The following is a 59,605-nucleotide window of genomic DNA, read 5'->3' on the forward strand; positions in this document are numbered from 1 at the left end:
ACAGTGCTCTGCCCACAGTGAGCGCTCAACAAATACGACTGCCTGCCCGAATGAATGAGCTTCTCTCTGGGAGAAGCCTTGAGTCCCGAGATGCGTGGGGCGAAAACAAATAGCACAGTGATTGTGAGAAGAACTGGCTGTGCGACTGGAGTAACTCAGAAACTCTTCTCTTCCAGCAGTTCACACCTCGCTCCCTCCGTCTCCTTCTGATCCCTCACGGTGGGGGGGGGGGGTCCCTGATTCCCGCGTGGGTGGTGTCTTGGACCCCAAAGGAGGGAGGGGGAGAAGCGGAGGTTGGGGTCATGCAGCCCCCTCCCCCGCAGCTCCCTTTCCACCGCCCCCTTCCCCATGTGGGTCCTAAGTCCTCGACGCCCATGGGCCTCTGTGACTGTTCCTGGCAGCATCGACCCCGCAGCCGCGGGGAAAATCCTCCGTGGACCACGGGGGCTGCCGTGGTCGCTGTTGAAAAGGCCCTGGTTCTGCTTTGCCAACTGGGGGAGAAGTGACCGGCTTCAAGGACCAGCCTGCCCGGCCTCGCTCTTCCCGCCCGCAGAATGGGCTGAGCGGCGCCCGCGCCCCCCGGGGCTCGGGGAGGAGAGGGGTCGCGGGTGGGGGGAGGAGGGCGTCCCACAGTCACCCGCCCCAAGCGGAAGCGAAATCAGCAAATGCGTCAGCAGTCAAAGAAACCAAAAACCAAGGTGAAGACAGGGGCCTTTAAGGCTTCTTCTCGCCTTCTTCTCTGGGTCCCCGCGGGCCCTCCGGACCTGGGACGAATGCCCCGAGAAGGACGGGGGTGGGGGGCAAGTGACCTCGGGCCCCCGCCCCTCCCTCACAGCCTCCTGCAAGCCTACCTGCCCAGGAAGCCCTCCGTGATTCCCCCCTCGCCCGACATCCCACCGACAAACCCAACTCTAGCGCGTTTACCTCTGGCCGCCACGCTTAATAACAAAACTAATGACAGATAAAATAATGACGATGATGACGATGATGATATGGTATTTGTTTAGCACCTACTACGTGCCAAGCACTACTCTAAACACTGAGGGGCATACAGATGGGACACAGTTCCTATCTCACATGGGACTCCCACTCCAAGAGGGAGTATAATCAATCAATCAATAGTATTTCATTCATTCAAAACTCTGTGCAGAGCACTGTACTAAGCGCTTGGAATGTACAATACGGCAACAGATAGAGACAATCCCTGCGCCATAATGGGCTCACTATGCAGAGCACTGTACTGAGAGTTTGGGGAAATACAATAGCATTGGTAGATGTCATCCCTGCCTATGAGGAGCTTGCCTGCTGTGAGAAGCAGCATGGCGTAGCGGATAGAGCACAGGTTGGGGAGTTAGAAGATCATGGATTCTAATCCCAGCTGTGGCACTCGTCTGTGGTGTGACCTTGGGCACGTCATTTAACTTCTCTGTTTTTCAATTACCTCATCTGTAAAATGGGGATTGAGACTGTGAGCTCAATGTGGGACAGGGACTGTGTCCAACCTGCTTTGCCTGTATCCACCCTGGTGCTTAGTACAGTGCCTGGCACAGAGTAAGTGCTTAACAAATGCCATCATGATTATCATTGTTGTTATTACTATTACAGTCTAGAGGGAAAGACATACACTAAAATAAATTATAGCTAAGGGAAATAGAGTAAAGAGGTCTGTACTTAAGTGCTGGGGTGCTGGAGTGAGTATCGAAGTGCTTACAGCATACACAGTGCATATTTAATTGTCACTTAGTGATTTATGCAGAAATTCCACCCTGATCCACTTCTCCTACTTCCTAGAGCAGCCTGGCCCTTCCTCTGACCTGACTATTCATAAATAATAACGTGCCTGCCATTCATTCATTCAATTGCATTTATTGAGCGCTTGCTGTGTGCAGAGTAATAATAATAATAATAATGATGGCATTTGTTAAGGACTTACTATGTGCAAAGCACTGTTGTAAGCGCTGAGGAGGATACAAGGTGATCAGGTTGTTCCACGTGGGGCTCACAGTTTTAATCCCCATTTTTACAGATGAGGTTACTGAGGCACAGAGAAGTTAAGTGACTTGCCCAAAGTCACACAGCTGACAAGCGGCAGAGCCTGGATTTGAACCCATGACCTCTGACTCCCAAGCCTGTGCTCTTTCCACTGAGCCACGCTGCTTACCGTACCAATAGCTTGGGAGAGAATAAACACCGTTACTATCCAACTACCCCATTTCAGTGGGAATTCCTGCCAGGCGGGGAATGTGTGTTTTGCTCCTGTTGTGCTCTTCCAGGCACTCAGGACAGTGCTTTGCACTCAGTGCTCATGACCAATGGGTGGATGGGTTGCTGGCTGGAAGGGAGTGGGAAGAGAGTGATCTGCCCCTTCTGCCCCTGCTCCTCCAGCTGCCAGGTCCTCAGAGGGTACAATCCGCAGCGTACCTTGGCCTACTCCACCAGAGAGCAGTTGATCAAGTCTCAGGGGCTGGGCGCTCCTGCATAGGGCGCCTGCTGGGAATCCTGGGAGACCTGAGAATGGGAAGGATGGGGCAAAGTCTCCTTTCGTTCCACGGGAGCGGGGAGAGAGTGATCTGCCCCTTCTGCCCCTGCTCCTCCAGCTGCCAGGTCCTCAGAGGGTACAATCCGCAGTGTACCTTGGCCTACACCAGGGAGCAGTTGATCAAGTCTCAGGGGCTGGGCGCTCCTGCATAGGGTGCTTACTGGGAATCCTGGAAAACCTGGGAATGGGAAGGATGGGGCAAAGTCTCCTTTCGTTCCACGGGAGCAGGGAGAGAGTGATCTGCCCCTTCTGCCCCTGCTCCTCCAGCTGCCAGGTCCTCAGAGGGTACAATCCACAGTGTACCTTGGCCTACTCCACCAGGGAGCAGTTGATCAAGTCTCAGGGGCTGGGTGCTCCTGCATAGGGCACCTGCTGGGAATCCTGGGAGACCTGAGAATGGGAAGGATGGGGCAAAGTCTCCTTTCGTTCCATGGAAGCGGGGAGAGAGTGATCTGCCCCTTCTGCCCCTGCTCCTCCAGCTGCCAGGTCCTCAGAGAGTACAATCAGCAGTGTACTTTGGCCTACTCCACCAGGGAGCAGTTGATCAGGACTCAGGGGCTGGGCGCTCCTGCTTAGGGCGCCTGCTGGGAATCCTGGGAGACCTGGGAATGGGAAGGATGGGGGCAAAGTCTCCTTTCATTGATTCATTCTTTCATTCAATCATATTTACTAAGCTCTTACTGGGTGTAAAGCACTGTACTAAGCTCTTGGGAGAGTGCAATATAATAATAAACCAACACATTCCCCTGTCCACAATGAGCTTACAGTCTAGAGGGGGAGGCAGACATTATTTAAAATACATAAATAAATTACAGATATGTACATAAGTGCCGTGGGGCTGGGAGGGGGGATGAAGAAAGGGAGCAAGTCAAGGTGATGCAGAAGCGAGTGGGAAAAGAGGAAAAGAGGGCTTAGTCTGGAAAGGCCTTTTGGAGGGAGATGTGCCTTCCATAAAGCTTTGACTGGGGAGAGAGTAATTGTCTGTTACCTCCCCTTCTCTGGGCAGAAAGCAGAGTCGCCTGTGAGCCCGTAATTGGGCAGGGATTGTCTCTATCTGTTGCCGAATTGTACACTCCAAGTGCTTAGTTCAGTACTCTGCATATAGTAAGCGCTCAATAAATACGATTGAATGAATGAATGAATGAATGAATGAATGAATGAATGAATGAATGAAAGGGCATGAGGCTGGGAGTCAGGAGACCTGGGTTCTAAATCCAGCTCTGTCATTTGTTTGTTGTGTGACCTTGGGTAAGTCACATAACTTCTCCGGGAAGCAGCATGGGTCAGTGGAAAGAGCACGGACTTGGGAGTCCGAGGTCATGGGTTTGAATTCTGGCTCCGCCCCTTGGCAGCTGTGTGACTGTGGGCAAGTCACTTCACTTCTCTGTAATTCAGTTACCTCATCTGTAAAATGGCGATTAAGACTGTGAGCCTCACGTGGGACAACCTGATTACCCTGTATCTACCCCAGCACTTAGAACAGTGCTCTGCACATAGTAAGAGCTTAACCAATACCAACATTATTATTATCATTATTATTATTATCTGTAAAATGGGGATTAAACTGTGAGGCCACACATGGAACATGGACTGTGTCCAACTTGATCAGGTTGTATCTACCCTAGTGCTTAGTATAGTCCCTGGCATATAGTAAGCTTTTAAGAACTACACCATTAAAAAAAAAATCAGGGTTCTTCAGGGTAGTTGGCAGGGAACTGCACTCATCCAATAAAGCCATAATATTTACTGAGTGCCCAAAGCACTGTACTGAGTGCAAATACTATACTGAACACTTATGCAAGTGGAGGACTTTTCTGAGCACTGGCATTGTGCAGAGTGCTGTACTGGATGCCTGCTGAGGACCAAGGGCTGCCCTGGGCTCCTGCTAGATTCGCAAACACCTGGTCCACCAGCAACAAGACCCAGGTTGCCATCCCTGAAGAAGGTAGCCCCAGCCAGCTGGCCTCACCTAAGATGGCTCAGAGATTTTTTATGGTATTTGTTAAGCACTAACTCTGTGCCGAGCACCGTCCTGAGTGCTGGGGTAGATAAAAGCTAATCAGGTTGGACACTGTCCCTGCCCCACATGGGGACTCACAGTCTTAATCCCCATTTTACAGATGAGGGAACTGAGGTACAGAAAAGTGAAGTAACTTGCTCAAGGTCACCCTGCAGACAAATGGTGGAGCCAGAATTAGAACCCAGGTCCTTCCGACTCCCAGGCCCGTGCTCTAGCCATTAAGCCGTGGCCTCTTGATAACCAGGACTGTCCAGGGACTCAGTCATCCTCAGGGTGACAGTGAGGCCAACAGCTGCACAGCGAGAGCAGACGTGGCTTATCTTTAGCTCACCGGCCCACCCAACCGCAGGATACACACATTTACACACATACATACACACACACACACTTCAAAGTTACTGGGCAGGAAGTTATAGGCTTAACTCTTTGGGTTCTGCCCAGTGCACCACTCTTGGTAAGGGCTCCTTGGGCATTTCCTGATACGGGTGGGGGTTGAACCAGGGCAGCGAGAATAGGGGTGTGCTCGGCGGCGAGGCACACGAGGCATCTCGGAGCCGTGGGCCTCCTAGGGAAGGGAGGTTGAAGACCTCGCCAGCGGGCACCTGGAGAGCTGTGCCAGGGCACCAGCCGGGGGAGACCAGTTGAGCATTTGGGGCGTGGTGACTCAGACCCGCACCTGCATCCCACCCGGCACCCCCACTGCGCCATCCCGCTCCACCTCAGGACACCCCAGGACACCCCGACAGCAGGGTGAGTGATTAGGGCTGGTTCTCCAGCACGAGGAATCCATCGCCGACTGTAAGCTCATTGTGGGCAGGGAAGGCATCCTCTTATTGTTCTATTGTACTCTCCCAAGGGCTCAGAACAGTGGTCTAAACACGGTAAGCTCTCGATAACTAAGACTGACTGATTGACTGACTGACAGGATAGGACTGAACACATGGGAAGACCAACGACGTTGAGGTCCCTGAGTAGCTGCCACTCACTGCTCTCGGTGTGGGGGAAGAGGCTGGTGGAGCTATTTACAGCCTCTGGGAAGCCCGGTCTCGCAGCCTGCGGTGGAGCAGGGCCCACTGAATGACCTCAGAGCAGCCCACAGGTCTGACCTCCAACGGGTGCTTAGGAAAGCTCGACTACTGTTACATCTTCTCATTAGCCCCCAGATCCCTCGTGCTTTCTTACAATCAGTCATACCTATTGAGCGCTTACTGTGTGCACAGCATCGTACTTAGTGCTTGGGAGAGAGTACAGTACCACAGAGTTGGTAGACCTATCCCTTGCCCACAACGAGCTTACCGTCTAGAGGGGGTATATCAGAGATGCTTTATAAGAGATAAGACCAGAGGTAACACTATCCTCAATCAGCCCTTCATCCTGTCCAATCCAGAACTCCATCTTTGACAGAAGTATCAGAACCTCAGGGGGAGTCGTGCTAATTACCTCCCACCCACCAACATGGTGAGGGGATGGCCCCTCCAACCCCTGACTCTCCCCTCTCCATCACTGATTCTCCCCCAGTGACCCAGCATGGACTATCCAACATTCCTGACTGCCCTCTCCATCTCTGACTCTCCCCCAGTGGCCCAGCATGGACCATCCAACTCTTCTGACTCTCCCCTCCTTTTTTAAGGTATTTGTTAAGCGCTAGCTGCTAGACACTGTACTAAGAACTGGGGTAGATACAATCTAGTCATGTTGGACTAGTTGGACTCACGATCTTAATCACCATTTTACAGAAGAGGTAACTGAGGTAAGTGGCAGGGCCAAGGGTAGAACACAGGTCTTTCTGACTCTCAGGCCCTTGTTCTATCTGCAAGACCATGCTGCTTTTCCCTCTCTAACCCTGACTCTCCCCCAGTAACCCAATGTGGACCATCCGTCATATTTGATTCTCCCCTCTCCATCCCTGACTCTCCCCCAGGGATCCAGCACAGACCATCTGACAAGTGACTCTCCCCTTTCCAACCCTGACCCTTCCCACAGTGACGCAGCATGGGTCATCCAACACCCCGACTCTTCCTTCTCCCTTCCTGACTCTCTCCCCAGTGTCCCAGCACAGACCCTAGGGTGGGGCCAGACCACAGATCTTGGAGCTGGAGTTGGGGATCTGATCAGACACAGGGCCGTGTCTGCAAAGAGGCAGCATGGAGGGAGCCAGGACAGCCCTGGACCTATCCCGCACTCCAGAAAGAAAGTCCAGGTCACTGGGGAGAGAATCAGGGGCTGCCCAGCCTCAGGTGACCCAGGCCAGGACTGGAGTGGGATCTATTGCTAATTCCACCCTGTGCTGCTCCAGGGAGGTCCAGGTCCCAACTGTGCAGGAATCATGGCCTGGGACAGATTTGGGGGGGGGGGGGGGGCTGCCCTGGCTGCCAAAGCTGCAGATGGAGCATGTTGTGCCATCTCCTCCTAGCAGCTCTCAGGCCACCAGTTGCACCCCCTAAAGTGAACATCTGAACACAACTCCTTGTTCCTCAAAACAATTCAATGGATGTCCATTCTTCTCTGCATCTAGCAGAAACTCCTGCTATGAACTGTGAGACACTCTCTCCAGCCGACTTATCCTCGCTTCTCCCACTTCACACCAGCTTGCACGCACTCTTCGATCCTCTTAAACTGTCCCCATCTCTCTCACTGCTGATGTCTTGTTCATGCCCTCCTTCCTTTTTTTATGGTATTTGCTAAGCACTTACTATGGGCCAAGCACTATACTAAGCGCTTGAGATAGATACAAGCTAATCAGGATGGGCACAGTCCACATCCCATGTGGGGCTCACAGATGAGGTAACTGAGGAAGAGAGTAGTTAAGTAACTTGCTCAAAGTCACACAGAATTCATTCATTCATTCAATAGTATTTATTGAGCACTTACTATGTGCTGAGCACTGTACTAAGCTCTTGGAATGTACAATTCGAACATGTACAGCAGAAAAGTGGCAGAGTCAAAATTGGAACCCAGGTCCTTCTTACTCCCAGGCCTGTGCTCTATCTACTAGGCCACTTCCTGCCTACAACTCCCTCTCCACATCCTGCAGACCACCACTCTTCTGATCTTCAAAGCCCTAAAAAAAAATCACATCTCCTCCAGGAGGCCTTCCCTGATTACCTCTCATCTCCCCACCCTAGGTCCCCACTATTGCCACTTCAGCACTTCTGCCTCTCCTAGTCACTTGGATCCTTCCTCCCCACACTGCACCTGTGTCCATGTCCTTACACTTTATTGTTTCTCCTTACTTGTAGTTCATTTTAGCATCTGCCTCCTCTACTAGGCTGTAAACTCCTCTAGGGGACTACCAAGGTTTCAGTACAGGGCTCTGAACACAGTACAAAGAGCACGGGCTTGGGAGTCAGAGGTCATGGGTTCTAATCCCAGCTCTGCTGCTTGTCATCTGTGTGACTTTGGGCAAGTCACTTAACTTCTCTGTGCCTCAGTTACCTCATCTATAAATTGGGGATAAAGATGGTGAACCCCAAGTGGGACAACCTTATTACCTTGTGCCCCCCCCCCCCCCCAGGACTTAGAACAGTGCTTGACACATAGTAAGCACTTAACAAAATATCATCATTATTTTCTGTGCCTCAGTTACCTCATCTATAAAATGGGGATTAAGACTGTGAGTCCCAAGTGGGGCAACCTCATCACATTGTATCTCCCTCCGCACTTCGAACAATGCTTTGCACATAGTAAGCTCTTAACAAATACCATCATTATTATTATTAGTAGTAGATACTAAGCTCCTTGAAGACAGGGATCGTGTCTACAAACCAACTCTGGTCTATTCCCCCAAATGCTCAGTGCAGTGCCCTGCACAGAGTAGGTGCTCAGTAATTACTTTTGACCTACCGATCGATCGATTGACCTCCTTGCATTGCCTGAGGGACACTAAGTGAGCAAGGCCACTTCTCCAGGGTACAATGTCCGAAGAGACAGCGGCAAACGGTGTGTGTGGGGGGGGGTGGACCCGACGGCTGTGAAGAGTCCCTGTTCTGGAGTCCTGGGTTCTAGTCCCAACTCTATCACTGGCTTGCTGTGGGACCTTGGGCAAGTCACTGAACTTATTTATTCATATTAATATCTGTCTTCTCCACTAGAATGTAAGCTTGTTATGGGCTGGGAACATTCCTGTTAATTTTGTTGTATTCTCCCAAGGGCTTAATAGAGTGCTCTCCACATAGTAAGCGCTCAGTCACTGCCATGGATTGATTGCTTAACTTCTCAAAGCCCCAGTTCCCTCATGTGCAAAATGGGGATAAAATCCCAGGTCTCCTTCCCTGTTAGTCTGCGAGCCTCAGGTGGGACAGGGGTTGAGTCCCATCACTCTATCTTGTGTATAACCCAGCGATTAACACAGTTATTATTATTATTAGGGTATTTGTTAAGCGCTTACTGTGTACCAAGCCCTGTAACAGGATGTAGAACAGTCAGTCAATCGCATTTACTGAGCCCTTACTGTGGTCTGAGCACTGTACTAAGCGCTTACAAGAGTAGAGAAGCAGCGTGGCTCAGTGGAAAGAGCATGGGCTTGGGAGTCATAGGTCGTGGGTTCTAATTCTGGCTCTGCCGCTTGTCAGCTGTGTGACCTTGGGCAAGTCACTTAAATTCTCTGTGCCTCAGTTACCTCATCTGTAAAATGGAGATGAAGACTGTGAGCCCTACGTGGGACAACCTTTTTACCTTGTATCTACCCAGCGCTTAAAACAGTGCTTGGCACATAGTAAGCGCTTAACAAATACCAACACTGTTATTATTATTACAATATAATAATGTAACAGACACATTCCCTGCCCACGACGAGCTTACTGTCTCGAAAAGTGCTATATAGATGAGATCATCATCAGGGGTTTGAGAGGGCGCAGTTTGTGGGAAACAACACCTTTCTGAGTAGAGCCGCGGGTGGGTGAGGGCAGGCTAGCTCCGGGCCCGCTCCACCCTCCTCCTCACCTCGACGTCACAAGGACTGGCGGGGCTAAAGTCGGGGTGGCGAGAACATCACTGCTTGAAGCCAGTCCGTGAGATCGCTCGCCTGGGAAGCTGCAGGGCAGGACAGTCACCTCCTGTTTACGCAAGCCCCGTGAGCCCGCGCACAGCCAGGCCGGCACTTCCCCTCCTGCCCTCGACCCCGGCTGATCCGTGCTGAATCGTCCGGACCCCCTCGGGACGTCTCCCACGGGACCCCGAGCCCCCACCCACCCACACCCCGGACACTGCAGCGAGAGGACCCGGGCGCCCGCCCCCGGGGAAGGAAACAGTAGGTAGCGCCGTCGATGGGGGGCGGGAAGAGAGGCTGCTGCGGCAGGTGGGCTGCCACCTCGCCTTTTAGGGTCGGGGGGTCAAATTCCACAACCTGCCTAGGGGCCCATGCAGAGTGGTGCCCTTTCCCGGCTGGGTCCGAGGTTGGGGGGAGTAGAGGTGAGCGAGGGCGTGGAGACAGTCCTGCGAGAGCAGATGAGCTTGCCCCCTGACAGGTCTGGCCCTTCTCACCCACTTTAAGGCCACGGGCCTCGGGTCAAAGGTCAACTCTGGGGTTACGGTGCAGGGCTGTCATGCCATCTTGCCCCGGGCAGCGGGGATCCCGGCCGGCCCACGTGGACCAGGTCTGGAGCTCGCGTGGACAGCCGGGGGAGGGGGCGGGACGGCACTGCTGGGGACCAGTGGCAGCGGTCAGCTTGAGTGGCCGAACTGGGGATGTGGAGCAGCCGCCCCCCACCCCCAGGCCTCGGGGTAGGGTTTGGGTGGTGGGGAGCGGGTGGTGGCCCCAGAGGCTGCCGCAGCGTGGACCCTTGTGCCCGAGCCAGGTGGGGAGGAGTCGAGCTGGCGGAGAGGTTGACCAGGGACGGCTGGACGTGGACTCCCCGTTAGGTCACCCCGGGGCGGGGAGGGTCAGTGGGAGCCCTTTGGGACATTTCATTAATTAATTAATTCATTCAGTCGTATTTATTGAGCGCTTAGTGTGTGCAGAGCACTGTACTAAACGTTTGGAAAGTACAAGAGAGCAATAGAGACAATCTCTGCCCTCAGTGGGCTTGCGGTCTAGAGGGGGGAGACAGACATCAAAACAATTAACCAGGTATCGTTATAAATGAATAGAATTATAGTTATATACATGAAGCGCTCAGTACAGTGCTCTGCACAGAGTAAGCGCTCAATAAATACGATTGTATATATAGTAAGTGCTTCTGGGCGGGGAGATCTCTGGCGAGGAGCACCTCCTAGCGGCGTGCCCCTCCCCAACGTCCAAACAATAGAGCCACTATCAACCCCTGGCCAGGGGTGGTCCCTGATTAACGGTAGACTGGAAACCCCCGAGGAGCCGGGCTCGTTCCGTTATCGCCGCCGCCCTGGACAGATGTTGGGAAAGACCACTCACCCACCCTGCGGGAAGGTCCTGACTCTGGCTGCCTACCCCACTAACTTCATTCATTCAGTCAGTCCTATTTATTATTAATAATAATAATGACATTTTTTAAGCGCTTATTATTTTCAAAGCACTGTTCTAAGTGCTTAGAACAGTGCTGGGGGAATACAAGGTGATCAGGTTGTCCCACGTGGGGCTCACAGACTTAATCCCCATTTTACAGATGAGGTAACTGAAGCACAGAGAAGTTAAGTGACTTGCCCAAAGTCACACGGCTAACAAGTGGCAGAGCTGGGATTAGAACCCATGACCTCTGACTCCCAAGCCCAAGCTCTTTCCACTGAGCCATGATTTACTGAGCGCCTACTGTGTGCAGAGCACTGTACTAAGCGCTTGGAAAGTACAATTCGGCAACAGACAGAGACAATCCCTTCGCAATAATGGGCTCACAGTTTAGAAGGGGGAGAGGGACAACCAAACAAAACAAGTAGACAGGCATCAATAGCATCAAAACAGGCATCAGTAACATCAAAACAAGCATCAATAGCATCAAAACCCCGCGCTTTGGCCCAACGGCCATCCCTTACGACTTCCCCGGGGAGGCGGGACCATCACTTTGAGGACCACGGTGTCCAAGGCCAGGGGACATTTTGGTATTTCCTTTCTACATAAGAAACCCAAATGAGGTGGCAAAGGAGATAGTGGAGGGGGGGCATCCTTCACAAAAGTATACAGTCTCAGGCCCCTGGGAAGGGGAGGACCACACCCTCAAAAGCCCCCGAGAAGGTCAGCTTCCCTACCGTCAGTGGGGAATTTTGGAAGCAGTTTGTTCTCGGGAGAGTGGGGGCATCCCACTGCTCCCCAAGACAGTGGGAAATGGTTCGATAGCATGATAACATTTAAAACTTTGGTTCCTCACTCCTTAGGACCCAGAATTCAGGGTGGATTATGTCCTGCCTGCTCGATTAAAGTTAAAAATGAAACCACAGAACTGCTGGAGCAAAACAAAACTCTAGAAAGTCTTTAAAGAGGTAGAAGAATGCTTTCTCCTTTACCCACTCAAACCTGAAGGTGTTCATACAGAAGGGGCTGCTGGGTCTCCACCGCCTCTGGAATTTGATTCCCCTGGGCGAGGGAAGGGAGGAGTGCAGCCCCTCGCCCACTCCCCACGGGCCAGGGCCAGAGGGTTTGGGGCTGGGGATGTTCAAAGAGGATGGGCTTCGGACGGCAGGGGCACGGAGCTTCATCTCAGGGCCCATATCGAGTGGGGGGCATCAAGGTGTGGCCACAGTGTGCTGTAATAACGTCATACGAAGCGGGAGGCCGTGAGGATTTTCCTCTTCAGACGTGGAGCCCCAACACCTGCTGCTGGAGTGGGAGGTGAGGCCTGCTCTGGTTTGACTGGGCCTCTGCAGGAGAAAGAAAACATTAAGATCTGCAACTGAGGGACATAGATTCCCTGCCCCCTTCCCGGTTCCTGCAATCTTGGGGCTCCCAGAGAAAGGAGATAACTCAAATAAGTGCTTAGTACAGTGCTTTGCACACAGTAAGCGCTCAATAAATACAATTCATAATAATACCCAACTCCACTTGGACATACACCCAAGGAAGTCATTGATGCTGATGTATTGATATGATTTGTCATTTTTTAAATTATTATTATATTTGTTTAGAACTTACTGTGTGTCAAGCACCGTACTAAGCGCTGGAGTAGATACAGGATAATCAGGCTGGACACGGTCCCTGCCCCACAAGGGGTTCACAGTCTAAGTAATATGAGCCTCATGTAGGGAAGGAGCTTGGCTTAGTGGAAAGAGCCTGGGCTTAGGAGTCAGAGGTCATGGGTTTGAATCCCGACTCTGCCACTTGTCAGGTGTGTGACTGTGGGCAAGTCATTTCACTTCTCTGTGCCTCAGTTACCTCATGTGTAAAATGGGGATTAACTGTGAGCCTCACTTGGGACAACCTGATTACCCTGTATCTACCCCAGTGTTTAGAACAGTGCTTGGCACATAGTAAGTGCTTAACAAATGCCAACATTATTATTATCTGCTTGCCCCAGCACTTAGTTCAGGGCTTATCTCATAGTAAGAGTACCACATTATTATTATTGTTATTATCAACATCACCGCTATCTTCCTTGCTGGTCCCCAACCTCCATTCATCCATTCATTCATTCAGATTTATTAAGCACTTACTGTGTGTAGAATACAGTACTAAGCACTTGGGAAAGAACGATACAACAATAAACAATGACAATCCCTGCCCACAACAAGCTCACAGTCTGGGGGGCGTTGGGGGGAAGGAGATAGACATCAATACAAATAAATAAAATTACAGATATATACAAAAGTGATGTGGGGCTAGGAGGTGTGGGGAGGAGACCAAAGGGAGCAAGTGAGGGCAACACAGAGGGGAGTGGGAGATGAGGAATGTGGGGCTTAGTCTGGGAAGGCCTCTGGGAGGAGATGTGCCTTCAATAAGGCTTTAAAGGCAGGGGGAGTCATTGTCTGTTGAATTTGAGGAGGGAAGGTGTTCCAGGCCAGAGGCAGGACGTGGGCCGGGGGACGGCTGGGTTGTAGAAGGAGAGAAGCGAGGTGAGGTAGGAGGGGGCAAGGTCTCCCCTCTCCAGCCCATATATTACTCTTCTGCCAGGACCATTCTAAAAGAAGCAAAGTGGCCTTGTGGAAATAACACTTATTTGCTCTGTGACTTTTGGCAAATCACTTAAATTTCTTTGCGCCTCAGCCTTACCTGTAAAATGGGGATTAAGACTATAAACCCCATGTGGAACATGGACTGTTCCAGATTACCTTATTATCTCGTATCTATGCCACTGATTACTACAGTGCTGGCACATAGTAAGTGCTTAAATACCACAAAAAAACAAACCTCAATCAACCAAAAATATTGGGCAACTGTGTCCGGAACACTGTTCTAAATGCTTGGGAGAGGACAGTAGAGTTAGTAGGCACGATCCTTACCCTCAAGGAATTTACAATCCAGTAGGAAATATTGACACTAAAATGAATTACAAATAGGATGAAGCAAGCAAAATGAGGGTGGAGAAATTAATTTTGCTGGTGGTTCCTGTGAGGAAACCACTAAGCAGAGAACAACTGATAAACTACAAGTCATGAAGCCACCCTCACTTTTTAGTTAATGATGATATTTCTTCAGGACTAACTCTGGGCAGCACACTGGGCTACATGTTGTGGAAAATAATGATCGATTGGTTTTAGCCCATGCCCACATGGGGCCCCCAGTCTAAAAGGGAAGGAAAGCAGGGATCTTATCCCCATTTTTCAGGTGAAGACATAGGCTCAGAAAGGTGAAATGACTTGCCCACAGTCACACAGGATGCCAGTGGCAGAAGTGGACTTAGAACTCAGGTCTCTTGATCCCTCATCCCACACTCTCTCCACTAGGCCACACTACTGTCAAGGTAGTCTTGTCTTGTCTTATGCTGTCGAGTCGTTTCCGACCCATAGCGACACCACCCACACATCTCTCCCAGAAAGCCCCATCTCCACCTGCAATCATTCTGGTAGTGGATCCATAGAGTTCTTTTGGTAAAATACGGAAGTGGTTTACCATCGCCTCCTTCTGCGCAGTAAACTTGAGTCTCTGCTCTCGACTCTCTCCCACGCTGCTGCTGCCCAGCCCAGGTGAGTTTTGACTTGTAGGAGATGGCCTTCCACTCGCTAGCCATTGCCCAAGCTAGGAATGGAAAGGATAAGCCTCTGCTTGACTCTCCCTCCCGTCGTCGAGACCGGTAGAGGACTGGAAACTCTCCAGGTGCGACCCTGAGAGAGGGTTGTCAAGGTAGGACTGGTTGGGTAAGCTCACTGTTTTACAAGCGGGTCAAAGGACCATTCTGCCTCTGAGAATTGATGTACCATCTGGCTCATTATCATCAATCATCAATTATACTTTTTGAGTGCTTACTGTGTGCAGAGCACTGTACTATGCTCTTGAGCATGTACTAAGACTCAGGGGATAGCTTTCTTCGGGGGGCCAAGCAATCACACACGCAGGAGGTGACAATTACAGTGCTTTGAACACAGTAGCACACAGTCAGTGCTCAGTTCAGTGCTGTTTGCCCAACTCTCAGTACAGTGTATATCTCACTTTAGGTGCTGTGGTCCGCACACAGCAGGTACTCAGTACAGTTCTCTTCATACATTAGGCATTCTACAAATATTTAAAGAATGAATGAATTTAGAATTACAACGCTCCAGACTTCATATCAGCCAACTCGGCCACTGCCCTCCAATGAAAGTAGGCAACAACCAATCGGCATCTGAGCTGGTCAGCCACATCCCTCAGTGTGGCTGTGGCTGCTAGTCAGCCAGTAGTCAGCATTCATTCATTAATTCAATCGTACTTACTGAGCGCTTACTGTGTGTAGAACACTGTACTAAGCACTTGGAAAGTACAATTCGGCAAGAGATAGAGACAATCCCTACCCGACAACGGGCTCACAGTCTAGAAAGAGAAGCAGTGTGGCCTACTGAATAGAGCATGTGCCTGAGATTGAGAAGTACCTGGGTTCTAATCCCACCTCTGTCATTTGCTGTGTGACCTTGGACAAGTCACATAACTTTTCAGTGCTTCAGTTACTTCCTCTGTAAAATAAGGATTAAGACTGTGAGCCCTATTTAGGACAGGGACTGTGTCCAACTTGATTAGCTTGTATATATCCCAGTGCTTAGTACGGTGACGGCACTTAGTGAGCGCTTAATAAATGCCATGATAAATAAAAATAAAAGTCGGCCTCCTAGTGGGTCCCTGCTAGCCCCAGACGGCTGCCACTCTTCTTCCTGCTCTCTCTTCATTCATTCATTCATTGGTATTATGAAGTGCTTACTGTGTGCAGAGCACTGTACTAAGCGCTTGGAAAGTACAATACAGCAAATAGAGACCAACCCTGTCCACAACGGGCTCACAGTCTGGGGGGTGGGGGGAGGGGGGCGGTGGGGAGACAGACATCAATACAAATAAACAGGCATCAATAAAAATAGAATTATACATATATACATATATACCTAAGTGCTCTCCTCCTTGAGGGCAAGGTCACTGGCAGGGTCCAATGGCTGGAGGAAGGGGGCCGGGGGGAATTGGGGGGAGGGGGAGGGCTAGGTCACAGGCTCTAACGTCCAACCCCCTCTTTCTTCAGCCTTGCGAATGCCGGACCGGCTGGGAAGGGGAGGGGTGTGAGGGGGATGGAGAGGCTGTCACATATATTTTCGGTTAGGTGAACCCAGGCTCCTTTCCCTCCCCGCTCCCAGAAGGAGGAAAGTCCCCGCAGGCAGCACGAAGCAACTGTCTCTGTTTATTGCTGAACTGTACTTTCCAAGCGCTTAGTACAGTGCTCTGCACACAGTAAGCGCTCGCTAAATACAAATGACTGACTGACTGAATGAATGAAACCACAGTCACCAAGCTGCTTACCAGCCTGGAGCGTCTCCCCGCCACCCCCCCGGCTTTGGCCCCTGGGTCAGAGCAAGAGATCGCTCACTGTCCCACGCACGGAGGGCAGGGAGACCCCCACCTAAATGTATGGGGTCCGAGGCAGAGGAGCGGGAGGACCCGAGGGGTTTCCTTCAGAATCGGGGGCGGGGAACTTCCAGAGCTCATCACCCACCTGGGTTCCCGGCACAGGGGTGCACCAGGCCGGGGTGACCAAACCCCCAACAGGCCCAGTGCCTCTGAGGGCCTAGCCATGCGGGGAAAGCCCCATCCACCTTCCCACCACCCCCCACCCCCAACCCTACTCGGCGGAAGGCCCACGGCGCGAAGACCCAAGCTCAGGAAGCAGCTGGGTGGTTTTTTCTGTGAGATGGGACAGGAAGCTGAAAACCACCCTAAACCGTTTGCTACCGGCTGAAGCTCTCCAAACCCGTGAGACAGAGCCCAGGGCAAACACCGTTGTGTGCCCACGTGGTCCAACCGACTGTACAGCCAGGCATCCATGTGCACACACGTGCTCCTGCTGACTGTACGGCCAGACATTCGTGTGCACACACGTGCTCCGGCTAACTGTATGGTCAGACAACCATTCATTCATTCATTCAATAGTATTTATTGAGCACTTACTATGTGCAGAGCACTGTACTAAGCACTTGGAATGAACAAGTCGGCAACAGATAGAGACAGTCCCTGCTGTTTGACGGGCTTACAGTCTAATCGGGGGAGACAGGCAGACGAGAACAATGGCAATAAATAGAGTCAAGCATACACCCGCTCTGGCCGACTATTTAATCGCACATCTATGCACACACAAGCAGTGCAGCCTACTAGAAAAGAGCACAGGCTTGGGAGTCAGAGGTCATGGATTCTAATCCCAGCTCTGCCACTTATCAGCTCTGTGACTTTGGGCAAGTCACTTAACTACAGATGAGGCACAGTGACTTCATCCATAAAATGGGCATTAAGATTGTGAGCTCCACATCGGACAACCCGATTACCTTGTAACTACCCTAGTGCTTGGCACATAGTCAGCGCTTAACAAATGCCAACATTATTATTATTATTATTATTATTATTACTCTGACATCCATTAACACACATATGCTCCAGGTTAAAGGTCTCATAAAGGTCTCATAAAGGTCCACTCTGAGAAGCAGCGTGGCTCAGTGGAAAGAGCACGGGCTTTGGAGTCAGGGCTCATGAGTTCAAATCCCAGCTCTGCCACTTGTCAGCTGTGTGACTGTGGGCAAGTCACTTAACTTCTCTGTGCCTCAGTTACCTCATCTGTAAAATGGGGATTAAGACTGTGAGCCCCACGTGGGACAACCTGATTCCCCTGTGTCTACCGCAGCGCTTAGAACAGTGCTCTGCACATAGAAAGCGCTTAACAAATACCAACGTTATTATACGTCTAGGTGCACATATGTGCTCCAGCCAACCGTACAGTCAGACATCCATCTCTTTTTCTCTCCCCTCTGCAGCTCTCACTAAATGAGCCAGCCAACCTGTGCCGTCCCGGGGGTCAACGAGAGCTGGGTCAATGAAACTGGAAGATGCTCCTCCAACGTCACATTTCAGGCCTCGCTATACGCAGCCACCTACACCGTGGTCTTCATCCCGGGGCTGCTGGCTAACAGCACGGCCCTGTGGGTCCTGTGCCGCTTCGTCCGCCAGAAGAACAAGGCGGTCATCTTCATGGTCAACCTGTCGATGGCCGACCTGGCCCATGTGCTGTCGCTACCCCTGCGCATCTACTACTATGTCAACCACCACTGGCCCTTCCCATACTTGCTGTGCCTCCTGTGTTTCTACTTGAAATACCTGAACATGTATGCCAGCATCTGCTTCCTGGCCTGCATCAGCCTACAGCGCTGCTTCTTCCTGGTGCACCCCATGGGTGCCCGCAGCTGGAGGCGCCGCTACGACGTGGCCATCAGCACCGCCATCTGGGCCGTCGTGGGGACCATCTGCCTGCTCTTCCCCCTCCAACGGTGCTTCAAGCCTGGCTGTTGCTTCGCCGACCTGGGCTACAAAGAAATTAAGAACCAGCGGTCCGAGGCGGTGGCTGGGGCCGTGGCCATGGTCACCGTGGCTGAGCTGGCGGGCTTTCTGGCCCCCACCTTCATCATCGGCTGGAGCACGTGGCAGATCCGCACTTCCCTGCAGCAGCTGCCTGGCTACCCGAGCGCCCAAGAGAAGCACCGGGCCCTGAGGCTCGTATACACCTGTGCGGCCGTGTTCGCCATCTGCTTCACGCCCTACCATCTCAACTTCTTCTTCTACTCCATGACCAAAGTGAAGGCCATCACCAACCCAGACATCCGGATCAGCTCTACCTACTTCCACCCGTTCACCCTGTGCCTGGCCAGCCTCTCCTGCTGCCTCAATCCCATCCTCTACTACTTCACCACGTCTGAGTTCCGTGAGCACCTATCGCGTCAAAGTAGCTCCAACACCCACTCCCGCCTCATGAGCGCCTCATCTAACAGGGAGTGACCAGGGGTGGCCCAGTCTGGCCCATCGGCTCAGTCTGGCCCGTAACCGGGCGGTCTGGCTTGTGTTGGCCACGGCTGGGGGTCCGCCCCGGTTGGCTTAGTCTAGCCCCCGTGTCATGACAGTCTGGCTCGGGTCCCAGCAGAGTGGAGTGTTTGGGTTGGTTTGGAGGGGTAAAAGTTAGTTCTCAGTCCATCTTGCCCTCCCCTCCCTCCTCCAATCAATCAACAGTATTTAATCCCTGGCTCTGGAAGGCCAGGGCTGTGGGCAGTGTGTCTCTGTCCATTCCCAAGACTCCAGCGGAGGCCACCTTCAGCATGGCTGTGGTCAGTGAGACAGCATCCACGAGCAAGAGTATGTAGACTGTAAATTCCTTGTGTGCAGGCTGCTTATTGTTGCATTGTACTCGCCCAAGCTCTTAGTACAGTGCTCTGCACACAGTAAGTGCTCAATAAATATGACCGAATGAATGGATGAGAGTCACCGAGGGGGAACCCCTTAATTGATGCCCCATTGTTCTTCTGCAAATGTAGCAGGCAGCATTCTCTGCTGCCACTTCCTCAGGTGACCACTGCTCAGATATTATGAGAGTTGGCACAGGACCCAGAGAGGATGCCCATGTTTCCTTGCACTTCAGCCAAAGGGGGCAAGATCTGTCCCACTGCCAGCAGAACGTGTGCCAAATGTGTCGGCCACAGCGGTGAAGGTTTGCACTGGATCATCCACATTCTTATGCCCAGCGGCCGGCACAGTGAGACAGCTGGCAAGGAGGACGGGCATGGCCTGTGGTGGCAGAACAGAATCTATCAGAGACTTTAGCAGCAGCAGATGCCCTTGCCCCTTTTGTAAGCTACTGTGAGTCCTGAAAGTCTTGTATTAGGCAAGTGTTTAGTTGGGACTTAATAAAGCTTGTTATTATTGCAGCATCCAGCATGGCTGGGTGGAGGAGTTTTTGACTTTCTTTGATGAGAAAGGGTACAGCATTCTGCCCACAACAGGTATAACACTTTGCAGGCAGTAGACATAGAGCACTCTGCATCTAGCTGGTGCTCAGCCTGAAAATTCCAGTCTGTTGTGATTTCTGGCTCCCGCTAGGGCATTTCTGCCCTCTGCCTTGGTTGGAGGTCCACCTGATACATGAGCAAAATGCTGGGGTCAGGCTCAGGGTCCAGCCAGCCCATACTGCCTCTGGTAGGGACACCTGGACCCAGAGAACTATGCGCTGATGGCCTTCCTGAACACCCACCCTCATAATTAAGGATGGACTATCCAACTTCCCCGATGCTAACCTTTCCATCGTGATCTCCCCCAGTGACCAGCATGGACCATCCAACACCCGGGACTCTCTCCTCTCCATCCCTGACTTTCCTCAATGACCCAGCGTAGATCATCCAACACCCCTGAGTCTTCCCAGTGACCCATCACAGACCATCTGACACCCCTGACTCTTCCCGGTGACCCATCACGGACCACCCAACACCCCTGACTCCCCCACAAAACTGCAAAGGCAGACTGGCACCCGTAAAGAGAAAACAACCTTAGAACAACCCAAGAGAAAAGCTGCCCACTCTGAAGTGGCATGGAAACAGAACGATAATCACCCCGAACCCAAACCCTGGTAACTGTGAACACAACAAGTTCTCACCCACCACATCCTGAAGCCGTGGCTGCCCCGTCCTACACAGGAAATAAAAGGGCTTTCTGAAAATAACCGACCAAACACGACCCCTCCCCCTTCACCCTCCAGCCAGGAACGCCATGCACCTGAGCCCCAGGGATTGCTGGGTCCAGAGAAGTTTAGTAGCTCTGACCGGGGACTCCTCAGGGGAAGCCGTGAGTCCCAGGGAGCCATCCATGGCTCCAACCATGACACTGGCTGAGACTCCCCAGCCACCCCCTCCCGCCGCGCCCCCTCCGAACCCGAGGAAGAATGAGCTTCGGAAAGGACATCAGCATTGCGGGCGCCTGTGTACCATGAGCTCTAGACTTAGAGAAGCAGTGTGGCCTAGTGGATAGAGAGTCCGGGCCAGGGAGTCAGAAGGACCTGCATTCTAATCCCGGCTCTGCCACTTGCCTGTTGTGTGACCTCGGGAAAGTCACTTCATTTCTCTGGCCCCTTCTGGAAAATGGGGATTAAGACTGTGAATCCTATGTGGGACAGGGATTGTGTCCAATCCAATTACCTTGTATCTACCCCAGCGCTTAGTAGAGTAGCTAGCACATAGTAAGCGTTTAACAAATACCACAATTATTAGTATTATTATTACTAGACTCCAAGCTCATTGTGGGCAGGGACCATATTTGCCAACTCTGCTGCATTGTACTCTCCCAAGCAAGAGCTAGTCCAGCACATAATAAACACTCAATAAATGCCATTAATTGAATGATGGGTGAACCATCTGGGTGGGCCACCAGAGCCCTCATGGGGCAAATGCTGACCCCCTTTTAACATCCAGGCTGACCCTCGCGATCAACCCCAGGACTTTTAGAGAACTGGACATGGGTCACAGCTGGGCTGCTCAGTTTCCCCACACGTACCCCATTCCCACCTCAAGCTTCTCTGGCTCACTGCCAAACTCACAAAGTTGCCCAGCGTTTGAACATGCTCAGTCTGTGCCCAGTTTAAGCCTGGGACTCATAATCCCAAAGACCCCCAGAACGCTGGGGAATTCCCAGCCTGTATTTCCCCCTGATTTGCCTTCTCCCTCGCTCCCCCCCAGCACTCGCTCTGGCCTCAAGGTGGGGTGGGGGTGGCTGCCTCCCACAACCACCCAACACATGACCAGAGTTGGAAGCCTCACCAGCCTCCTGTGCCTTCAGAATTAATAATAATAATAATAATGTTGGTATTTGTTAAGCGCTTACTATGTGCCGAGCACTGTTCTAAGCGCTGGGGTAGACACAGGGGAATCAGGATGTCCCACGTGGGGCTCACAGTCTTAATCCCCATTTTACAGATGAGGTAACTGAGGCACAGAGAAGTTAAGTGACTTGCCCACAGTCACACAGCTGACAAGTGGCAGAGCTGGGATTCGAACTCATGACCTCTGACTCCAAAGCCCGTGCTCTTTCCACTGAGCCACGCTGCTTCTCTGACCCCCCTCTGCAGGGACCACAGGCAGGAAGGCTGCCTGGTCCACCCAAATGCTGGGAGTAGTGTGGGCGGAGGGATTTACAGCCCCTATGAGATCAACTTTACTCTGCCTTGATCTTATCCTTCTCCAGCCCGCTGCTCAAGGCCTCTAGTGGAGGAAGGGTCAGATGACGGAACAGGAGATTCAGCCCCGATGACATCTGCCTGCCCTTCCTGGGAAGCCAGAAACCATGGGGCTCTCTGGGCTAGGGCCGGCGCCCAAATGTTGGCAGCTGGGGGCAGCCCTTTATCCCCAGGCACGGATTCCATCCGCAGCCTGGCGGGAGGGGCTGCTTCCGACCTGGACCTACCTGCCAGGGGCCTCCAGCACAAAGCCAGATATTGACCCCAGCGGCAACAGGACGGAAACTGGACGGAAACCCGACACAAATAGACCTGGAATGGGATGGGACACTCCTCGGAAAACCCTGGTGACCTCTGGAGGAAGCAGGGGAATTCCCATGCACACAATCCTATGAGCACACACCACACACACACACACACACACACACACACACACGCGTACACATACCGTGACACACATATACACTCACGGTCACAAAAACAGTGCACTCATTCATATATTGGTGTGTGCACACACAGCCCGTCACTGGGCAGGGATTGTCTCTATCTGTTGCCAGATTGTACATTCCAAGCATTTAGTACAGTGCTCTGCACATGGTAAGTGCTCAATAAATACTATTGAATGAATGAATATGTGTGTGAGAGAGAGACTTCTTTGGTAGGAAGATGTCAACAGATACCACAGTCAGACCTACGCACAACATGCAAGATTAGGGAAGCAGCATGGCCTAGTGGAAAAAGCATGGGCCTGGGAGTCAGAAGGACCTGGGTTCTAAAAAAAAAGGCTCTGTCACTTGTCTGCTGTGTGATCTTAGGCAAGTCACTTGGCTTTTCTGTGCCTCAGTTACCTCATCTGCAAAATAGTAATCCCTATTTTGTGTGTGACTGTGACCTCCATGTGGGACAGAGACTGGGTCCAACCTGATTATCTAACCCAGCACTTAGTACAGTGCTTGATACATAGTAAGTGCTTAACAAATACCTTTATTATTATAATTCACATAGAGATACATTTCTACACACTCATACCTACATACTCACAACGGCAGACACACACACACACACTATGGCACACCAGCAGACAATGAAGGTCATCTCAAGGAACAGAATGGCTGGGAATATTCTTCTCTGCCCCACCCATCTGTCCTTGCGCCCACCAGCCACCATTGACTTGGCTTCTCTCGGGGTCCCGGAGGTCAGAGCCTCAGCCTGGACTGGTCATCCTGGGTCTTCGCCCTCCTTTCCCCATGTCCAACTGAAAATTCAGGCCCGGCAAGGCAGCCCTGGGAGACGCGGCGGGGAACACTGGCTGCCCACCAGGGACTCCTGGAGAAGCAGGGGACCCTTTGAGGGGATGGGGATGGACAATGACTGCCCTCGGGAGGGCTCCGAGAAGGCCGATTGGGAGGCTGATGACCCTGGGACAGCCCGGGGGAGCCCCTCCTGGCTCTGCCACTCGACTCCCCTATTTGGGGATGTTCTGGGTGGGGAGACCCGGTCTCCCCGGAGTTAACTGTGGCCGGGGAGGCCTAGCTCTGGCTGGCGGGTGGGGTCAGCTGGCCACCCGGGCCGGAGGTGGCCACAACCCGGAAATGATGACTCCCATGGGCGGCCCGCTGTCTGGCTGAGGCGCCCAGCCGGTTTCCTTTCCTGTTTTCCGGGCCGCCGCTTCCTCCCGGAGCCCCCCTCTCCCCCCCGGCAGATGGTCGTGCGGCGACCGCGGGCCCAGGATCCCGGAGCGGCCAGCACGCCTGGAGAACTGCTCCCGAGGGCGGAGGACCCCCCCGCCCACCTGCTACCCACCCCGGCGGGGGCCTTGGGGAAGAATGAACCCAACCACAGGTAATGCTGGCCTCAAGCCACTTGTCTGCTCTGTGACCTTGGGCAAATCACTTTACTTCTCTGGGCTTCCGTTCCTTCATCTGTAAAATGGGGATGGAGAGTGTGAGCCCCACGTGGGAAAGGGACTGTGTTCAACCCAATTTCCTTCTATCCACTCAAGCGCTTAGTATAGTGCCTGGCACATAGTAAGTGCTTAACAAATACCATAGTTATTATTTTTATTAGGATCCACTTCTCTCCAGCCTGTTATCCCCTTGTATAAGAAGCAGCATGGCTTATTGGAAAGTCCGTGGGCTTGGGAGTCAGAGGTCATGGGTTCTAAAGCCGCTTCTGCCACTTGTTTGTCAGCTGTGTGACTTTGGGCAAGTCACTTAACTACTCTATGCCTCAGTTCCCTTATCTGACTGTGAGCCCCACGTGGGACAACCTCATTACCTTGTATCTACGCCAGCTCTTAGAACAGTGCTTGACACAAAGTAAGCACGTCACAAAAACTTTGGGGAAGCAGCATGGCTCAGTGGAAAGAGCACGGGCTTGGGAGTCGGAAATCATGGGTTCTAATCCCGTCTCTGCTGCTTGTCAGCTGGGTGACTTTGGGCAAGTCACTTCACTTCTCTGGGCCTCAGTTCCCTCATCTGTAAAATGGGGATTAAGACTGTGAGCCCCACATGGGACAACCTGATCACCTTGTCTTCCCCCAGCGCTTAGAACAGTGCTTTGCACATAGTAAGTGCTTAACAAATGCCATTATTATTATTATTATTATTATTATTATTACCACCAGGGTCGGGTTGGCTCCCCTCTCGCGCTGGGCCGCTGGTGAGGCTGGGTCCCCGGGACCCATGCATTTCCCCCCCAGTCCCTGGACCAGGGTTCCAGGGCCCTGCCAGCCCCGCTCTCGAGGCGGTGACTGTTTCGGCTGCCTCGGACGGGACGCCCGAGACCCCCCACCGACACCCAGGGCCGTTCCAGACTGCAAGGCCGAAAGTAGACAACCAACCCCCTTCACCCTTAACAGAGAATCAGCCTGTCCTGAGTCGCTAAGCTGGGGATGGGGCCCGCCCCCATGATAATAATGATAATAATGATAATAATGATAATAATAATAAAGAAGCAGCGAGGCTCAGCGGAACAAGCACAGGCTTAGGAGTCAGAGACCATGGGTTCTAATCCCTACCCCGTCACTTGTCAGCTGTGTGACTTTGGGCAAGTCTCTCTGCCTCAGTTACCTCATTTGGAAAATGGGGATTAGGACTGTGAGCCCCACGCGGAACAACCTTACTACCTTGTATCTACCCCAGCGCTTAGAACAGTGCTCCAATTCATTCATTCATTCAGTAGTATTTATTGAGCTCTTACTATGTGCAGAGCACTGTACTAAGCGCTTGGAATGTACAATTCGGCAACAGATAGAGACAATCCCTGCCCAGTGATGGGCTCACAGCCTAAACGGGGGAGACAGCAAAGCAAAACAGAACAAAACAAAAACAAGACAACATCATCAAGATAGAATCGAGGAGATGTACACCTCATTACCAAAATAAATAGGGTAATAAATAGTAAAAGCTTAACAAATGCCATCATCATCATTATTAATCGTTATCATTAATAATAATGATGACATTTGTTAAGCGCTCACTATGTGCGGAGGACTGTTCTAAGCCCCGATGAGACAAGTCCTCGCCATCCCTCGACCATTCCCTGGCCCGGGGGTGGGGGACAAGGCGAGCCTTCGGGGTTTCGTGTGACCGTGAATCACAACCACGTCCTGGCCGAGGCAAGGGACGTTTCTAGGAGAAACACAACAGGCTTCTCCCAGCTCAGTGACCACAGGTGCACCGCCTTCCGGAGACCTTCCCTGATTACTCCTCCCACCAGCCGGCTGTGGCGCACCTACTTGCAGATTTCTGTCACCTGGGACTCCGCTTTTTCACCTTTCCATTGCACGTCCACGATTTCTGTCTGCTCATTTCCCCCATTAGAATGCAACCAATCGATGAATCTCTCTCTCTGCCCCCGCTTCACCTTCCCTCTGCTAAACCCCCTTACCCCCCTTTCCCTCTGCTCCTCCCCCTCTCCCTTCCCCTCCCCTCAGCACTGTGCTCATTTGTATATATTTTTATTAGCCTATTTATTTTGTTAATGAGGTGTACATCCCCTTGATTCTATTTATCGTGATTAAGTTGTTTTGTTTTTGTCTGCCTCCCCCGATTAGACTGTAAGCCCGTCAGTGGGCAGGGATTGTCTCTATCTGTTGCCAAATTGTACATTCCAAGTGCTTAGTACAGTGCTCTGCACGTAGTAAGCGCTCAATAAATACTATTGAATGAATGGTACTTTATCGGGCGCTTCCTGTGTGTCAGGCATGGTACTAAGTTTGGAACAGTACAGTAGAGTTTGTAAACACGATCCCTGCCCCCTCAGCAGTGTGGAGAGTCAGTGAGGGGAGGGGAGTCATCCATTAACATGTTACAGGGAGAGGAAGCAAAATTTTGTAAGAATACATGCCCAAGTGCTGTTGGGGCAGGGGTGGGAGAATATCAAAAGTGTTTAGGGGATATGGACCCAAGTGCGTATGTGACAAAACCTGAAACGGAAAAACTCGAGGGCAGCAGAGACTTGGGACAGTGCTCTGCTGCAGCAGGTGTTCAGTACAAAGGTCAGAGGAGCTCTCTGCACACAACATGCACTGTAGAGTGCTCAGCGCAGCTCTCTGCCAGTCAATCAGATTTATTGAGCGCTTACTGTGTGCAGAGCATTTTACTAAGCACTTGGGAGAGTACAAAATAATGATAAACAGTCACATTCCCTGCCCACAACAAGCTTATAGTCTAGAAGGGGAGACAGACAATAATATAAATAAATTACAGTTATGTACATAAGTGCTGAGGGGCTGGGATGGAGGATGGATAAAGGGAGCAAGTCGGGGTGATGCAAAAGGGCATGGGGGAAGAGGAAAGGAGGGCTTAGTCAGGGAAGGCCTCTTGGAGATGTACCATAAGTAAGGTTTTTAAGCAGGGGGGAGAGTAATTGTTAGTCAGATATGAAGAGGGAGGGAATTTCAGGCCAGAGGCAGGACATGGGGGAGGGGTCGTCGGAGAGGTAGACGAGATCGAGGTACAATAAAAGGTTAGCATTAGAGGAGCCAAGTGTGTGGGCTGGGTTGTAGACGGAGAGTAGCGAGGTGAGGTAGGAGGGGGCATGATGTTTTGCACAGGCAGGCAGGCACCCAGTACAGCTCTCAGTGCAATCTCTGCCCAAAATAGATGCCCATTACAGCACTCAGTGCAGCCTGTGCCTGCAGCAGGAGCCCAGCAGAGTGGTCAGTGCAGCTCTCAGCCCACAACAGGTGCCCAGTACAGCGCTTAATGCCATCTCTGCCTGCAGCAGGCACCCAATACAGTGCTCAGTGCAGTCTGTGCCTGCAGCAGGAGCTCAACAGAGTGCTCAGCACAGCTCTCTGTCCACACCAGGCATTCGATATAGCCCTCTGCCTACACTAGGTGCTCAGCGCCGCACTCTGCACACAGCAGACGGGTGCTCTCCCAGCTGCCGGCTGCATGCAAGGCCGTACTGAAGTACTGAATGCCTGCTGCGCGGTGCTATACTAGACTACTTGCGAGAGTTCCATAGATGTGACAGGTGTGGTCCCTGCCCTACAGGAGTTTGCAGTCTAACAGCAGAGAGCAGGAGACAGGGTGCATACCAATAATGGGAATAGGAGGCAGAAGTGAATCACCACTGGAACTGACCACTCTCATAGGGAACTGGAACCAGGAAACAAGGAGTTGGCCCATAAATCCAGACAGTCAGTCAGTCACTCATATTTACTGAGCGCTTATTGTGTGCAGAGCACTGTACTAAGCTCTTGGGAGAGTGCAGTACAACACTCACATTCCTCACCCACAAGGAGCTTACAGTCTAGAGGGGGAGACGAACATTAATAGAAATAAAGAAGAGATGTGGACATAAGTGCCGTGGATGGATCCGAGGGGAACTGGCATGGGTGATGGTGGGCCCCGAGGTCAGTGACACCAGTCCAGCAAGTGGATCTGAGTTCTCTGGATGTGTCTGAAGACGGGCCAGGGGTTGAGGTGGTCTGGGGCCAAGTGCCTTTGAACTGATGTGGAAATGGAGTCTAAGAGAGGTAAAGTGACGTATCCAAAGCCACACAGCAGGCCACTGGCTAGGCTGAGACTAGAGCCTGGGTTTTTTGAGGCCCAGCTTGTACTCTTGCCAAGCAACCACCTTCCACTCCCATCCCTGCCTGAGAATAACAATAATAATTATGGTATTTGTAAGCACTTACTATGTGCCAGGCACTGGACTAAGCTCTGGGGTGAAGACAAGCAAATCAGGTTGGACAGCGTCCCTGTCCCACATAGGGCTCACCATCTTAATCTCCATTTTACAGAGGAGAGAACTGAGGCCCAGAGAAGGGAAGTGACTTGCTCAAGGCCACACAACAGATTAGTGGCGGAGCTGGGATTAGAACCCATGACCTTCTGATTCCTAGGCCCGTGCTTTATCCACTAGGCCACGCTGCTTCTATAAGCGGGGAGAAGCGAGGAGGAGGCTGGCAGCCCAGGACCCCTGACTCACAGGGGGCAGAGAAGGGGGCAACTGAAGAGAAGGCCACAGTGGCTGCCCACCCAGCTACAGAAGCACTTCCGTGCTTCAAACCGAGGCCTCGGGGCTGAGCCGGGGGAATGGGGACCACGGGCATCCTCTGCGGCACCGCTCCCCCCATCTCACACCCCTGTGAGGTTCTTACACCAGACATGGCCTTACAGAGACCCCAGCCTGTGGCTCCCGGCAGTAGGGGAACATCCCCCCAGCTCTCTCCACCAACCACCACCCCAATGGTGGGCGGGGGTTGGGGGGAAGGGGGGAAGGAGGGTGGGCTGGAGCCGCAGGCCTCAGTGGGAGCGGCAAACAGCAGGTGGTCTGGGCTCTTGCTCAGAACCTACGCTGAATGCGGTGAGAGGTGGGAACAGAGTGGTGAGCAGCAGGTGGGAGCGGAGGAGGGAGTAGCTGCTGTTGAAGAGCAGGTGGGAATAGAGGTGGGAGCAGCAAGTGGGAGCAGAGGTGGGAGTAGAAGTGGGAGCAATAGATAGGGGCCGAGGTGGGAGCAGCAAGTGGGAGCTGAAATAGGAGCGGAAGTGGGAGCAGAGATGGGAGCTGAAATGAGAGCAGAGAAGGGACCAGAGGCAGGAGCAGAGGTGAGAGCAGAAGTGAGAACAGAACTGAGAGCAGAGACGGGAGCAGGGAATGGGAGCAGAACTAGGAGCAGAAATGGGAGCAGGCGGGGGAGAAGAAGTAGGAGCAGAAGTGGAAGCAGAGATGGGAGCAGAGGTGGGAGTAGAAGTGGGAGCAGGGGTGGGAGCGGGGGTGGGAGCCAGAGGTGGGAACAGAAGTGGGAGCAGAGATGGGAGCAGCAGGTGGGAATTGAGATGGGAGAAGGGGTGGGAGCAGCAGGTGGGAGCAGAGGTGAGAGCAGGAGTGGGAGCAGGGGTGGGAGCAGGGGTGGGAACAGAAGTGGGAGCAGAGATGGAAGCAGCAGGTGGGAATTGAGATGGGAGCAGGGGTGGGAGCTGCAGGTGGGAGAAGAGGTGAGAGCAGAAGTGGGAGCAGAAGTAAGAGCAAAGTGGGAGCTGACGAAGGAGCAGAGATGGGAGCAGAGGCGGGAGCAGCAGGTGGGAACAGAAGACAGAGCAGAAGTAGGAGCAGGGGTTAGGGCAGTAGGTGGGAGCAGAAGTGGGAGCTGCAAGAGGGAACTGACGTGAGAGCAGAGATGGGAGCAGAGGTGGGAACAGCAGGTGGAAGCAGAGGAGGGTGGGGTCTGTGGCCTAGGCCATGAGTGGTGACAGAGAGGGCCCTGGGGTACCTGACAGCTTCACCCCTAAGGGGTTGAGGTGGGAAGAGTTCATTCATTCATTCAATAGTACTTATTGAGTGTTTACTAATAGAAGTTTACTTCTATTAGAAGTTACTAGTACTACTACTACTAGAACTACTAGAACTAGTAGTAGTTCTACTACTATTAGAAGTTACTTCTATTAGAAGTTTACTAATAGAAGAATAGTGTTTACTAGAGAAGCAGCGTGGCGCAGTGGAAAGAGCACGGGCTTTGGAGTCAGGGCTCGTGAGTTCGAATCCCAGCTCTGCCACTTGTCAGCTGTGTGACTGTGGGCAAGTCACTTAACTTCTCTGTGCCTCAGTTCCCTCATCTGTAAAATGGGGATTAAGACTGTGAGCCCCACGTGGGACAACCTGATTCCCCTGTGTCTACCCCAGCGCTTAGAACAGTGCTCGGCACATAGTAAGCGCTTAACAAATACCAACATTATTATTATTATTATTTACTATGTGCCGAGCACTGTACTAAGCGCTTGGAATGTACAATTCGGCAACAGATAGAGACAATCCCTACCCAATGATGGGCTCACATCTAAACAGGGAAGACAGCAAAGCAAAGCAAAACAGAACAGAACAAAAAGAAGACAACATCATCGAGATAAATAGAATCAAGGAGATATACACCTTATTAACAAAATAAATAGGGTAATAAATAATATATACAAATGAGCATAGTGCTGAGGGAAGGGGAAGGGGGAAGAACAGAGGAGGGGGGAAGGAAGGGGAAGGGGAGCAGAGGAAAAGGGGGGGAAGAGTTGTAAGGGGGGTGGGGGGCATCCCAGGGGAGGGCCCGAGGTGGGGTGTGCTGGACAGCTCTCGGACCAGAAGGGACCGGCCACCATCTCTTAGCCCATGGATGCCCTAATAACAAATGGCAAAGCTTATTATTCTAGTAAAAGCTCAACAAATGTGCATCAGAATGATTACTATAACAGGCATCTGCACTAAGCGGGGGGGCTCAGTCCAACGTTCTGCATACAACAGGAACCTGGTCCAAACAGTCTGCACATAGCGGGCACCCGGTCCAGCACTCTGCACACAGTGGACTCCCGGTCCAGTGCTCTGCACACGGCAGGCACCCAGCCCAGTGCTCTGTACACAGTCGGCGTCCGATCCAGCACTGTGCACATAACAGGCACTGAATGCTGATGATGACAATCCCCCCTGCCCTCAAGGGTCATACAACCTAATGTGAGAGAGAAACACGCATCAGTTGGCTAACACCTCACAGGAAATGCGTGAGAGTTCTTACAAACACTGAAAACTAACGATTCCACAAACAGATAATTAGCCACTACACGGATAGGCCCCTGTGTAATTGTAATAATTGTGGTATTTATTAAGTGCTTACAGTGGACCAAGCATTCTATCTTGTACCTATTCCTGCACTGAACAATCAGGTTGGATACAGTATCTGTCCCACTTAGGGTTCACAGCCTAAGTAGGAGGGAGAACAGGTATTCAATCTTCATTTACAGATGAGGTAACTGAGACCCAGAGAAGTGAAGTGACTTGCCCAAGGTCACACAGCAGACAAGTCGCAGAACTGGGATTAGAACCCATGACCTTCGGACTCCCAGGTCCGGGCTCTATCCACTATGCCATGCTGCAGTTTCAAAGTGAAGTGATTTACCCAAGGTCATACAAGAGACAAGTGGCAGGGCTAGGATTAAAAATAATAACAATAATAATAATAATGGGATTTGTTAAGCACATACTATATGCCAGATACAGTAATAATAATAATAATGATGGCATTTGTTAAGCGCTTACAATGTGCAAAACACTGTTCTAAGCACTAGAGAGGATACATGGTAATCAGGTTGTTCCACATGGGGCTTACAGTCTTTATTCCCATTTTACAGATGAGACAACTGAGGCACAGAGAAGTTAAGTGACTTGCCCAAAGTCAAACAGCTGACAAGTGGTGGAGTCAGGATTTGAACCCATGACCTCTGACTCCCAAGCCCGGGCTCTTTCCACTGAACCATGCTGCTTCAAGTGCTGGGTTGGATACAAGCAAATCAAGTTGCGCATAGTTCCTGTCCCATGTGGGGCTCACAGTCTCAATCTCCATTTTACAGATGAGGTAACTGAGGCACAGAGAAGTGAAGTAACTTGCCCAAGGTCACACAGCAGATAAGTGGGAGAGCCGGGTGTAGAAACCAATACCCAGAATGCGGTGGTTAGAATGCAGGTCCTCTGACCCCAGGCTCGTGCTTTTCCCGCTAGGCCCTGCTGTTAGAACAGGGGTGTCCGGGGCAGCGGCCTGTGACGGCCCCCTCGGATGGCTCTCTGCTGTCCGGCTAACGACCTCCGCTGGGCCGGCCTGACCCACCAGGGTCAGTGAAGGTTCACGCTTCCCATACTGGAAATGCCCGGAATCGCTTCCGGGACCCTTCACCTCTCTCACACCTCCTTCTCACGCACATCCTCCTGCCCCCTCCCTCTGCTCCCTCTCATCCTAATACCCCTCACCCCCCCACTCACACACCTTGCTGCCCCTCATCTTCACTCCATCTTTCCCGCCTCATCCTCACCACCCCCCCAGCTCTAATCCCCCCACACACCTTCTCCTGCCCCTTACCTTCACAACCCCCCCACCATCTCCCCTCCCTCTCACACACACCTGCCTATACTCTTTTATAATAATAATAATAACTCTGGTACTTATTAAACATTTACTGTGCGCCAGGCACTGTACTAAGCGCTGGGGTGGATACAAGCAAATCGGGTTGGACACAGACCCTGTCCCACATGGGGCTCACAATCTCCACCTGCCGTAACTGACGTACAGAGAATTGAAAGGATTTGCCCAAGGTCCCAGAGCAGACAAGTGGAGGAGCTGGGATTAGAACCCATAACCCTCTGACTCCCAGGCCCGTGCTCTATCCACTATGACATGCTGCTTCTCTTGCCCCCCAACACCCTGCCCTCACCCTTGCCAGATCTCAGCGTGGGTGTTGGGGGGCTGCACCCCAATCTATGCTGTCTACCTCATCCCCACAGTGCCCCCACAGTAGATTCCACTGTATTTGCTCTGTCACCCCGTGGGACAAGATAATGACCCGCCCTGCCCTCCCCTCCCAGCCAATGGCCACGTAGTCGATTTCCGAGGGTCTTGGGGCTCCCGCCGACCTCCATGGGGTCTTTCTGGACTAACCCCCCACTACCGGCAACATCACCCCATTAGCCGGCTGTCCTTTCCAGTCACAGGCCAACCATCTTTGCATTGACTTACCCTCATATTCCTATCCACTGGTTGAAACATAGTAAGCACCTAATTCATATAATTATAATCAATCAATCAGTTATATCTATTGGGTGCTTACTGCATGTAGAGCACTGCACTAGAAGCTTGGGAGAGTGCAATATATCCAAGTTGGAAGACAAGTTCCCTGCCCACAGTGAGTTTACAGTCCAGAGGGAGAGACAAACATTAATAGAAATGAATAAATTACGATATGTACATATGTGCTGTGGAACTGAGGGCAGGGTGAATAAAGGGTGTGAATCCATGTGCAAGGGTGAAGCAGAGGGAATGGGAGAAGAGGGATTAGGCAGGGAGGGCCTCTTGGAGGAGACGAGCCTTCACTGAGGCTTTGAAGGTGGGAAGAGTGATCGTCTGTCGGGTATGAAGAGGGAAGGTGTTCCAGGCCAGAGACAGGATGTGGGCAAGGGATCAGCGGCGAGATAGACGAGATCGAAGTACAGTGAGTAAGTTGGCACTAGAGGAGCGAGGTGTGAGAGCTGGGGTGTAATAGGAAATCAGAGAAGTAAGGTGGGGGTGGCAAGGTGATTGAGTGTTAACAATAATAATGATAATAATAACAATAATGCTAAGTTCCTTCTGAGGTTGTCCTAGCGGCTACCCCCTGGTGCCCCCACCGTGTTTTATCCCCCGTTCTTCCTCCTGCTCCCACTTTCTGCAGCTCCTCTGCACCTGCCGTCTCCCCCACCGCACCAGAAACTCCCCGAGGCCAGGGACCCTGTGTCAGGATCATGACTATCAACTCTGCTGCATTGCACTCTCCCCAGCGCTTAGTACACCGTTCTGCCCTCAGTAAGAGCTCCGTAAATAATAGTGATTGATTGATTGGTGTACTCCCCCAAGCAATTAGCCTAGCGTTCCGCCTTCGGTGGATACTCAAAGACACAAAAACGAAACAAAACAAAATTAATCGACTGACTTAAGGGGTCAGGTGGGAGGTGGGTCTGGAAATGACCCCTCTCGGCCTTGACTTATGGCCAGGATGCTGGATCCCCGTTAAGACGATTAGGAGGGGGCACTCCGTACTTCGGGCATGGAATTTTCACGGTGAGAAAACTCATCATTTGAGGAGCCACAGGTAAGAACTTCGGCCTCGATGCGCCTCCTTGTGGACCATGACTTTTGTAGCGGAATCCCCAAATCATTCATTCATCTAGTCGTATTTATTGAGCGCTTACTGTGTGCGGAGCACTATACTAAGCGCTTGGAAAGTACAATTCGGCAACACTCGGCATTCAGACCGTCCGGTGCCCTCATCTTATTCCAATTTCTAAACCTGCCGGGGTTGGGTGGCGGGGACGGGGAAGAGTTACTGAACTAAATTATCCAACTGAAGGAATGGGTTCATTCTGGGTCACCGGGGGAGAGGCGGGGTTGGAGAAGAGAGAGTCAGGGGTGTTGGATGGTCTGTGATGTATCACTGGGCAAGAGTCAGAGTTGGAGGGGGAAACGGCTAGGATAATAATAATGTTAATAATAAGACCATTATTGGGCAGGGATTGTCTCTATCTGTTGCTGAATTGTACATTCAAAGCGCTTAGTACAGTGCTCTGCACATAGTAAGTGCTCAATAAATACTATTGAATGAATAAATGAATTTGTTAAGCACTTACTTAACAAAGCACTTACTTAAGAGAAGCAGCGTGGATCAGTGGAAAGAGCACGGGCTTTGGAGTCAGAGGTCATGAGTTCAAATCCCAGCTCTGCCACTTAGCTGTGTGACTGTGGGCAAGTCACTTAACTTCTCTGTGCCTCAGTTACCTCATCTGTAAAATGGGGATTAAGACTGTGAGCCCCACGTGGGACAGCCTGATTCCCCTGTGTCTAGCCCAGCGCTTAGAACAGTGCTCTGCACATAGTAAGCACTTAACAAATACCAACTAACAAATACCAACTAAACTTACTGTGTGCCAGGCACTGTACTAAGCACTGGGATGGAAACCAGCTAATGGGGTTGGATACAGCCCCTGCCCCACATGGGGCTCACAGTCTCGATTGCTATTTTATAGATGAGGTAACTGAGGAACAGAGAACTGAAGTGACTTGCCCAAGGTCACACAGCAGACCAGTGGCAGAGGTGGCATTAGAACCCATGATCTTCTGACTCCCAGCTCCATGCTCTATACACAACTCCCTGCTTCTCCTTGCTGGGATGTTGGGTGGAGAGTCAGGGATGGAGAAGGGAGAGTCAGGGGTGTTGGGTGGGCCATCCTAGGTTCTTGAAGGGAAGTTAGAGGTCTGGGGGCAACTGGGCTGGGTCCCTGGAGGAGAGTCAAAGGTATTGGATGGTCCATTATGGGTCAGTGGGGAGAGTCAAGGACAAAGAGGGGAGAGTCAGGAGTGTGGGAATGTCCATGCTGGATCCCTGAGAGTCAGGAATGGAGAGGGGAGAGTCAGGGTTGTTTTTGTTTTTTTTTTTGGTATTTGTTAAGCGCTTACTATGTGCCGAGCACTGTTCTAAGCGCTGGGGTAGACACAAGGGAATCAGGTTGTCCCATGAGAGGCTCACAGTCTTAATCCCCATTTTACAGATGAGGTAACTGAGGCACCGAGAAGTTAAGTGACTTGCCCAAAGTCACACAGCTGACAAATGGCCGAGCTGGGATTTGAACCCATGACCTCTGACTCCAAAGCCCGTGCTCTTTCCACTGAGCCACGCTGCTTGTTGGATGGTCTGTTTTGGGTACTGGGGGAGAGTCAGGGATGGAGAGGGGAGGTGAAGGGGAGGAGAAAGGCAGGGAGAACCTTATCATTTTAAGGAAGCTCGACCTTCCTCGTTAGGAGGCAGAGACACACCCACCTCTGCTCTGCTGTGAGGGAAGATATTCTTGAAAAAAAAAACCCTAACTTTAAAGAAAATGTGTGCTGAAGAACTCACTCAGGTCTGATACTTCGTGCACAAACTGTTTTGTGGTTTCATTCCCCCGCCCCCGGGCCCAGAGGGAGTGAGCAGTCCACACAAGGCTCCTGTTGTTCTCCTCGAGGCCCATGCTACCCCCATCAAGGCCCAAAAGGGCCCGTGCTGTCCCTCTTAAGGCCTCCTCTGTCCCCCTCGACACTCCCCTTCATTCATTCATTCAGTAGTATTTATTGAGCACTTACTGTGTGCAGAGCCCTGTACTAAGCGTTTGGGAGAGTAAAGTGTAATAATTAACATGCACATTCCCCACCCATGACAAGCTTATGTGGTCCCTAACGAGGTCTCCGCTGTCCCCATCAAAGCCTGCTCTGTCCCCATGGAGGCTGTCGAGAAAACATGCCTGTCCTAGGCCCAGCCCAGTAGGGTGAGCCCAAGCCACCTCCTGTCGTTCCCCCCAACAGGCGATGGCCCTCCCGGACCCGCGACCCCTGCCATGGGCGGGAATGTCCCGAACAGCTCCGAGGACAACTGCTCCGACATGCAGATGGCCTTCCTGCCCTCGCTGTACGCAGCCACCTACACCGTGGTCTTCGTCCCGGGGCTGCTGGCCAACGGCACGGCCCTGTGGGTCCTGTGCCGCTTCGTCCGCCAGAAGAACAAAGCGGTCATCTTCATGGTCAACCTGTCGGTGGCCGACCTGGCCCACGTGCTGTCGCTGCCCCTGCGCATCTACTACTACGTCAACCTCCACTGGCCTTTCCCGCCCTCGCTGTGCCTCTTTTGCTTCTACCTGAAATACCTGAACATGTACGCCAGCATCTGCTTCCTGGCCTGCATCAGCCTGCAGCGCTGCTTCTTCCTGGTGCGCCCGCTGGCTGCCCGTGGCTGGAGGCGCCGCTACGATGTGGCCATCAGCGCCGCCGTCTGGGTGGCCGTGGGGGCTGCCTGCCTCCCCCTGCCCCTGCTGCGGGCCGCCCAGCCCGCCAAACCGGGCTTCCGCACCGCCGGGGCCTGCTTCTCTGACCTGGGGCTCCGGCCTCTGGGTCCGGCCGTGGCGGCCGGCCTCCTGACTGCAGCCGAGCTGGGCGGCTTCGTGCTGCCCGTGGCCGTCATCGCCGGTGGCACGTGGTGCGCACGGCGCTGCCTTCGGAGGACCCCCGCACCCGCCCCGCACCGCCCCGGTGACCCGCACCGGGCTCTGCGGATGCTCGCCCTGTGCGCCGCCGTGTTTGCTGTCTGCTTCACGCCGTACCACCTCAGTCTGCCCTTCTTCCTGCTGGCCAAGCGAGGCTTCTTCTCTAACTGCGCTGTGGTCCACACCGCGCTCACCCTTCACGCCACCTCGCTGGGCCTCGCCAGCCTCAACTGCTGGCTCGACCCCCTCGTCTACTACTTTTCCACCTCCCAGTTCCGCAGCCTGCTCCGATGGCGACCCCCGACCCCCGGCCACTCATGGACGGCTGCCCCCCAAACCGCCACCGCCCCAGAGCCCCGACGGGCTCCGCCTACCCAAGCCAACTCCCACTCTGCCTTAGTCCAAATTTCCAATTAAAGTCACCTCCAATGCACCTTTCTCTGGGGACTGACTGGATTGTCGTCAATCATATTTACTACTACTAATAATATGAATTATGGTATTTGTTAAGTGCTTACTATGTGCCAGGCACTTTACTAAGCGCTGGGGTGGGGACAAGGAACTTGGGTTGGACAATGTCCCTGTCCCATGTAGGCTCACGGTCTCATTCCCCATTTTACAGATGAGGTAACTGAGGCACAGAGAAGTGAAGTGACTTGTCCAAGATCGCACGGTGGACAAGTGGTGGAGCTGGGATTAGAACCCATGACCTCCTGACTCTCAGGCCCATGCTCTATCCACTATGCCATGCTGTTTCTCCAAGCACTTATTGCTTGCAGGACACTGTACTGGCCGCTTAGGAGAGTTGGAAGACACGTTCCCTGCCCACAACTCAAAAGGGCCTGGAAGTAGGGCTTGTCACCAGAGGATATCCACAGGTGTGCCCTGGGTGAGGTGTGTGTGTGTGTGTGTGTGTGTGTGTGTGCTTGCGTCTGTTTGTGACTGAGGGCATGGGGGACCAGGGTTTGTGGTTTTGCAGGCGTGAGGGATTGTGGCTGTGCATGAATATGTCTGCGGGTGTGGGCGCACTATAGTTTATATTTCTGCAACATTATGTGTGTTTGTGCGATTTATCTGTGAGCATGGATATGTCGAAGTGTTTGTGTGTGTCTGCAGGAAAATGGGGTGTGTGGGTGTTTGAGAACATGGTGTGTGCAGGCATGTGTGAGTGTGGGTGTGTGCTTGCAGGCATGGTGTATGAGAGCTGGTTTGTCTCTGTGTGGGGGCATGGGATGTTTTCGGGCATGGTGCTGTGCGAGTTTTTCTTTGTGGGGGTTGTGTGAGTGCATCTGTGGGCATGGTGTGTGTGAGTTGGTTGCCTGTAAGCATGGGGGCTGTGGGTCTGTTTGTGAGCCTGGCTCTATTAGAGTGAGTGTGTGTGTGTGTGTGTGTCCGTGCGCATACATGTCCACGGGCCTGGTGCCTTCCTTCTCTTGGCAGTGGAGCGTGGGGAGTCTGGTGGTGGCAGGAAGCCTGATTTGCTTGTATCCGCCTCAGGGCTTAGAGCAATGCCTGGAACATAGCAAGCACTTAACAAATACCATAATTATTATTGTTATTATTATCTCTCTGCCTGTCTGGTGGCCTGCTGTCTGCTTGCCTGTCCACCTGTCTCTCTACCTGTTTGTTGGCCTATGCATCTGTCTGCCTGTTGGTTGACCTGCCCATCTGTCTGCCTGCCTCCCTGTCTGTTGTCCCATCAGTCTGCCTTCCTGTATGACTTCCTGCCTGGGGGCCAACTACCTTTTTGCCTGTCTACCTGTCTGCCTGCCTGCCTGTTACTGTTAGCCTGTCCATCTTTCTGCCTGCCTGGCGTTCTGTGGCCTGCTTTCCTGTCCAGCTGTCTGCTTGCCTATTCATTGGCCTGTCCATCTGCTGACCTGCCTGGAGTCCCGCTGTCTGCTGCCTGTCCACCTGCCTGCCTGCCTGTTGGCTTGTCCATCTGTCTGGAAGCATGCTACCTGCTTACCTGTCCACCCATCTGCCTACCTGCCAGTTGGCCTGTCAGTCTGTCCACCTGGAGGCCTGCTATCTTCTTGCCTGTCCATCTGTCTGGTGGCCTGCTGCCTGCTTGCCTGTCTACCTGTCTGCTTGCCTGTTCGTTGGCCAGTCTGTTGGCTTGTCTATCTGCCTGCTTGGCAGCCTGTCCATCAGTTTGTTGGTCTGCCCACCTGTCTGCGGGCTCCCAGTCCACTTGTCCGGCTCCTTTGCAGTCCTTGGGCTTGGGTTGTTTGAAGAGCCTCGGAGCCTGTTTAGCTCTCACACTGCCCCATGACCCCATTCTCCCGGGACAGCCAGCGCTCCGTCTGCTTTCGACCACGACCAACTTCTGTTGTCCAACCGAGCCATGCTCCCCTTCCCACCTCCTAGACTGGGCCAATCAGCTGGCCGGCCAGGCAGTGGGTCAGGCAGCCGTGGGTGGGTCACTCCTAGAGGTTTCCAGGAGCTGTGGTCAAAATGACGTGGTCACAGATGGACCACCTTTCCAATACCAAGTCATAACCCTGCCCGTCCAATCGTGTCATGTGTGCGGGACAGCCGCCATGCTGCAGAGCACAGGGTAATAATAATAATAATAATTTTGGTATTTGTTAAGTGCTTACTATGTGCCGAGCACTGTTCTAAGCGCTGGGGTAGACAGAGGGGAATCAGGATGTCCCACGTGGGGCTCACAGTCAATCCCCATTTTCCAGATGAGGTAACTGAGGCACAGAGAAGTGAAGTGACTTGCCCACAGTCACACAGCTGACAAGTGGCAGAGCTGGGATTCGAACTCATGACCTCTGACTCCAAAGCCCGTGCTCTTTCCACTGAGCCACGCTGCTTCTCTACCTGCTCCTGGGTGACCAGGAAGCTGACCGAGCAGGGAGCTGGCTCTGCCCAGAGGCCCAATATATGACAGGCGAGCTCTCGGTGCTGGGCTGAGGCCGCAGACAAGCTCACTACCAGCACGGGGATGCGGCCTCAGACCAGCTGGTCCTGGACTGAGGCTCTGGATATGCCCTCTGATCGTGCCGGACTAGGATGGCAGATGTGCCTGCTGTCTGTACCACACTGAGGCTGCGGACAAGCCTGCTGCTGGTGCTGGACCGAGGCCTCAGGCACGCCTGCTATCGGTGCAGGACTGAGGCTCCAGACATGCCCACTGCTGGAGCTGGATTAAGGCTGCAGACATGCCTCTGCCGGTGCCGGACCGAGGTTGCAGACCTGCTCACCACCAGTGCCAGATGGAGGCTGCAGACGTGCCCAAGGCCAGTGCCGGTGCCAGACTGAGCTTCAGACCACTGCTGGTGCTGGGCTGAAGCTACACATATGCCTGTTGCTGGAGCTGGATTGAGGCTGCAGATGCCCATCCCAGGTGCTAAACCAAGTCTGCAGACCAGCTGGTGCCAAGCAGAAGCTGCAAGGCACACCCACTACTTTTAGTGGGCCAAGGCCACATGGACATGTTCAATGCCAGACTCAGGCCACACACACTCCTGACCCAGGTGCCAGACTGAGACCGCAGATACACACCCATCCCTGGTGCCCAACCAAGGCTGAGGATGTGCTCACCGCCAGCTTCTGGAGTGTCTTCTGGGGCTGGAAGGCATCGGGTGGGTCCTGGCCAGTGCCTGGCAAGCAGTAATCAGGGAAGGCTTCACAAAGGAGATGGGCTTTCAGGAGAGTTTTGGAGGGGGGTGGGGAGAGAAGGTTCGAGCCCAGAAGGTGGGGTGAGGACCCCAAGGCAGGACAGGAACTTGGTGGGTGAAGAAAGTGTCTTAGCTGGCTGAGGGCAGGAGCTAACTGGTTGCTCCAGCCACACCTGCACCCTCAAGTAAACTTCACCATCCAGGTCCTTGCAGGATTATGTTTGTTTCTGTGTACCCGGATCATTTTTCTACAAAAAGACCATGTTTACCCACTCCTCAAAAACCTCCAATGGTTACCCATCCACCTCCACAACAAACTCCTTACCATCAATCTACGTTACTAAAATCCACCCTTTCCTCTCCATCCAAACTGCTACCGGGTTAATATAATCACTCATCCTATCCTGCCTGGATTACTGTATCAGCCTCCTTGCTGACCTCCCAGTCTCTTGTCTTTTCCCACTCCAGTCATTCAATCATTCATTTATTCATTCATTCAATCATATTTACTGAGCACCTATTGTGTGCAGAGCACTGTACTAAGCGCTTGAAATGTGCAATTCAGCAACAGAGACAATCCCTCCATACAATGAGCTCACAGTCTAGAAAGGGAGAGGCAGACATCCAAACAAGTAAATAGGAATCAATAGCATCAATATAAAGAAATAAAATTATGATATATATATATATACACATCAAAAGTAAACAAGCATTAATATAAATACACTATATATATAAATAGAATATTTATTTATATACAAATAGAACATTTATTTATATATAAATAGAATATAGATATACACACACAAGTGCTACGGGGCAGGGAGCGGAGGTAGAGCAAAGGGAGCGAGTTGGGGCGATGGGGGGGCAGAGGGAGAGCTGAGGAAAAGGGGGACTAAATCCATACTTCCCTTTGCTGCCCAGATCATTTTTCTGCAAAAACTTTCAGGACATGTCACTCCACTCCTCAAAACACTTCAGTGGTTGCCCAACCACCTCTGCATCAAAGAAAAACTCCCCACCATTGGTATTAAAGCAGTCCACCACTTTGCCCCCTCTTGAAGTACTTGCTACTCTCCTTCTACAACCCAGTCCACATACTTGCTCTTCTAGTGGCCAACCTTCTCACTTTGCCTCCATCTCACCTATCTTGCCACCCACCCTTAGGCCACGTCCTGCCTCTGTCCTGGAACTCGTTCCCTCTTCAAATCCTTCAGACAATGACTCTTCCCCTCCTTCAAAGCCTTATTAAAGGCACATCTCCTCCAAGAGGTCTTCCCGGACTAAGCTCCCTCTTTCCTCTTCTCCCACTCCCTAATGCATCACCCTGACTTGCTCCCTTTGTTCTTCCCCATCTCAGCCCCACAGCACTCATGTACATATCTGTAATTTATTTATTTGTATTGATGTCTGACTCCCACCTCTAAACTGTAAGCTTGTTGTGGGCAGGGAATGTGTCTGTTATATTGTTGTATTGTACTTACCCAAGTGCTTAGTAAGTGCTCTGCACAGAGTAAGTGTTCAATAAATATGACTGACTGAAAGAATGAATGACTTGAAAGCCATCAATCACCTTGTCCCCTCCTACTTCACCTAGCTACTTTCCTAACGCAACCCAGCCCACACCCTTTGCTCCTCTAATGCTAACCTTCTCCCTATACTTCCATCTCAAAAATCTCCCTGCTGACCTTTCATCCATGTCCTGCCTCTGGCCTGGAACACCCTCTCGCTTCATATCCGCATGGCTCAGTGGAAAGAGTCCGGTATTAGGAGTTAGAGGTCATGGGTTCTAATCCCAGCTCCGCCACTTGCCAGCTGTGTGACTTTGGGCAAGTCACTTAACTTCGCTGTGCCTCAGTTACCTCATCTGTAAAATGGGGATTAAAAACTGTGAGCCCCACGTGGGACAACCTGATCACCTTGTATCCCCTCGACCGCTTAGAACAGTGCTTTGCACATAGTAAGCACTTAACAAATACCACCATTATTATTATTATATCCAACAGACAATTACCCTCCCTCCCATCAAAACCTTATTGAAGGCACATCTCCTCCAAGAGTCTTTCCTTGACTAAGCCCTCTTTTCCCTTTCTTCAACTCCCTTCTGCATCGCCCTGACTTGCTCCCTTTAACCATTCCCTCTCCCAGTCCTAAAGCACTTATGCAAATATCTGTAATTTATATTAATGTCTCCCCCTCTAAACTAAAAGGTCACTGTGGGCAGGGAATGTGTTTGTTATATTGTTACAGTGTACTTTCCCAAGCGCTTAGTACGATGCTCTGCACACAGTAAGTGATCAATAAATACAACTGACAATGACTGTGTGAAATTGACAGACAGGACACACACACACACACACACACACACACACACACACTGTCCCCTGCCTCCTTTTCCATTTTGTTCTTAGACTGCGAGTCCTTAGAGGATCAGAACTCTTCTAATTTTCACCCAGGTTTTTTCCTCAACATTTAGGAGCATGCTTTGTAGACAGCAGGTGCTGAATAAACACACTCAGAAAGGCACAGTCACACTCAGACACACAAATTCAGACACATGCACAGGAACTCAGGTAAACAGACACTCTCCCTCCTCTATATCCACATGTATGCATATAAACCTCTCTTCTCCTCCTTGGCCCAGTGTGATCTGTTAAGAGTTTGGGATAGCGCAGAGAGTGGCCCCTGTTGACCCAGGTGAGCCCCTGCCATCCCGCCATTAATAATGGATGGAGCAGGAACTTGGTGGCTAGAAATCCCCTCCCGGGCTCCCTTCCCAGAACGTCCTGTCTCCCGCCGCTGCGGGAAGGGCAAAGTCACATATTCCATCCAGCCATCGATCGGGTGGGTTATTCACCGGCCCAAACCGGCCCCTCTGTGTCCTTCCCACGACCCTGCAGTCCAAGGCCTGGCTCCTGCCCAGGACGCTGCTCTAGGAGAGCTGGGATATCAGGACTCCAAGGGAAGGTGTGGCTGGGGGGATGGTGGTTATTTGCCCGGCTCCGGGCCTCCGTTGTGGTTTTGTGGCCCCACCACCAAGGCCACCTCCTCGAATAAGAGAAGCAGTGTGGACTAGTGGAAAGAGCACAGCCCGAGAGCCGGAGGACCCGGGTTCTAACCCCAGCTCTGCCACTTGTCTGCTGTGTGACCTTGGAAATGGGGATTAAGACTGTGAGCCCCACGTGGGACAACCTGATTCCCTTGTGTCTTCCCCAGCGCTTAGAACAGTGCTCGGCACATAGTAAGTGCTTAACAAATACCAACTTAACTTCTCTGTGCCCTTGTTTCCTCATTGTAAAATGGGGATTAACTATCTATTTTCCTTCCTCAGTAGCCGTGAGGCCCATGTGGAAGAGGGACTGTGTCTAATCTGATTATCTTGTCTCTATCCCAGTGTTCATAACAGTGCTTGGCACATAGTAAGTGCTTTACAAATGCCACCATTATTATTATTAATTATTATTATTATAATTCAGCTGACCCCTATGTCAGTGTGCTACCTTTTGGGGGCCTACAGCAAAGGGCAGCATCTGAGGGAGCCCAACTGAGGGAGCTCAAGCTCCTGGGGCTTGGGGGTGGAGACTCTATTATTATTAATCATATTTACTGAGTGCTTACTGTGTGCAGAGCATTGTACTAAGCATTTGGGAAACTACAGTGTAACAATATAACAAATACAATATAAAAAACAGGATATTGCCTACCTCTGTTATCTTTTATGTCATCTGTTGCAGAATTGTACTTTTCAAGTGCTTAGTACACAGTAAGCGCTCAATAAATATGACTGAACAAATGAACGAATGATGTGTGTGAGAGGTCGTCGGCCAGCTAGACGAGATGGAGGTAAGAGTGAGAAGGTTAGCACCAGAGGAGTGAAGGGTGCGAGATGGGTTGTAGTAGTAGAGCAGCAAGGTGAGGTAGGAGGGGGCAAGGCGGTTAAGTGCTTTAAAGCTAGTGGTGAGGAGTTTTTGCTTGATGCAGGGGTGGATGGGCAACCACTGGAGTTTCTTGAGGAGTGGGGAAACATGGTCTGAACGTTTTTGAAGGAAAATGATTCAGGCAGCAGAATGGAGTATGGACTGGAGTGGAAAGAGACAGGAGGCAGGGAGGTCAGCAAGGAGGCTGGTACAATAATCAAGGCAAGATAAAATAAGTGCTTGCATTAATTACTCTAGTTTGTAAATTCACTATAGACAGGGAATATATCTAACAACTCTGTTCTCTTCCAAGCACTTAGTACAGTGCCCTGTAGAGTCCATGCTCAATGAATATCACTGATGGATTGGGGTGCTTAGAGGGCCACATCATTATTATTCTCCTCTGACTGGATCAAAGAGGCCAGCATGGTGTGGTGGCATAGTGGAACCAGGCTCAGACCAAATTAAATGTCTACAGAATTGGAGCACTCTTGACATCACTAGTAGGTCTAACCCAATACCCAGTGTGGCCTAGTGGCTAGAGCCCGAGCCTGGGAGTCAGAAGGACCTGGGTTCTAATCTTGGCCCTGCTACTTGTCTGTTGGGTGATCTGGGATGTGTGATCAGTTAAATGACTTCTCTGGACCTCAGTCGCCTTCTCTGTAAAATGGGGATTAAGACTGTGAGCCCCACGTGGGACAACCTGATTACACTGTATCTACCCCAGCACTTAGAACAGTGCTTGGCACATAGTAAGTGCTTAACAAATACCATCATCATCATCAACAGTGCCTGGCACATACCAAGCACTTAACAAATACCTTTTTTTTTTTAAAAAAAAGGACAAGATCACGAACAATAAAGTCTGGAGCTTCATCAGTCTCGCAGCATCGAAGCTCTGCTCAATTTCACACAGCTGCTCTGGGGGAGGCACAGGAGAAGAGTGAACCAGCGCAGGAGACCCAAACAGCTGCTTTTTAAAAATGGTATTTGTTAAGTGCTTATTAGGTGTCAAACACTGTTCTAAGCACTGGGGCAGATACAAGTTAAACAGAGAAGCAACGTGGCATAGCTGATAGACCACAGGCCAGGGAGTCAGAAGGATCTGAGTTCTAATCCTGACTCCACCACTTGCCTGCCTGTAACTTTGGGCAAGTTACTTTACTTCTCTGGGCCTCAGGTCCCTCATCTGTAAAATGGGGATTAAGACTGTGGGCCCCATGTGGGATAGGGACTGTGTTCAAGCTGATTAGCTTGTATTACCCTACTTCCTGGCAGATAATAAGCGCTTAACAACTACCATTAAAACAAAACCAGATGGGACACTGTCCCTGTTCCACATGCAGCTCACAGTCAAGTAGGAGGGAGAACAGGTGTTGAATCTCTGTTTTATAGTTGAAGTAACTGAGGCACAGAGAAGTTAAATGACTTGTCCAAGGTCACTCAGCCAGAAAGTGGCAGAGCCAGATTTAGAAACCATTTCCTCTGGCTCCCAGACCTGTGTTTTTTCCACTAGGCTATAGTAGTTCTCATGCTGTTAAGTACAGAGGGCCATAATTGGGAAAAACAAAAGGAAGGAGAGCAGAGGAGACGTTTTTAAGACACAGTAAAACAAAGCTTCAGACAATGTTGCATCTCAGCTGGAAACTGGAAGTCACAGGCTGATAGACCAGCCTCGTCAACTGCCATTAAGAAACCAGAGAAGGAGGCAGAAGAGAAAACAGGTCCAGATGCTGCCAAAAACAAACATGACAACCCAACAAGGGACAACATTTTTGTGTGCACAGTTTGGCTGGGACTGTGCATTCTGCAGTGGCCTTTTCACCTACACATGCACTTAGAGGCAAACTTCTCCATCAGCATGGTAAGAAAGCCTGACACAATTAAATGCTGTCTCTGTGGCCTTATTCCCATCGAACCCAAAGCCCCCTGGTATCCAGCAGCCAGGCACTGGGCTCTCCATTAGGCAAGATAGATTCCTCAGCTTGTCCATAAAAACTTCCGTGACTCTAAAAAGTCTTCACCTAGGCCCGAAGAGCTGAAGTTTTACAGAGACAAACACAGGCACAAAATGGGCCAAACAAGAACGAGCCCTTGCCAAACAGGTAGTTAGGATGAGAAACTCATTTATAACCCAATATACTGGACATCTACCGGTTAAAGGTATCTAATGAGCACAAAAATTTAATAGAAATAAAGACTCATATCAACCAGGGAAGTTGCCAAATACACATGTAAGTTCAATACAGTTATTGCACACAATGATAAAAAGAGATGTTATTGAGAGACCTTACATGCCTCAGATGTGGAGCTTGACTTGCTCCATTCCCTGCCCGAACTGGGACCCGTGGGGGTGGCGGTGGGAGTAGGGGGTGACAGGGCAGAGGCAGGGGAGAGCTCAGTAAGGGGGAAGGGGCTGTGGGGGGTTGAAGGCTTGAAGTAGATGGGGAGGGAGCAGGGGAAGGAGTGGGGGAAGCTGAAGAGGGACCCTCACACTTTACTCGTCTATTGCTTCTTGATCTCATCTATCTTGCCACTGACCTCTCGCCCACGTCCTGCCTCTGGCCTGGAACGCCCTTCCTCCTCATATCTGATAGATAATTACTCTTCCCCCCCCTTCAAAACCTTACTGAAGCCACATCTCCTCCCATAAGCCTTCCCTTACTAAGCCCTCCTTTCTTCTTCCACTCCCTTCTGCGTTGCCCTGACTTGCTCCCTTTTCATTCCCCCAGTCCCACATCACATGTCCATATCTGTAATTGTTGATTTATATTAATGCCTATCTTCCCCTTCTAGGCTGTAAACTCATGGTGGGCAGGGAATGTGTCTGTTTATTGTTATAATGTACTCTCCCAAGAGCTTAATCCAGTGCTCTGCACCCAGTAAGCGCTCAATAAATACGACTGAATGAATGACCAGGGAGGAGATGGAAGAAGGTGGGGAGGGGGCCAGGGAGGAGCTGGGAGAAGCTGGGGAGGGGACTGGGATGGAGTTGGGATGGGCCTGGTTGGGGGGAGGGAGAGGGAGCTATATCCTGGCCCTCTGAGCATTGGCTTCAAAAAGCAGAGTCTTGGGGGCTGAAGGCAGAAGAACAGGTGGAGGCCTGATGAGACACCCATAGTGGCCGACTGGACAACCCCCGAAGCATCGGTTGCTATGACGACAGTGGTGCAAACAGGAAACGTGTCATTTCCTAGGGCTTAAGAACCGTTTCAAACAAAAATCCCCCGAGAGAGTGGGTGAGGCTCTACAGGGAAAGGACTTCGGGTGTTGTGGACTCAGTGGTGGTGGGTCAAGGTAAACACACACACACACACACACACACCCATATCCAGATTCTGCAAACATTTCCTTTCACATGATAATAATGATGATAATAATAATAATAATAATGGTATTTCTTAAGTGCTTACTATGTGTCAGGCACCGTACTAAGCGCTGGGGTGGATACAAGCAGATTGTGTTGGACCCAGTCCCTGTCCCATGTGGGGCTCAGAGTTTCAATCCCCACTTTACAGATGAGGGAACTGAGGCAAACTGAAGAATTATTATTGTATTTGTTATGTGCTTACTGTGTGCCAAGCAGTGTTCTAAACACTGGGGTAGATACAAGCTAATCGGTTCAGATGCAGCCCCTATCCCACATGGGGCTCACATTCTACATAGGTGGGAGGGTGGGTAGCAAGTGCTTAACAAATGTTATAATATTGAATCCTTATTTTGCAGATGAGGGAATTGAGGCACAGAGAAGTGAAATTACTTGCCCAAGGTCATACAGCTGACAAGTGGTGGAGCCGGGATTAGAAGCTGGGCTGGTGCACTTTTCATTAGGCCACAATGTTTCTCACCTAAAAGCTTTCTTCAGTTCATTCAGTCTTATTTATTGAGCACTTACTGTGTGCAGAGCACTGTACTAAGCACCTGGAAAGTACAATTAGGCAATAAAGACAATCCCTACCCAACAACGAGCTCACAGTCTAGAAGTTTTCACAGTCTTCTTCTCGCACTGTCCCCTTCTCCCATTCTCTCTCCACACCCTGCTTTTCCCTCTTCCCCATTACCACTTCCATTACCACCAGCACCATCATTAACATCACATAATAATAATAATCATCATCATAGTTGTTAAGTGTTTTCTATGTGCCAAGCACTCTTCTAAATGCTGGGGATGATCCAAGGTAATGAGTCCCTGTCCAACATCACACCCTTATCCCCATTTTACAGATGAGGTAACTGAGGCACAGAGAAGTTAAGTGACTTGCCCAAGATCACATAGTAGACATGTGGCAGAACTGGGATTAGAACCCAGGTCCTTCTGACTCCCAGGCCCGTGCTCTATCCACTAAGCCATGCTACTTCCATCACCGCCACCTCCATCACCCTTCCACCACCACCATCTCCACCCCCACCTCAGCAGCATTTACTGAGTGCCTGCTAACTGCAGTGCACTGTACTAAGTACTGGGGAGGAATGAACTGCTTTATTGCTAGTACTGAATCTTTGTTTTGTTAGTGGCTCTTACTCTGTTATTCTTTCCTTGATAGTCATATTTATTGAACTCTTACTGTGTCCAGAGCACTGTATTAAGCGCTTGGGAGAGTGCAATATAACAATATAATAGAGACATTTCCTGCCCACAATGATCTTACAGTCTAGAAGGGGAGACATTAATACAAATAAATCAGTTACGGATATGTACAAAAGAGCTGTGGGGTTGGGGGAGGGGATGAATAAAGAGAGCGAGTCAGGGTGATGCAGAAAGGAGTTGAAGAAAAGGCTTAGGGCTTAGTTGTCTGTCTCCCTTTGATTTCCCCACCAAGACTGTAAGCCTGCTGAAGTGCAACAGTGATGTGCTACTCATGCATCTCTCCCCAGTGCTCAGTACAGTGTGGGCCCAGTGTAGCTGATGTCCTTATGTCAGCACAGCCAAGGCTCTGCCTCCACTCCCACCCTAACCCCCAGGGGAAGCCCCTCCATTTTCACTCTGAGTCTGAAATACTGAATTTTACTTGAAAAAGTTTTCCCCTTTCTGCAAACGCTCAGAAGAATTTGAATGTGCAAGCTTTAGCTTTCATGTGGTAACACTGAGACATCTCCATAGCAACCGGCCTCTCTGTTGCTGTCTTGTTCTCCAGTGTGCAGGCTGCCCCACTGCTTCATTACCCTCTGAAAGATCAAATGGCTTGAGCATGGCCTAGTGGATAGAGCACGGGTGTGGGAGTCAGAAGGACCTGGGTTTAAATCCCAGCTCTATCACTTGTCTGCTGTGTGTCTCTGGATGAGTCATTTCCTCCTTCTAGATTGTGAGCCTGTTGTAGGGATTGTCTCTATATGTTACCCAAATTGTACTTTCCAAGCACTTAGTACAGTGCTCTGCACACAGTAAAATAATAATAATAATAATAATGTTGGTATTTGTTAGGTGCTTACTATGTGCAGAGCACTCTAAGCGCTGGGGTAGATACAGGGTAATCAGGTTGTCCCACATGAGGCTCACAATCTTCATCCCCATTTTACAGATGAGGGAACTGAGGCACAGAGAAGTTAAGTGACTTGCCCACAGTCACACAGCTGACAAGTGGCAGAGCTGAAATTCGAACCCATGACCTCTGACTCCCAAGCCCAGGCTCTTTTCCACTGGGCCACGCTGCTTCCCCTGTAAGCGCTCAATAAATAAGATTGAATGAATGAATAAATGAATTTCACTTCTCTGTGCTTCAGTAACCTCATCTCTAAAATGGGGTATGTGGAACATAGGCTGTGTCCAACCTGATTAGCTTGCATCTACCCTAGCGCAAAGTACACTGCCTGGCACATAGTAAGCATTTAACTAATAATACCCTTACGAAAACCCCACACTAAGTGTTGCAGCATTTTTTAACATGAAAATTAGGCTCTGTTCACAGCACCTTTGCAGTTATCTAGAGAACCTGACATCTAATTCCGACTCCCCCATTTGCCTGCTGTGTGACCTTGAGCAAGTCACTTAACTTCTCTGTGCCTCTGTTTCCTTATATGTAAAATGGGGATGAAATGCCTGTTCTCCCTCCCCTGCCTAGACTGCAAGCCCCCTCTGGGACAGGAACCGTGTCTGATCTGATAATCAATTTTTAGTACAGTGTTAGGCACACAGTAAGCGTTTTAAAAGTATTCTTCTTCTTTTTCTTCTTCATATTAGAGAGTTGTCTTTGGAGCCTATTGTGTTCAGAGCATTTTATTGGGCACCTACTATCTTAATAATAATATTGGTATTTGTTAAGCGCTTACTATGTGCCAAGCACTGTTCTAAGCTCTGGGGTAGACACAGGGGAATCAGGTTGTCCCACGTGGGGCTCACAGTCTTAATCCCCATTTTACAGATGAGGGAACTGAGGCACCGAGAAGTTAAGTGACTTGCCCAAAGTCACACAGCTGGCAAGTGGCAGAGCCGGGGTTTGAACCCATGACCTCTTGACTCCAAAGCCCATGCTCTTTCCAGTGAGCCATGCTGCTTCTCAATTTCAGAGTACTTTACTGAGCAACCTCTGTGGGAAGAGCACTATAATAAGTGCCTTCTGTGTGCAGAGCACTGTACTGGGCACCTACTACATGCAGAGTTCTGTCTTGTGTGTCTTTTATGTGCAGAACACTGTCCTGGAACCTTGAGAGAAATGCAATAGACTTCAAAGACACAGTCCCTGCCTTCGAGAAGCTTCCAGTTGAAGGGGGTAGTCTACTGAGACCAAATTGCCCATACTACCTCAGCATGACACCCCCTCTTGCCTGCGGGCAGGCTGAGGGAGGGGCGTCAGCAGGGGCTGGGGTGGGAGCAGGGGTCCGGCTCTCCAGGACCGGCCGGAGAGGTCAGACTCCCCTTTGAGGAGCTGTCCACTCCAAGGTCACGGTGACCAGAGCCAGAATTAGCGCAGGAGGATTCCTAATCCCTGACCCTGGCAGGGGGAGCAGAGACCAGAAACAGAGCTGAGAGTCAAGTGCCCCATTACTGGTCCTCAAGTGCCCCATTACTGATTTTTGTAGCCCTAGTCTCTCTCTCTCTCTGTCTCTCTCTCTCTCTCACACACACACACACACACACACCCTCAACACACACTCAAAGTTTCCATTTTAAAATAAAATTGTGACCAGCCAGAGAGACAGGAGGAGTAGGTGGAGGGGAGAGTGGGTGTCAGTTGGGGTAGAAACAGGGGAACAGAGAGGAAGGGCAAGGGGAGAGGGTGCAGGGAGTGGAACAAGGTCTTTGCATTTCCAACCGGGATTTTCAAACTACTGGAAAAGTCCCCTCAAGTTGACATATTGGGGAGAGAGGAGAGAGAGACAGAAACAGAGAGGAAGAGAGTGAGATGATTAGCAAAAAGGGGTAATGAGAGACACAAACACAGAGATTTACACAGACAGACAATGAAAGAGCTGGAGAAAAAAGGAGGGAGGGGAGAGGAATTTGGGGGGTTTGAGGGTTGGAAATTTGTGAGAAGAACAAGTCTGGAATGACCTCATTCTGATGTCAAAATATTTTTTCTGAGGGAAACGGGGACCGAGAGGAGACAGAGTGGTTCAGGACCAGAACTTCAAAATTAACCCAACAGGCTTCTTCAAGGCCCTGAACGAGGGTAGAGTTGAGGGGAAACCAGGTTTCTACAACTACGACTAGTCAAAGGTCCTGACATCCCCATCCACACAGCAGGGATGGGCAGAATGGAACCAGAAAACACTTCTCCCTCCCAGAATCAGTCTCCAGGCGGAAGCCCACAGAGCAGACAACTAGGGGCAGGCAGAGCAAGTCAGGCAGTCGGGGATAGTCCAAGATAGGCACAGAAGACCATTGGATACAGAGGCAGGAAGAGATAGGCAGAGACAGGCCCAGATGTCAGGGAGAGTTGGGCAGAGACAGGCAGAGACAGATGGGTAGACCCAGGCAGAGACAGGGCAAAACGGGCAGCCAGGGTCAGGCAGCCAAGGTTACCCTGAAATAGGTACAATAGACTGTCAGACACAGAGGTAGGCAGAGACAGGCAGTCAGAGACAGACAGTCAGACAAGGCAGCAGAGGCAGAGGAGGGCAGAGATTAGAGACAGGTAGAGACTGGGAATTTAGGCAGGCAGTGGCAAGAAAGGCTGAACAGGCCTTAGCAGTTGAGTGTGGCTCAGTGAAAAGAGCCCAGGCTTGGGAGTCAGAGGTCATGTGTTCTAATCCTGGCTCCGCCACTTGTCAGCTGTGTGACTTTGGGCAAGTCACTCAATTTCTCTGTGCCTTGGTTTTACCTCATCTGTAAAATGGGGATTAAGACTCTGAGTTCCACGTGGGACTATCTGATCACCTTGTATCCCCCCCAAGCTCTTAGAACAGTGCTTTGCACATAGTAAGCACTTAACAAATACTATCATTATTATTATTATTATCAATATTAACAGCTCATCCTCATCATCGTCAAGGGTATTCATTGAGCATGGCCTGGTGGAAAGACCATGAACCTAGGAGTCAGAGAACCTGGTTTCTAATCCTGGCTCTGCTATTTGGCTGCTCTGTGACACCGGGCAAGTCACTGCATTTCTCTGTGCCCCAGTTCCCTTATATGTAAAATGACGATTAAATCCTACTGTCTCCAATTTAGACTGTGAGCCCCATGTGGGCCAGACACTGTGTCCAACCTGATTAACTTGTATCTGTCCCAGTGCTTAAAACAGTGCTTGGCACATAGTAAGTGATTAACAAATACCATAATGATTATTGTTACTATGGCCTGAGTAACTCAGCACTGCACTGGATAAACATCCAGAGGAAAAGACATAAAAATCATGCGGAGATTATAGACTAATGGAGAAGACAGACATAAACTGATGAATCAACACTAGCCAAGAGTGATAGAATGGATATAAATAATAGAAACAAATGAACAAATAAATAATGGATAAATAAACAGATGAGGCTCCTTTAGAACCCAGGCTCTGGGGAGACGACGTCACCAGGAGGGAGAAATGCCAGCGGCGCCAGGCACTGTGGGTAGCCAGCAGGGCAGCGAGGGGGGCTCTGGGCAGCTCGTGGGCAGAAGGGACTGTTGGTCCTTCGTCCATGATGATGATGATGGCATTTGTTAAGCGCTTACTCTGTGTCAAGCACTGTTCTCAGTGCTGGGAAGGATACAAGGTGATCAGTTTGTCCCTCATGGGGCTCACAGTCTTAATCTCCATTTTACAGATGAGGTAGCTGAGGCACAGAGAAGTCAAGTGACTTGCCCCAAATCACACAGCTGACAAGCAGCGGAGCCGGGATTTGAACCCATGCCCTCTGACTCCCAAGCCTGTGCTTTTTCCACTGAGCCACACTGCTTCTCTATCTCCATGGCCTCTAATAATAATAATAAAAATAATAATTGTGGTACTTGTTAAGCGCTGAATATGTGCTAAGCAGTTCTAAGCCCTGGGGTGGGAACACTCAAATCAGGTTGGACATAGTTCCTGTCTCACATGGGGCTCATGATCTTAATCCCTATTTTACAGATGAGGGAACTGAGGCCCAGAGAAGTGAAGTAACTTGCCCAAGGTCAAACAGCAGGCATGTGATTGAGCCGGTATTAGAACTCGGATCCTTCTGACTCCCAGCCCTGTGCTCTTACCCACTAGGTCATGCAGATGCCTTCCCATCCTCCTCCAGGAGGTGACCAGTCAATATTTTTCTGGATCTGAGCCCCGGAGCTCTTCTGCTCAAGGCAAAGATAACAAGAAAAAATGCCGAGGAGAAAAGTTTCTCTTCATGGCTGAGGCGCCTTAATGCTTAGAAATCACCTTTCCGGGTCTCACTTTTCTCCTTTCTAAAATGAGCCAGCTAAGACCTCCTGCTGGCCCTCCTTCTCAGACTGTGAACTCCAGGACTGTGTCTGGTGGGATGACCTCGGGTACATGCCAGTGCTCTGCACAGGACTGGGCACAAAGTCAGGGCTGGCAGTGCCCTAACTAGCAAACATGAAGCGGAGGCTGGCACTCGCTGGGTATGGCCACCTGCTGAAGAGTTTCTTCAACTTCCTGTTCTCAGCGATCGTCTTCCCACGCTAAACAGCCCCACTGTGACTTACCAAGTCGGGGACTGTTCACCCATAGCATATGTGGGCTCTGTCTGGGGTCAGGCCACACCACCTGCTTTTCTACCTTCCACTACCACCACCACCACAATCACAACCATCACCACTGCCAACACCATCACTGTAATCACTATCATCACCCCCACCACCACCACCGGCCACCCTGGCCACCAACTAACACCACCACCTGGCAGACAGGTGCATTTTAGGATCACCTATGTGGGGTTCAGCCAAAATGTACGTCTTTTCAAACCAATTCAGGGCTTCCTGAGTTAGGCTGGAGCAAATGCATAGCAGTTGGTGACTCAGAAATCTTCTTTCTTATGGCTCTGAATTATCATTTGCAATTTGGTTCCACAACCATCAAACCAAGAGTGAAGCATGGGTCAGTGCCACGGCCTGTCTGGCCCTGAGTGGGATTCTGGGAGGAACTGTGTGCTGACTGCCCTCTTGGACACTCACCCTTCTGGTTGGGATGAACCATCCAACACCACTCTTTCTTAATGACCCAGCACAGACCATTCAACACCCCTAACTCTTCCTTCTCTATCCCTGACTCTCCCCCAGTGGCCCAATAAGGATCGCCCGACACCCCTGACTCTCCCCTCTCCATCTTCGACTGTCTCCCAGTGACCCAGCATGGATTGTATACATTCCAAGCGCTTAGTGCTCTGCACACAGTAAGCGCTCAATAAATATGATTGAATGAATGAATGTTCACCCATGGATCTGTCCAAACCACTCTGGGCCTGCAGGTGTTTCAGGCTGGACATCTCCCTGTGGGTAGGTCTTCCCTATGCTTTCCGCCCCCACACCCCCATCTTTCACCGATGCTGATGAAGAAGTGTTTTCTGCCTTGGTTCCGAACCAGACACCCTCCAGCGGCACCAGGGCCCTCTTGCCCTGGAGGGGGCAGGTGGTGGACGGTGGGATTGGGGACAGTGATTCCATGTTTGCTTGATTCACCCCCTTCCTGACCCTTAAGCTCCAATCCCACCCACCTCAGCCTGCGTCCAGCCAGACCCCAGGTTCCTGACTCTCCCAGGGTCCTTGTCCACAAACCGCTCCATCCCCCTGACTGTCCTGGTTCTTTGCTCTGCCCTTGCCCCATCCATCTGACTTGATGCCCTCTTCTGTCCCTGCCCCTGTCCGATCATCCTGGTGCCCTGCTCTGTCTCTTCTCTGGTCCTTCCATCTTGATACTCTTCTCTGCCCCCGACCAACTGTCCTGGGGCCTTGCTCTGTCCATACCCCAGTCTGACCGCCCCGGTGCCCTGCTCTGCCCCTACCCCTGTCTGTCTGTCCTAGTACCCTGCTCTGTTCCTGTCTGTCCCTGTTTGCCCATCCCCGGTTGAGGACCCAGACCTGCCGCAGTGTCCCGGGCGTGACGGCCTGTGGTCTTGCAGATGGACACCGCTAGGCCTGGCGGACAACAGGAACAAGAGAAAGGCTCAGCCCGGCCAAACTTCACCCGGGGGCCAGAAGGAGGGGCCAGGGCAAGTCTGCCCCATGTCCTGGGGGTCGCAGGAGAGGTGGGGGCGGCCCTGGAGCCGGAGCTGCATGGCCGAGAGGGCTTCTGCTGCTCAAAGGAGATTATATTTTCATCCTAAATCCTTCCCAGCTACAGGAAAGACGTCGTTGTCTCTTTTAGCCGAGGGTCTCCAGGACAGTGGGGGATTGAGAAGGGGAAGGCAGAAGAGACAGGGGCTTCATGTTTTAGGGACCATGGGGCAATGAATGACTGTATCGACCCACCCTAGTTCCGTGGGTGGGTCAGGAGGCCCCTGACCTTGCTGAGTCCCTGAGCCCTGAAGGTTCTTTACCCTGTCAGGTCAAGGGGAAAGAGAAGCAGCATGGCCTAGTGGAAAGAGCTCGGGCTTTGGAGTCAGAGGATGTGGGTTCTAATCCCAGCTCTGCCACTTTTCTGCTGTGTGACCTTGGGTAAGATGTTTAACTTCTCTGTGTCTCAGTTACCTCATCTGTAAAATGGGGATTAGGATTGTGAGGCCCATGTGATTCAACCTGATTACCTTGTATCTGCCACAGTGTTTAGAAGAGTGACTGGCACCCAGTAAGCGCTTAGCAAATACTATAATTTTTATTGTTAGATTATTATTATTATTATTATTAAGGGACAATGCCCCTTCCCCCGCCCCCCCGATCACCATGGTCACCTCCCCGGCAACAGCGGGTCAGCCCAGGGCCCTGGGGCTTTAAGGGCTGAGAGAATTGTACATTCCAAGTGCTTAGTCCAGTGCTCTGCACATAGTAAGCGCTCAATAAATACCATTGAATGAATGAATGAACTGCGCAATTCTGACCCATCGGTCAACCGGATGAAAAGTTGGACCTCGGCTGCCACGGAACGGACAGCAGGTGGCAGTGGAGTGTGGCCACCGGCCAGTAGTCACGATGACCCGCTGATTCAGCCTTTACTCTGTGCCAGGCCCTAAGAATAATAAAGAATATCAACTGTAGTATTAGGTGCTTATTATGTGCCAGGCATTATACTAAGTGCTGGGATAGACATAAGGTAATCAGGTCCCACAAGGGGCTCACAGGCTAAGTAGGTGGGAGCACAAATCCTCACTTTGCAGATGAGGGAACTGAACACAGAGAAGTGAAGTGACTTACCCAAGGTCATCCAGCAGACAAATGATGGAGCCGGGATTAGAACACACCCCAGCGCTTAGTATAACGCCTGGCTCACAGTAAGCGCTTAACATATACCAAAATTATCCCCCACAGTAGACTGTAAGCCCATTGTGGGCAGGAAATATAACTGTTTATTGCTGTATTGTACTCTCCCAAGAGCTTAGTACAGTGCTCTGCACACTGTAAGTTCTCAATAAATACGACTGAATGAATGAAGGTCCTCTGACTCCCAGGCCTAAGCTCTATCCACTAGGCTATACTACTTCCCTGGAAGGAAGATGCTGGCAGTAGATAGAGGATCATCAGATCTGATGCAGTCTCTGGCCCTCTCCTGGAAGCAGTCTAAAAAGAAGGGAGAGCAGGGATCCTATCCCTATTTTACAGAGGAGGAAACTGAGGCTCTTCGTGTAGACAGGGATCATGTCTACCCACTCCTATTGTATGGTTCCCTCCCAAGTGCCTAGTATAATGCCCAGCACACAGTAAGCGCTGGATCGATACTCCTGATTATCAATCAGATGAAGTGACTCGCTCAAAGTCACACAGCAGGCCACCTGCAAAACTGGGACTCCACCCTGGTCTCTCGACTGCCAGTTTTGAGCTCTTTCCATTAGGCCACACCGCTTTCCAGGAGCCCAACTCCCGGGCCAAGAAATCCCTCTGTGCAAAATCCCTCCAAATCCTTGTTGTGGATGGACTCTGGTGCAGCTGCTGCCCCCTCCTGGCTGGGTTGATAATAATAATAATGATGATGGCATTTGTTAAGCGCTTACTATGTGCAAAGCACTGTGCTAAGCGCTGGGGAGGGATACAAGGTGATCAGGTTGTACCAAGTGGGGCTCACAGTCTGAAGCACCGTGGCTCACTGGAAAGAGCATGGGCTTGGGAGTAAGAGGTCGTGGGTTCTAAACTCAGCTCTGCCGCTTGTCAGCTGTGTGACCTTGAGCAAGTCACTTAACTTCTCTGTGCCTCAGTTACCTCATCTGTAAAATGGGGATGAAGACTGTGAGCCATATGTGGGACAACCTGATTACCTTGTATCTCTCCCAGCACTTAGAACAGTGCTTGGCACATAGTAAGAGCTTAACAAATATGAACATTATTATTATTATTACTAATAATCCCCATTTTACAGATGAGGTAACTGAGGCACAGAGAAGTTAAGTGACTTTCCCAAAGTCACAGCCCAAAGTCACACAGCTGACAGGCGGCGGAGCAGGGATTAGAACCCATGACCTCTGACTCCCAAGTCCAGGCTCTTTCCACTGATCCACGCTGACTGCGGACACTTATGCCAGGAACAAGTTCTCCGTGGAATTTCCCACGAATTTTTCCCCTGCTGGGCCAGCCAATCAATGGAGGTGATGACAGAGGAGAGGCCCGGTCCATTCAGAGACTTCAGGTTGGAGCCCCTGCAAGGAGGAGTTGATTCTAGTGTCACTGGCACCTTCTCGTCCTGGCCCACCACTTTCCCTCCAGAGCACAGAGGGCAACGAGCCGGCAGATGGTCAGAGGCGCAGGACGTGGCTCTGTACATTCCGGCCCCACTGATGGCCCAAGTGGCCACAGCACAATCAAACTGTCGATCAGACCATCACTCTTCCTCTAGACTGTAAACCCGTTGTGGGCAGGGATTGTCTCTCTTCACTGCTTCATAGAGAAGCAGCGTGGCTAGGTGGAAAGAGCCCGTGGTTGGGAGTCAGAGCTCATGGGTTCTAATCCCGGCTCTGCCACCTGTCAGCTGTGTGACTTTGGGCAAGTCACTTCACTTCTCGGTGCCCCAGTGACCTCATCTGTAAAAGAGGGATTAAGACTGTGAGCCTCACGTGGGACAACCTGATTCCCTTGTGTCTACCCCAGTGCTTAGAACAGTGCTCTGCACATAATAAGCGCTTAACAAATACCAACATTATTATTATTATTGCTGCATTGTACTTTCCAAGCCCTAATACAGTGCTCGGCACACAGTAAGCTCTCAATAAATACGATTGATTGACTGATTCATTGATTTCCTGAGCAGCTGCAAAATGGACCACTAAATTCAGGGAGCCTCTGGTCTGGACTAATGGGGTCATTAAGGACCGATAAGGTTGTAGAGGCTTCCCTGTCCACTCTTTTCTCCCACTTCTGCCCAGCTCACACTCTGTATTCCTCCAAATTCAACTCCTAGCTCTGCACTCCTCACTCCAACATCTGGCTCACACCC

At 51.2% G+C, this 59,605-nt stretch overlaps 2 protein-coding genes and 1 non-coding gene across 3 annotated transcripts; 2 read left to right on the top strand and 1 right to left on the bottom strand.

The window, feature by feature from the left end:
• Positions 1 to 9,507: 9,507 nt before the first annotated feature.
• Positions 9,508 to 19,827, top strand: LOC107547702 (putative P2Y purinoceptor 10). The gene is made up of 2 exons (XM_029067062.2): positions 9,508 to 9,807; positions 17,868 to 19,827. Exon 2 carries the CDS (start codon positions 17,878 to 17,880, stop codon positions 18,880 to 18,882), a length of 1,005 nt encoding a protein of 334 aa, XP_028922895.1. The 5' UTR covers positions 9,508 to 9,807; positions 17,868 to 17,877; the 3' UTR covers positions 18,883 to 19,827.
• LOC114813047 lies at positions 14,593 to 14,730 on the bottom strand. Its single transcript, XR_003760658.1, has one exon. It is a non-coding gene; the product is annotated as a small nucleolar RNA SNORA7 (small nucleolar RNA).
• A 3,993-nt stretch (positions 19,828 to 23,820) lies between the features above and the next one.
• Positions 23,821 to 37,556, top strand: LOC100681472 (putative P2Y purinoceptor 10). Its single transcript, XM_029067147.2, has 2 exons — positions 23,821 to 23,938; positions 36,450 to 37,556. The coding sequence occupies exons 1-2, from the start codon at positions 23,923 to 23,925 to the stop codon at positions 37,538 to 37,540; spliced, it is 1,107 nt and encodes a 368-aa protein (XP_028922980.1). The 5' UTR covers positions 23,821 to 23,922; the 3' UTR covers positions 37,541 to 37,556.
• The last annotated feature ends 22,049 nt before the right edge of the window (positions 37,557 to 59,605 follow it).

The sequence above is a fragment of the Ornithorhynchus anatinus genome, chromosome 6 (genome assembly GCF_004115215.2).
Source record: "Ornithorhynchus anatinus isolate Pmale09 chromosome 6, mOrnAna1.pri.v4, whole genome shotgun sequence".
Classification (NCBI taxonomy): domain Eukaryota; kingdom Metazoa; phylum Chordata; class Mammalia; order Monotremata; family Ornithorhynchidae; genus Ornithorhynchus; species Ornithorhynchus anatinus.

What these genes read in the sequence shown, in the direction of transcription:
- LOC107547702 (XM_029067062.2), top strand. Translation starts at nt 17,878, where the DNA reads ATGAGCCAGCCAACCTGTGCCGTCCCGGGGGTCAACGAGAGCTGGGTC.